We start from the raw sequence: 71,888 nt of genomic DNA, 5'->3' as shown, positions 1-71,888 counted from the left end.
CCATAGTAGTGAACCATGCACTAGGATCCTACAATGGATTCTGCTGTCCTTTCTTAGAATGCTTCCAATCATATAGCATTTTTATTCCTCTTGATTTGCAAAGAAAACTCTTGGATAATTTCTTAGAAAATCATGAAGACTTATCTATCTCTTTAACCGCCAATTTAGAAGATCTGAAGAAAATCTAAAAAATGCTTTGTTTTTGTCTTTTTCTGTGCAAGTCCAATTCTTACTGCATGCTTCCTCCCTTTTTATTAAAAAAAGATATATTGGAGAGTGAGTACTGGGGATGAAACCTAGGGCCTTGAGGATGCCAGGCAAGTGCTTAACAACAGATGTACATATACCAACCCAAAATGTACTCCCTCACTTAAAAAAAAAAAAAAAAAAAAAAAAAGCCTCCATTTCAAATGGCCAGAAAAGGAGAGAAAGGAATTGACTGGATTTATCACCATACAATGAATCCAAAATCAATCTAGCTCTTAGGATTCTAGACAACTATTGACTGTGGAATTTCCCCCCCAGGCTCATGGGTTGAACCCTTGGCCCCAGGTGGTAGGGATGTTTTGGAGGGCTGTGGAACCTTGAGGAGGTGGAGCCTCACAGAAGGAAGTGAGTTGCTGGAGAGATGGTGTAGCCGTTAAGTGCTTGCCTCTGAAGCCTAAGGACCCCGGTTCGAGTCTTGATTCCCCAGGACTCACGTTAGCCAGATGCACAAGGGGGTGCACGCTTTTGGAGTTCATTTGCAGTGGCTGGAGGCCCTGGAGCGCACATTCTCTCTCTCTCTCTCTCTCTCTCTCTCTCTCTGCCTCTTTCTCTCTCTGTCTGTTGCTCTTAAATAAATAAATAAACAAAAATAAACAAAAAAATTTTTAAAAAAAGAAGGAAGTGAGCCAAGGCAGGGGTGTAGTTCGGCTCTGCTTCCTGACTGTGGAGTACTATGACCAGCCATCCCACACTTGTGTGACCATGCTTTCCCCTGCCATGATGGAATATACCCCCTTTCATTCCCTCAGCCTCCTTCTCCTCATCCTCCTGCTTCTTCTTTTTCACTATTTTAGACCCTGTTTAAAAATAATTGCAAATGCTGGGCTTGGTGGCGCACGCCTTTAATCCCAGCTCTCGGGAGGCAGAGGTAGGAGGATTGCCACGGGTTCAAGGCCACCCTGAGATTACATAGTGGATTCCAGGTCAGCCTGAGCTAGAGTGAGACCCTACTTTGGAAAACAACAAAAACAAAACAAAACAAAAATTGCAAACATTTAGTGTGTGAACATATTGCATGTTGGTCATATTCCCACTGGGTTATACAATTATGTTTTCTCTCCTACCCCATTCCACTGAGGACCCTTCTCAGTGCTATAAGGAAAAATAAGCCCTTCCTCCCTAAGTTACTTCCTATTAGGTGTTTGGTCACAGCAGCAACTACGTGGCTAGCACAGCTATCGCTGGATTCCCTTGAGCCAAGCGCTCTCTCTCCCCCATGTAAACATGTGTTAGCTGAGTGTGTGCTTGTCCCATACGGTGGAAAGACCGTCTAATGCTCTAGAATTTTAAGCGAGGTAAACAGCATTCAACAGATGAGGATTTCTCTGAAGTCACCCAATGGAGGGAGAAAAGGCACAAGAAGAATTGTCCCACTTTCTGCAAAAAAAAGTTTCTGAAAATGTCTAAACATGCTTAACTCTTTCACCCAGTAATGTAGGGCTTTTCCTGGGAAAAAAATGAAAACCCCATAGCCACCAAGACCAGAACAAGAATGTTGGAACAGGTTTATTTTTGATAAAACCTGAAATACTCCTGTATCTGTTAAACTTAGAGTAGATAGGCAACATGGATATAATTATGCAATAAAACAAAACTGACAGCAAAACAAAGCGTGTACTGATACACACTGTGCTCATGAAAAACCTGAGGGCAGGAACAAACGTCTGAAGGGGGTTTATATGAAGCCCTAGCAAACAAATAAATAAATGGATTGTCTCTGGAGGTAGAGATGGGTCCTAGGCAAAAAGAAACATTAGTATTTTCCAAAGTGATAGTGATTTCTACATTTTGAAAGGAATATCTATTTCTGGGTTAGATAGATGTGTACAATTGTCAAAATTCAGTAAAATGTACATTTAAAATTCATTGTTGGGGCTGGAGAGATGGCTTAGCAGTTAAGGCTCTTGCTTGCAAAGCCAAAGAACCCAGGTTTGATTGCCTAGGACCCACATAAGCCAGATACACAAGATGGCACATGTGTCTGGTGTTCGTTTGCAGGAGCTGGAGGACCTAGCATGTTCATTCTCTCTCTCTCCAATCAACCAGTCAATCACTTCATTGTATGTAATTTCATCTCAGAAGAAAAAGACATGCAAACAAATTTTGAGCTCCAATGCTATGCACACTGATGTATTTTGTGGGAAATGTACTTAAGAGTCATACTAAAACTTAATTTGAAATCTATCAAGAAAAACAATATGAATCGATGGATGGCAAAGGCTTGGATAGATAGATAACTATGTGATAAAACATGAATAATGAAATGTTTAGGTGGGCACGGTACCCTAGGCCTATACCTGTGAGGCAGGATGGTCACTTGGGCACAGGAGGACAGCCTTGGGCAAATTAATGGAACTTTCAAAAAAAAAAGAAAGAAAGAAAAGAAAAAGCAAAGCAAAGGTAAGATGTTATTTATAGAATCCTACGTAGAAATATGAATATTTTGGAATGATTTCAAAAAGGAGGTCATGAGGTCTATTTCTGCAAGGCATAGCATTCAGTTACTTTCTATACCACTGCATTTAGTTTGGGGGCATTTCCACAACACAAAAAGTCATAGTGGAAGATTCAAGAGTCTTGGCTCAAACCAGGTGTGGTGGCGCACACCTTTTATCCCAGCACTCGGGAGGCAGAGGTACGAGGATAGCCGAGAGTTCGAGGCTACCCTGAGACTACATAGTGAATTCCAGGTCAGCCTGAACTAGAGTGAGACTCTACCTGGAAAAACCAAAAAAAAAAAAAAAAAAAGAGTCTTGGCTCAGAGAGATCATAATTACTGAAAGGAGATCAATGTGGCACTGATTTTCATGGGCACAAACACATGTCAACAGTTTTATGCAATAGTCTGCTTAATTTATAAAGGCTGGGGATTCACCAAGTACAGGACCTTAAGTTATTACTTTGTAAGACTTACAATAAACAAGTTCATAAATCTGGACAGCAGCCTTTCGTCATAGGCTACCCCCCACTTTTTGTTAAAGCGATCGTTTTTTTGCAAGAACCCCATCTTGCTTCTGTTGCCATAATGTTGACATAACGTTTAATATTTACTTTAGGACAAGGAAAAAAGGCACCGAGAATATGTGGAAAAATCAATAAAAGAAGAGAAAATGATGTTAATGTTTAACATTGACAAGGTTAGAGTTGTCAACTATCTCCACCTGCCTTCAGAACCTCCCTCCTGCAGCTCACACTCCCCTACAGCCCCACGGTTCTTTCTCCTACTGGGTCCTGCGGCTGCTCTCTTGAGGACGTAAAGTCTGGTCCCACAGCTGTCATCTGAGTGCGCTGGGCCTGTCTCTTTATCCACCTCTTCTTCCATCGCTGCTCTGGGTTTCCACCTCCCCAACTAGTCATTGACCTGTGTGAAGTGGGCTTTGACCTAGCCAATCCCTCTACCTGTTTATGTAGTCTCCAGTTTTCATTAGGATTCCAACTTTCCGAGAAGAACGCCTTTTTTCCCTCTATCTTTACCTCTGGCACTGGAGGTGCAAGGGAGGAACAAATTTCCAATAAGCCTTGACCGGCCTTCCTCCCTTCCTTCCTTCCCTTCTTCCTTTTTCCTTCTTCCCTTCTTCCTTCCTTCCTTCTCTTCTTCTTTCCTTCCTTTCTTCCCTCCTTCCTTCCATCTCTTCTTCCTTCCCTTCCTCCCTCCTTTCTTCCTTACTTCTTTCCCTTCTTCCCTCCTTCTCTCCCTCCCTCCTTCCTTCCTTCCCTTCTTCCTTCTCTCCTTCTTTCCTTCCCTCACTCCTTCCGTCCCTTCTTCCTTCCATCCCTCCTTTATTCCTTCTTTCCCTTCTTCCTTGCCTCCTTCCTTCCCTCCCTCCCTCCTTCCTTCCTTCCCTTTCTTCTTCCTCCCCTTCTTCCTTCATTTCTTCCCCCTTTCCTTCCTTCCTCCCTCCCTTCCTTCCCTTCTTCCTTCTTCCCTTCCTCCTTCCTTCCTTCTCTTCTTCCTTCCTTCCCTCCCTTCTTCCTTCCTTTCCTCCCCTCTTCCTTCCTTTCTTTCTTCTTTCCCTCCCTCCCTCCTTCCTTCTTTCCCTTCCCTCCTTCCTTCCCTTCTTCTCTCTTTCCTTCCGTCATCCTTCATTTCTTTTTCCCTTTCCCCCTCCTTTTTTCTTTTCTTTTTTAAAAAATATTTGCCACAGGCTGGAGAGATGGCTTAGCGGTTAAGCGCTTGCCTGTGCAGCCTAAGGACCCCGGTTCGAGGCTTGATTCTCCAGGACCCACGTTAGCCAGATGCACAAGGGGGCGCACGCGTCTGGAGTTCGTTTGCAGAGGCTGGAAGCCCTGGCGCGCCCATTCTCTCTCTCTGCCTCTATCTGTCTTTCTCTCTGTGTCTGTTGCTTTCAAATTAAAAAAAAATAAAATAAAAAAATTTGCCAGGGCCTCTAGCCATTGCAGACAAACTCCAGATGCGTGCACCCCCTTGTGCATCTGGCTAACGTGGGTCCTGGGAATCGAGCCTGCGTTCTTTGGCTTTGCAGGCAAACTCCCTAAGTGCTAAGCCATGCCTCCAGCCACCCTCCTTTTTTTTTTGTGTGTGGGTGTGTGTGTGCATGCATGTGCGTGTGCATGTGCATGTGCGTGTGCCTCGCAGGTGGAGACCAGAGGTTGATGCCGGGTGTCTTCCTCAGTCAGTTTCCATCTCATATTTTGAGACAGAGTTTATTGCTCACCCATTCAGCAGGACTAGCTAGCCATCAGGCCCTAGGGATCTCCTGCTGTCTCTGGTCCTCATGTTTTCCTTGGCAAGCACTTTTATCCCTCCACCCTGGTCTCTCTCTCTCTCTGTATGTGTGTAGTGAACCCAGAGCCTGTACCCAGTAAGCAAGTTCTCCGGCACCAAGTTTCACATCAGTCCTTCTCCTTGCCTTTGATGATTTCTTTATTTCAAGTTGTCTCTGTTTTTAGAATTATTATTTTGTATCTATTATTTCCATAATATTGCGAGCCCCAGGGGCTGTTTCTTCTTCCTAAGGAGAGCCACTAACCAGTACTCAGTAGATATGGTAGAATTTGACAAATATTTGCTTACTTAAATTTAATTTTTCAGAAAAAGTCAATATCTAGTATTTTTTTCTTTCATTTTTAAAATTCTTGTTTATTTGAGGGGTTGCTGGAGAGAATGGATGATCCAGGGCTTCCAGCTGCTGCAAACAAACTCCAGATGCATGCACCCCCTTGTGCAGCTGGCTTATGTGGGTCCTGGGGAATCAAACCTGGGTTCTTTGGCTCTGCAGGCAAGCACTTTAACCGCTAAGCCATTTCTCCAGCCCCACATCTATTCTTGATATTAGCCCACACCTGGCTAAGTGTGTTGTCTATCCATTGACTGATGCCATTTCCTTCAAAGGCAGCATCTCAATGAGAACCACATATGCTCACCAATGGCTGTCAGAAAGGCACTGAGCGTCTCACTGCCAAGAGTTCTATATAGTGTAGGTTTTTCTTGATGTGCGCAACAGCAGCTCCATTTCCTACACCATCTTAACGCACCTTTGTGAGTGTGTGTTGTTCGTGAACGTAGTTAATTGCTTACTTTTTTTTTAATTTTTATTAACATTTTCCATGATTATAAAATATATCCCATGGTAAAATTGCTTACTTTTTTAATTGCCGGCTTGGATACTGATTAACTTTGCGTTTTCCTGCGTGCATAGTGCCATCTTGTGACCATGAAGTTTATAGCATGCACATCTCTCCAACATTTCTGAGGTCAGGGTTTCCCACACTTCATTCAGTTCAGAGGCTTAGATACTTGTGTTTCTGTTAATACATTTATATTCCCATGGTGAGGATTGAACCTACTGCCTCATGTATGCGAAGCCAGTGTGTTACCACTGACTTAAACCCCTCTGATATTTCTTTCTTTCTTTTTCTTTTTTTTCCTCTCAATTTTATTAAACATTTTCCATGATTATAAAAATATCCCATGGTAATATCCCCTTCCCCTTTTCCCCTTTGAAATTCCCTTCTCCATCACATCCACTCCCCATCTCAATAAGTCTGTCCTCTATTTGGATGCCATGATCCTTCCCTCCTCTTATGATGGTCTTTTTTTTTTTAAATTTTATTTATTTATTTATTTATTTATTTATTTATTTATTTATTTGAGAGCGACAGACACAGAGAGAAAGACAGATAGAGGGAGAGAGAAAATGGGCACTCCAGGGCTTCCAGCCTCTGCAAACGAACTCCAGATGCGTGCACCCCCTTGTGCATCTGGGTAACATGGGACCTGGGGAACTGAGCCTCGAACCGGGGTCCTTAGGCTTCACAGGCAAGCGCTTAACCACTAAGCCATCTCTCCAGCCCGATGGTCTTATGTAGGTAGTGTCAGGCATTATGAGGTCATGGATATGGAGGCCAATTTTTTGTCTGAGGGGAGCACGTTGTAAGGAGTCCAACCCTTCCTTTGGCTCTTACATTCATTCCACTACCTCTTTTGCATTAGACCCTGAGCCTTGGAAGGTGTGATCGAGATGTTACTCAGTACTCTAGTCACTTCTTTCCAGCACCATGATACCTTCTGAGTTGTCCCAAGGTCACTGCCATCTGAAAAGAGAAGATTCTCTGTCCAAAGTGAGAGTAGCATTAACATAAGGGTATGAATATTAAGAGAAGTGCTTACTGGGCAGTTTGATAAACATGAACACTAATCCAGACATCAGCAGATATTACAACCCTAGGGCTCATGACTATCCCTGTTTTAAGTTTTCAGTATCAGGGATGTATTCCATCCCTTGGAGTGGGCCTCCAGTCCAATTGGAGGGCAGTTGTTTTCCACCATGACAGATGTGCCACTATTGCACCCGTTGGCTCATTTGGCCTGGCTGGCCAATTATGAGGCTTACAGTGTCCACTGTTGAGTATCTTCACTGGTGGCGTATTTTTCTCCCATTGAACTGCATGTAGAATGGCTTCTTCCAGCTTTCTGTCAGCTGGTCTACGTGGAAGATGTTATCAGTTCAGTTCCAGCAGGATTTCTCAGTGGCCTTGCAGCCCAAGTATGTGGAGTCTTCAGCAATAGGGTCTTACCATCCATTCCTGGTGGGAATCCAATGGCATCGGCAATGGCCTATAATGTTTTGGGGGCATCAGGGATCTTCCTGGCCAACAACTCACTGGAAGGTATCCCATCCCTGGCACTGAAAATTTTCTAGCAATGATCTACGGCTCCTGAGTGTTCCATTGTCCAAAACTGAGGGATTCCATTTGATTCATTTATTTCCTCTTAGATTTTTGATTAGCCCTCCGCCACATTTACTTTACTCAATCTCCTCCCCTGACCTCACTTTGGGCCTTTTCACCCCCATTAATCTATTCTTCTACTTACATATATACAATACCAACCTATTAAGTACCCTCCTCCCTTCCCTTCTCTTCCCTTTGTATCTCTTTTTTAGCTCACTGGCATCTGCTACTGAGCTTTTTTCTTCTCACAAAGAAGCCCGATCATCTGTAGCTAGGATCCACAATGAGACAGAACATGCGGCACTTGGTTTTCTGGGCCTGGGTACCTCATTTCGTATAATCCTTTCCAGATCCATCCATTTTTCTGCAAATTTCATAACTTCATTTTTCTTTACCTCTGAGTAGAACTCCATTGTATAAATGTGCCATATCTTCATTATCCACTCATCAGTTGAGGGACATCTAGGCTGGCTCCATTTCCCAGCTATTATAAATTGAGCAGCAATAAACATGGTTGAGCATGTACTTCTAAGAAATCAGATGAGTCCTTAGGATATACGCCTAGGAGTGTTATAGGTGGGTCATATGGTAGATCAATCTTTAGCTGTTTTAGGAACCTCCACACTGATTTCCATAATGGCTGGACCAGATTGCATTCCCACCAACAGTGTAGAAGGGTTCCTCTTTTTCCACATCCCTGCCAACATTTATGATCATTTGTTTTCATGATGGTAGCCAATCTGACAGGAGTGAGATGGAATCTCAATGTAGTTTTAATCTGTATTTCCCTAATGACTAGGGACATAGAACATTTTTTTAGATGCTTATAACCCATCCTTATTTCTTCCTTTGGAAACTCTCTATTTAGCTCCATAGCCCATTTTTTAATTGGCTTGGTTGATTTCTTATTATTTAACTTTTTGAGTTCTTTGTATATCCTAGATATTAATCCTCTATCAGATATATAGCTGGCGAAGATTTTTTGCTATTCTGTAGGTTGCCTCTTTGCTTTATTCACAGTTTCCTTTGCATTGCAAAATCTTTGTAATTTCATGAGGTCCCAGTGGTTAATTTGTGGTTTTATTGCCTGACCAATTGGGGTTGTATTCAGAAAGTCTTTGCCCAGACCAATATGTTGAAGGGTTTCCCCTACTTTATCCTCTAGCAGCTTCAGAGTTTCTGGTCTGAGGTTAAGGTCTTTAATCCATTTGGACTTAATTCTTGTGCATGGAGAGAGAGAAGAATCTATTTTCATACTTCTACAGATATACATCCAATTTTCCTAACACCATTTGCTGAAGAGGCTGTCTTTTCTCCAATGAGTATTTTTGGCATTTTTATCAAATATCAGGTGGGATCTCTATTCTATTCCATTGATCTACATGTCTGCCTTTGTGCCAGTACCACACTGTTTTTGTTACTATGGCTCCATAGTATAGGTTAAAATCAGGTATGGTGATACTACCAGCCTTATTTTTGTTGCTCAGTATTATTTTAGATATTCGAGGTTTTTTTGTGATTCCAATGAATTTTTGGATTGTTTTTTCTATTTCCATGAAGAATGCTTTTGGAATTTTGATAGGGATTGCATTAAATGTGTAGATTGCTTGGGATTATGGGTTGAGTCTGTCGTTCCAGGTTTATTGTGTGCGCTGCTCTAAAGGTAGCATTAGCAACACAAAATTAGCATATGAGAAAAAAAAGTTGGTAAAGAAGAAGGCTGGATTCCCCTCCCCCGCCCCGCCCAGGCCTACTAAAACTGCGTGTTCCACTGGCACAGGCCGGGAGGGACTCCAGTGCCCAAGAGTAAGTTATGGCTTATTATTTACGCCCCACACCCCTCCCACCCCTCCGCTGGAGGTGGTTTGAACGAAATGTCCCCCATAGCTTCATGTATCTTGAATACTTGTTCCCAAACGGGTGGCAGTTTAGGAACTTGGGAGGCGCAGCCTTGCTGGAGGAGCCATGTCCCTGAGGGTGGACGGTCAGGTCGGCTTGTCCAGCACGCTGGGCGTGGGGAGCTTGCTCGCTCTCCATGCTGCTGTGCCAAGACTCGCCGCTCTCGCTACCTGCTCTACCACGCTTTCCCTGCTAGGAGGCAGCGTGCCCCGGAAAGTGCAAGCCAAAGGAGGCTCTTTCCTCCAGTTAGCTGCTTCCGGGAGGGTGTTTGGTCCAAGCAATAAGAAGGTAACTGCCACGCAGAACACTTACAGGAAAGCCCACACTGTGCAAACAAACCCACGTCCTCCCAGCAGCGGGCTGTCCTCCCTGTGGCCCACGTCCTCCCTTGGAAGTGTATCTTTTCCTAATGAACTGCCTCTGCTTCTGATTTTGCCTTGTCTCTGTTCAAACCCTTTTTTCAGAGACTTGAGAAGCTGGAACCCCTCCAGAGGTATCCAGTGAACCCTGATATCAGCCGGCATTACTTAGGTCCATGGACTTCCCTGTATCTTAAGAGAAATGAAGAAACAGAAGTTGGTACAGGAAAATCGATGGGCTTATAGTTTGGCCAAATGGGAAGGGTGTGTGTGTGGGGGGGGGGAGGGGGGTGTCTAATATCTTTCCTGTCATGCCTGTAGCCACCTTACAGTTCATAGAAAGCCAGGGGAAAAGGCAAGAGCAAGTATTAATTTAACTGCGAGACAAGCTAACCAGTTCTTTCCTAGGGAGAAAGGGACATGGGCCCCATATTATCTCATTTGTCTGTTAGATACTGTTTTGGAGTGGCGGGTGGGAGGAGCAGGAGTCCATGTAGCTCAGGCTGGTCTTGAACTCACGACACAGAAGATGACCTTGAATTCCTGATTCTGCCTCCACCTCCCAAGTGCAGGGGTGTATGTACCATCAGACTTATCAGAGGGAGGAGGAAAATGGGATATTAGAGGTTCTCCATTTTGAACAAGAAAAGAATTAACTTTGTGGGATTTACCATTCCCACCCAGGCCAGACCTGGCAGAATTATTATTATTTTTTTCCAAGTCCATTCCTCTGATAGGTGTACAATGGAAGCCTCTTGTTTTGTTTTGGTTTTGGTTAAACTGATGAATCAGTGTTTCCTTACAGAGTCCCAGCATAGAACCTAGAAAGTTTCCCTGTAGTAGTAGCTCTGATCTTGTCTCTTTAATATGGTGAGCAACTAAAACAGCCTCTTAGATACTATAGAAAGAGGACTTCAGATGTGGGCGCTTCCTCCTTCTCTGGCCAAACACAACAGATTCCTGTAGAGTTACTTTACGGGCAGAGTGAACTGCGATACCTTGTCAAACAGAAATACAATTATGGTACTTGGTTAAATTTTAATTTCAAATAAATAATATAGATAGTTGCTGACTTATGATATATAATGGTGCCAAAGTAATATGGATTTTGAAGAAACTGAACCATGATATTTGGCAGGCTAGCAATAGTAAATACATTTTGGACACATTTTCAATTAATGATGGGTTGACTGGTATATAACTCCATTGTAAGTAAGACCATCTTGCATGTTAAAAAATTTTTTTTTGCTTATTTTTATTTATTTGAGAGTGACAGATAAAGAGGCAGAGAGATAGACAGAATGGGCACACCAGGGCCTCCAGACACTGCAAACAAACTCCAGATGCATGTACCACCTTGTGCATCTGGCTTATGTGGGTCCTGGGGAATCGAGCCTTGAACCAGGATTCTTAGGCTTCATAAGAAAGCACTTAACCGCTAAGCCATCTCTCCATCCCCATCTTGTATGTTTTTTAAACAACTGGACATACTTATAGTGAAACATTACTGTTGACATGAAATTCAAATTTAACTGAGACTTCTTTAATTCCACCCTTCTTAGGAAGATTAGCAATGCTCTTCCAAAGAGGAGAGATGGGACAGCTAAGCCGATCTAATAAAATAAAGACTAAAGACCATGTGGGGCTGGGGAGACAGTTCTGTTGTTATAGGCACTTGCTTACAAAGACTGCTGGCCCTGGTTCAATTCTCCAGTACCCATATAAAGCCAGATGCACAACCTGGTGCATGCATCTGGAGTTCATTTGCAGTAGCAAAAGCCCCAACATGCCCATATTTTCTCAAATGAATAAATAAAAAAATTTAAAATAAAAAAAGAAGGATGTATCTGCCTTTAGGGTGCTCTCTCTATAACTCAGCAAGATTCCTTATATGACACACCAATAAGGCAAGATGGAGAAAGGGTCACTCTAAAGACAGTCTTTTTTATTTAAATATTTTATGTTGGAACACAAATATAATTTCTCAAGGAACAAATGTAAAAACTAATGTAAATCACCTTTTCAGAAACCAAGCAGACCATTGGCAGCATGTGACTACACTGTATAAAAGAGATAGTTTGGGTTTTCAGACCTGTCCAAGAAGGAGGTTTGAAGACCAAGTTTTGTTTTTCTGAGCACATGGGTTATATTTACACTTTCACACAATGGTGTCATTCCTGTTGCAATATTTGGCAAAAAAGTAATGCCAACTACAATGAAAAAGAAAAAAGAAACACACAATCTACTAAGTAGATGGTAAATAATTCTACACCATGGAAGAAGGGCGCCCTCCTCCTCAGACACAACTATATGTGCAAAAATTCTTGCCTGTACTTACACACAGCTAGTGGACAGCATTTTATAAATCTCCTGTAACAATTCATACAAACAATATTTAAGAAAGTCTACATTATAATTTTAAAATTTCATTTTTCTAGCACAATATCTTATGTTGAAAAATTCAGGAACTTGTTAAAAAAATCATCAGGAAAAATATGTACATAAATTATTACTGATAGGCACATACATTTGAAATAGCATTGTTTTTAGGAGCAACAAAATCAAATCTATTGAGGAGCCATACCATTCAAATAACTTTGAAAAAAAATAAGGCAAGGGTGTTGTGCAAAATCAGGTCAATTATTTTGAGGTCTTTTAACATGGACTTTTTTTATAGCAAGTCATAACCAGTCATTCAGTGACTTTCAGATATCAGATTAAAAATCACAATTCAGAATTATAGAAACATAGGTCTTTTGACACTTTGGATTGGTATAATAAGAGAATGCCTTATCAAATTTAGCTTGATTACACAGATATTTATTTGGTGCCCACATTAGCACTGAGGATGCAAGACAGTGAAATGGACATCATTCTTACCACAGCAGAGAATATGGCTGGTTACTTTAACAGCACTGAATTGTACCCAAGGGAAATAAGAGTTTCTCTTCAGAGAATATATCTTAGTAAGTAAAAGTATTTCTAAATGTTATTCTAGATTATTTAACTGAATTTGAAATGTCCATTATTTTCAAGACTGTTAAAATACATATGTATAAAAATACAGGCTGGAGAGATGGCTTAGCAGTTAAGGTGCTTGCCTGCGAAGCCTAAGGACTCATGTTCAACTCTTCAGATCCCATGTAAGCCAGGTGCACAAGGTTTTGCAAAGCGCGCAAGGTCTCACATGTGTACAAGATGGTGTACATGTGTGGAGTGCAATTGCGGTGGCTGGAGGCCCTGGCACACCAATTCTCTCTTGCTCTCTTTCTCTCTCTCTCTCATAAAAAATTTTTAAAAATACAATGCCACTTTTAAGATCATATGACATGTATGTGTACATGTCACACGTACAGAAATAAATTGGTATTCTTTCCATGTCAGTGTTCTACAATCTAATCAATCTTATACAAATTTTAAAAGGGTTACACTGTAAAGGAAAACCAACAACAAAACTGGTAGCCCAAATCATAGACATATCTTTTGATAACTGAGTTATGGATATAATGTACAGAATATGAATATCAATACTAAGCATCCACATGACTTAAAAACAGGCCCAGTTTCCTGCCTTGTTCTACTGGAGGGCTGAACTGGATGCTGGGTATTAATGGTAGTGGCAGGCTCTCAGAAGCCAGTGTTACCCTCTGCTAAGTGAATATTGCTTGCATAACTAAAAGGCACTTAAAAACACAGCACCATTAGTATGAGTTATGGAGCATTTCTGAAACATCTCTCTGGGTTCTGAGACAGAACCTCGTGTATGAGTGACTCTTTCTCTTAGTGTGTAAGCTTCCTTGCTTGGAGAGCTCATGGGAAACACACATCCAGTCACTGCCAGTCAAACTCCAGGTCAGCTGGCGGCTGGTGGCTGTTTAGGAGTAAGAATGCTGCACAGTGCTGTGCTGGACCCTGGTGGAAGTTGTGGTCATGGTAGAACTGAGATGACCAGATTCCTCTAGAGCAAGCTCTGGCAGGAGGCCTGAGACTCCAGCATGAGCAGCCATGGTCTTCCTAGCCTTTACAGAGGCTTCGCTGGGAATCTGGTGGCTGGACTGCAGAGTGGAGGAAGGCGACAGGACTCTTTCTGTCACCGTCACATTCTGTCCTACTGTCATGCTGGGCGGGGCCGGACTGGGCTGTACTCCTGAGTTGGGAGCAAGGATGCTCTCTCTCTCCCTCACCATGACGTAATGTGCACCTTCCACGCGCTGGGTGCTTTCAAGAGGCTCAGGGAAACTCCCGTTGGGTTGGACCACTCTTTCAGTAACCGTGACATTACCTTTGTTAGCATAATGCTGCTCAACCAGGGTGGCACCAGCTGGTGCATATACCCTCTCGGTTACGATAAGGCTGTGTGGCTGTTTGGACCCCAGGATCACCGTGCTTGGTGGTACAGCGGAGCTGGTGGCATAGGAAGTTTCCGTCATGATGATATTCCCAGAAGCCAGCGGGTCAGCATGCGGCGCTACTTTCTGACTCTGCCTGGAGGAGAGAGACCTTTCAGTGACCGTCTCCTGAGTCACGTGCTGTGCGCTTGCTTCGTGCACAGGTTTCGGGACTTGAGAGCTGCTTTTGGAAGAGTGGGTGTTCTCTAAGTGAACCATGGCTTGCTCATGATGGGACTGTGGAACTGCGCTCATGCTGGCTTTTCTCACAGGCTTTTCTCTCTGCTCAATTTCCATATCCACATCTATTGTGCGCCCTAAGCAAACTTCAGCTAGTGTCTTAAATTTAAGTCCCAAGTCATCTAAAAAGCGATCATCAAGCCCCTCTTCGATGAAACTGCAGCAGCCGATGGACCCTTGTGGAGACTGCGTTTCTTCCTGAGAGTACACCAGAAGGAAGTCTCTGGCCGTGTGAAGGTCATCTTCCTCAGCATAGGAGGCTGCTTTCTGGAATGAAGACAAAAAGGAAGACAGATAACGAAATAAGCTCATTTTATAACAAGACCCAATAGTCCTGTTTAAGACGCAAAACTGGCGTCTCAATTGCAACGAAACGTAAGAGAAACACGCGCAGAGAGACATCCTACATCATGGCAGGCCTATAGTCTCAAAAATATTAATATCATGAAAAATGAAGGGGGGGGCGCTATTTCAGATTAAAGGGCAACGAAGTGTTGTGACAACTAAACAGCAATGCAAGATGTGGAGCTAGATATTGGGTAGGAAGAATATTTACTAGATAAGACGTTGCTGTGGCCAGGGCTGTTGTACATTTGGTGAGTACTTGCCTGAGTTGCGATACTCAGTATGCATGTAAAATGCTGCTCATGGTGATGTGCACCTGTGATCCCTGTGCTGGGGAGGCCAAAAAAAAAAAGGAGTATCCTTAGAGCCTGCTGACTGGCTAGTTTAGCTGAAGCAGTGAACTCCAGGTTCAGCGAGAGCCTATCTCAAGATAAGGTGGAAAGAAATTGAAGAAGACACTTGATGTCAGCCCCTGGCCTTCCATGCACACACACACACACACACACACACACACACACACACACACATACATTTAAAAAGATATGATATTTAATTAAGAAAATTGGCTAAACTGAAATGTAGACTGTATCATCTTTTCAGTTTCTTGTTAGCTGTACCACGGTGATACAGAATAGTAATGCTGCTGGCATGTAAGGCAGAATAGGAAACAATTAGCAAAAGTGGCAAAATATTAACAATTGGGGAAAAAATCTGTATAAAGAACTATAGGAATGTGTGAGCAAGACCCTTTAACAGTAGGTATGTAAAGGAGGTTAAAATTTCTACAGACTCAGGCTGGAGGGATGGCTTAGTGGTTAAGTGCTTGCCTGTGAAGCCTAAGGACCCCGGTTCGAGGCTCGGTTCCCTAGGTCCTACGTTAGCCAGATGCACAAGGGGGTGCACGTGTCTGGAGTTCGTTTGCAGAGGCTGGAAGCCCTGGCGCGCCCATTCTCTCTCTCTCCCTCTATCTGTCTTTCTCTCTGTGTCTGTCATTCTCAAATAAATAAATTAAAAAAAAAAACCTAACATATAAAAAAAAAAAATTTCTACAGACCAGGTTGGCCTCAAATTCACCTGAGCCCCTGGATCCTCCTGCCTCCTTGTGCCATGTGCTGGGGTTATGGGCATGGACTACCATACCCAGCTTTCTCCTCCCCTAAACACCACTGCATGTCCCTGATAGGCACCCGTAGATCCAGCGATGTGAGGTAGTGAGTTTCTGGTCAAACGCTCCCTGCCCACAAGCCCATTACATGTCCCCCGCCAGCATCTAGTGGAGCAACCTCCACTGGCAAGTGAGTTTCCAGTTAGACCCTCCCTTCTAACCCCGCCATGTGTACCCTGCAGGCACCAAATGGAGCCCCAGTGTGAGTGAGTTCTCCCCACAGGTGCTTGCCCTCCCACCCCCATTCTCACCTACCTGGACATGCCACGTGGAAGCCCAACATTCGTCTCACCTTGCACCCCACCCATGGCCTTGCTACTACCTTCTTTGAACCCCAGTATTCTTGACAAGACAAACAGAGTATCTTCAGACAGACAAATCTCAATGCAAAGAACAATAACAAAAAACATACAAGGCAACATATTCCCACCAAGAATGGCAAGTCAGGCTCCTAGTATAGGTCTCCCATGAGAACTACTTAGATGAAATTCCAGACAAAGGATAAAACACAATTATGATATACATATACATAAAAGAAACTTTAAAGGACATGAATAAATAAATGCCTGAATAAAATGCAAAAGAGCCCAATCAACCAAGGGAACTCAATAGCTATGAATAGAACTCAACAGAATGAATTAAAAAGGGACATGAACAATCAGCTAAATGAAATAAGAAAATCAAACCATGATAGGAAAATGGAACTCAATAAAATAAATGCAGAAGAAAAAAACAAATAAAAATGAAAATATAATAATAAATGTAATACATTGCTTAAATAGACTTAAGAACAGAGAGCACATGACCATCACAATAGATGCAGGTAAGACCTTTCCACCCTCACAGCGCTGGAATGTGCTACATGAGTTGCTGGGGGAAACGACCACCAACGCTGTGAACAAGCAGGTGACCCTGCGTGGTGGCGCACGCCTTTAATCCCAGCACTCAGGAGGCAGAGGTAGGAGGATCGCTGTGAGTTTGAGGCCACCCTGAGACTCCATAGTGAATGCTAGGCCAGCCTGGGCTAGAATGAAACCCTACCTTGAAAAACAAAACAAAACAAAACAAAATAAAACAAAACAAAACAAGAAGCTGTTAAGAGCTTGGTGCTAAATGAGACATCTCTATCACATCCTCCAAGGTTTGGGGAATGCTGTGGAAGAGGCAGAAAGAATGTAAGAGCACACGTTGGGAAGGAGTAATTTAGCGCAGCATCCTCCAGACACGAACTGACCTCACAGTAGATATTATTACCACCACAAAACCTGCACAGTATTGAGCCCATCAACCTTAGGACATAGAGGATGGAGGAGCTAAAAAAAAACAAAAAACAAAACAACAACAACAAGAGAGAGAGAGACTTCAACATAGAAGGATGACTATCTGGAGAGAGGAGGGGGTTCAGTGGCATAGGAACATGGGAGGGGGGACCAAAGAGGGAAATGGGAAGGGATTATGATCAAATTAGAGTACATTCACGCATTAAAAGTGTCAATAAAAGTAAGCAGTACATACACACTTAGCTTCTAGTGATTCAGGCAGGAATACAGCACAGGAGGAGGACCTCAAAGCGCTTCTCCCAGAGCAGTGCCGGCAGTGAGGGAACAGGGAGAAGCAGTAGCCTCTTCACTGTGTCCCTGCCAAGCCAGGCCACGGCTGAAGGATGGTAAGAGAGGGCCGAGAGGAAGGAGCGCAGCACTGCGGGTGATGTGGCGATTGAAGAGAGCGGGACGGAAATGTGACTTCCTTCCCAGAAGTCCCATCCTTACCTCCACATTCCTCAGATACCCAGCCCCCAAGTCGGCCTGTCTCACGGTGACACAGGGGACTTTCCTCAAAAGAGGTGCTTATGCTGGGCGTGGCGGCGCACACCTTTAATCCCAGCACTTGGGAGGCAGAGGTAGGGGGATCGCTGTGAGTTCAAGGCCACCCTGAGACTACAAAGTGAATTGCAGGTCAGCGTGGGCTAGAGTGAAACCCTATCTCGAAAAACAAAAACAAAACAAAACAAAAAAAACAAGAAAAAGGTGCCTATTCCTGCTTTTCTTCTTTTAAAAAACTTACCTCTTTTCTATCATTTTTTGGTTTTTATTTTAGTTGTATTTATTTATTTGAGAGAGAAAGATATAGAAATAGGCAGGTACAGAGAGAGAATGGGCGCGCCAGGGCCTCCAGCCACTGCAAACAAATTCCAGACGCGTGTGCCCCCTTGTGCATCTGGCTTACATGGGTCCTGGGGAGTTGAACCTAGGTCCTTTGGCTTTGCAAGAAAGCACCTTACCCACTAAGCCATCTTTCCAGCCTGTGTTTATTTATTTTTATTAAGTAGAAAATATGAACATATCATGTGTTGGTATTTTTCTGTCTTTCCACTTCCCAGGTAGGGTACAGACTACTCTCTCAGCATGCACTTCAGAATTAAGATAACATGAAGTAGAGCAGGGCTCAGTTAACTGGAAAAATCGTGAACAAAAAAGCCTTGGTCAGAACTACAAAGACTGTGGGGTGGTTACTGCAGTGTAATTTAGCTAGCTCTGACTGACTCAATGGGTTTTACCTCTCCTTTCTCTGTCTGTAAACATTACTTAAAACCTCCCTACAAAATTCTTGCCAGCAACCACACCCCTCAATGTCTCAGATCCAAGGAAATGACCACATTTCTATATATACTCCCCCCATCTATACAAACCACTCCTTACCTCAGTGAAGTAATTTCCTAAGAATTCCTCGTTCATGGCAACAGCAGCTGCCTGGGCCCTGGTCATGTCTCTGGAAACTCCTGCGACTCTTGTGGTCTTTAGGGTTTCATTGCCTGCGACGGCTCCTGTTGTCTCTATAACATGAGTAACCCCACTAGTAATGAGGCTTCTGTGTTCTTCCCATCGTCCATCCACATCGGACAAGTCACGCTGCCCTTTGGTAAAGGAAGCAGAGCTACTTCCTTTCATGGTGAGTTCCTTGGACATCATTGCACCTCCTACTCCATTTCTTAAAGCTGTATTCTCCCCATGATCCATGGCCAGAAGTGAGGGCACCACCTGTGAACAAACAGTTCAGAACTGAGTCAGAAAGATGGAGGGTCAGTACACTTAGTAGATGATCTGAGCTGAACACACATAAGAAGGATATGCCGTTTCACCAGTGGTAAATTAAGGAAAACATTTCAGGGCTGGAGAGATGGCTCAGCAGTTAAGGCGCTTGCTTGTGAAGCCTAAGGACCCAAGTTCGATTCCCCAGTACCCACATAAGCCAGATGCACAAGGGAGTGCATGAGTCTGGGGTTCATTTGCAGTGGCTAGGAGCCCTGGTGTGCCCAGTCTCTCTATCTGCTTCTTTCTTTCTCTCTGTCTCAAATAAAATAAAATAAAATAAAATAAAATAAAATAAAATAAAATAAAATAGAAAAACATTTCAGGTATCATAACTTCTATTTAAGTTTTCTGATGGTTATCTCTATTGTCAACTTGGTTGGATTAAGAATCAAGTAACAGGGCTGGAGAGATGGCTCAGCAGGTAAGGTGCTTGCTTGCAAAACCCAATGACCCAGGCTTGATTCCCCAGTACCCACATAAAGCCAGATGCGCAAAGTGGTGCATGCATGTGGAGTTTATTTACAGTGGCTAGAGGCCCTGGAATGCCTATTCTCTCTCTCTCCTCTCTGTCTCTCTCTGCATGCAAATAAATAAATTAGTTAAATATTAAAAAAAAAAAAGAATCAAGTAAGAGATACACCTGTGGGGCATGTCCACAAAGGCATTTATAGAATTAGGATTAATTGATGGGCAACCCTTCTGGTGGTACCATCCATCCATCCATCCATCCATCCATATCCTGTTGCTGTCATCCTTTGCTAACATCAGAACCCTTCAGCTTCCAATGTGAACTGAAGATCAGTGGCTCTCTAACAATCCTCCAGGCCATCAGGACCAGATGGGGACTGCTGAGTCATCTAGCCGTGTGGTCTGATTCTCAGCTTCTCCAGTGGAACAGACAAGGCAGCCATTCTTCGGCTGCCCAGCCTGTACTGTGTCAACCAAACTAGTAAGTCCCCTGTGTAATATGGTTCTGTTCCTCTAGGGATCCCTGACTAATACCTTTATTCTTCTTGTTTAACAGGTGACTATGACCCAAGAAAAAAAGGGATAAACGAACTTTCCTCTACAGTTTTCACTCAGCTTAATGGCGCCAATGGCATTGCAACTTTTCTTTAGGACTTGATGTCTTCGGCTGTGGTTACAAAGCTCTGAATTTTGTTCTCAGCTTGATACCTGACCACTCAAAATAAGAGATCTATAAAGCTTCAGTTGCTACCAGATAAAGCAGCCTCAGTTCTGATCAGAGCAAACCAGGCAGAAGTGATATATAGAATTAAAAAAAAAAAATGTGTTGGGCATGGTGGCATACACCCTTAATCCCAGCACTGGGGAGGCAGAGGAAGGAGGATCAGAGTTTGAGGCCACCCTGAGACTACAGTTAATTCCAGGTCAGCCTGGACCAGAGTGAGACCCTACCTTGACAGCTCCTGAGTACATATATCTCGCAGTACTAAAAAGTCCTATGGCCAAAAATGTTAGAAACACCTCTGAAACCCTGTTTAAAATTAGGAAACAAACAAACAAAAAAAAGCACCAGATGATGATGGCTCATACCTATAACCCTAGAACTTGAGAGGCTTATGCAGGAGGATTAGGTGAGTTCAAGGCCACTTAAGTCCAGGTTACAGAGTGAGATCTAGTCCCAACCCTTCCATACCCTCCCTACGTAAAATCAGATCAAAAAAGAAGGCAGGTTTTCCGCTGCATCATGAACTGACCTTGTCTTCAGGTGGTGCTCCTTCATTATTCCAAGGGTGCAGCATCTCTATGGTGCCAGGAATGGGGGTGAAGCCTTTGGCACTCTCTCCACAATGGCACACCAACAGCAAGAGTGGCACAACTATACAAAAGCAAAATTGAGTTCAAATAAATAATTTTAAACTTGAATCGCATGAATTTGGAATATCACTTCTTTAGGCTCAGTGGTCACTTACACGAAGCCCTGTTTTCCTGGTTTGCTTTTTTTCCCACTCTCCAAGCTTGTTTGGGTTGTTACAACAAAGGCTGGAGGCAAGAGAGAGTCCTGTAGACTCAATGGACTTGTTCCTGGAGAAACTAACTGTGGCTATTGTGCTGGATAATGAGACCAGATGAAATAGTGCCCAAATCAGCAAAACCAATGTACAAAAGTTAAATTTTTTTGAGTCATTGTCCAAACATATTAAAAAAATAAATTTAGCCGGGCATGGTGGCGCACGCCTTTAATCCCAGCACTCGGGAGGCAGAGGTAGGAGGATCGCCATGAGTTCAAGGCCACCCTGAGACTACAGAGTTAATTCCAGATCAGCCTGGACCAGAGTGAGACCCTATCTCAAAACACCAAAAAAAAAAAAAAAAAATCCAAAAAAAAAATTATTGTCCAAGAGCTATGTATTAGAAAGATCAAAAGCAGCCAAGCGGGTTGGCTCACACTTGCAAGACCAGCCCTATGGAGACAGAGACACATGGTTGTTGAGAATGTGAGAACAACTATATACCGTGAGACCCTGGCTCAGACGTCCCCCTCTCTGAAAAAAAAGATGAAAAGCTCTTAAGAATAGAAAGAATGTAATGTATTCAGATATTCTAGAAGACTGAAACTGATATGACACTTTATCTTAGAACAAAATTTTGTACAAAGCATGGCACTAAGTCTCAACCTTTGAATTACCCAAGCATTATGTTTTAAAATGGTATTACCTTTAAACCTATTAAAGTTATGTATATATAATTTTATAATTTGAAGAATTCAATTCAGCTCCATTATGTGCCATTAAATTTTATTCTACTTCTAGCAGGAAGCAAAGACCAGTCCTGGGATCAGGGGATTATTGCAGTCAAGATTTAGCCACATCTGCAAGCATCCACCCCAAATTAGGTTTTACTGATATTCCCACTTGGCAGCTTAAGCATCTGAACACTTCCCAGGTTACTTTTCTTGTAAAATAATTGATAGTCCCGTGACTAACACAGGGAATGAAATCAGCCAGTGGCAATTGAACAATTCCAACACATTCAATAAATGTTAATCAAATGTCCCTCACGTGCCAAGTGCCAGGTTAGGCTCCAGGGACTCTGAGCTACAAAGGCTGGGCAAAGAATCCCTTCATGAAAGATGCAGTCCCAGCTCAATGCTAAACCAAGACAAGTCAGTCCCCATTATGTGCCCAAACTTAAAATTCCCCATCAAACAGAGGTCAATGGAATAAAGGTCCACCATAAGGGGTTCTGTGCCTTGGACGTGGTGCTCTGCCCAAGTTCAAGGTCAAGTGCAGTGAGATTGCACGTGCCCCTGGGAAAGGTTTTCAGCCCTTTCTTCTTTTAAAAATCTTTCAGAGGACAGGCAGGATTGGTTGTGGGGAGGCCTGCTATTAAGGGGATGCAAAAATTTGCTCAGAAAAGGTTAGGTTGATGAAGCTGCTGGCAAGAAGCAGGTGGAGCAGCAAGAAACAGGAGAGATGGAGGAAGCCTAGAGAGATTATATAGAGGGATGACTATGGAACAAATTGGGTTGGAAAACTAACCTTCTATCCATATGCCGAATGTATGGGGTAAGTCTATTCTGAGGACCTACTATGTGCAAGGGACCACTCACAGCACTGGAAATGCAGCTATAAATAATGGGATCCTACCCTCCCAGAGCTTATTCACATGGGAATAACAGCAAGATCTATGCTAAAGGGAGCTGGGCAAGCACGCTTAGATTCCAGTTGTTTAAATTGAGAATACAGGGCTGGAGAGAGGGCCTAGTGGTTAAGGTGCTTGCCTGCGAAGTCTAAGGACTCATGTTTGGCTCTCCAGGTCCCATGTAAGCCAGTCACACAGTGACACAGGCATGCAAGGTTGCACATGCACACAAGGGGGCGCATGTCTGGAGTTCGATTGCAGTTGCTGGAGGCCCTGGCGCACCAGTTCTCTCTCTCCCTCTTACTTTCTCGCTCTCACACATAAAAGAAAAGGCAGTCTGTTGTGCTTGCCCCCTGACCCCCCCCCAAAAAATATTGAGAATATATTCTTTAAGACAAAATTCTGAAAAGAGCCCTGCAGCAAGTGTTCCTGAATTTATCCATCATCAATGATTGTTTTCCTCCTCACTCTCAAAAATATTCTCAGGTAGCCGGGCGTGGTGGCGCATGCCTTTATTCCCAGCACTTGGGAGGCAGAGGTAGGAGGATTGCGGTGAGTTTGAGGCTGCCCTGAGACTACAGAGTGAATTCCAGGTCAGCCTGAGCTACAGCAAGACCCTGCTTCAACCCCCCCCCCGCAATTTTTTTTTTCCCTCAGGTGGTGAAAGAATAACTGTCAATGGGGCTGGGGAAATGGCTTAGTGGTTAAGGCACTTGCTTGCGAAGCCTAAGGATCCTGGTTTGATTCCCCAGGACCCACGTAAGCCAGATGCACAAGGGGGAGCACCGTCTGGAGTTTGTTTGCAGTGGCTACAGGCCCTGGTGTACCCATTCTATTTTTCTCTCTGCCTCTTCCTTTTTCTCTCTCTCAAATAAATAAATAAATAAATAAATAAACAAACAAACAAACAAACAAACAAACAAACAATATTTTAAAAAAGAAAGAATAACTGTCAAGAAAGCACTGATGACCAGCAGTAGTGCCCCCAAAGTACTGAAGAAATGAGAGTCATTTCGAAGACTTACGTAACAACAGCAGAAGGGCCAAAATCATGAGGGCAATTGCTGCAGGTCCCAGGCCGAAGTGGGCATCTTGCTGGGCTTCAACACAGCCGCTGCCACGCAGACACTCACAGACCGTGAGCTTAAGGACCTGCTTTTCCGGGCAGCTGAAGCCTTGATTGTCTGCAATCAGGAGTGGAATCTCACTTCTCCCAAGCTTCCTTTCGCTCTGCTGGAGCAGCACGCTGGTACCTAAAGGTTAGGAGAAGAAGGAAATAAGGGTGATTGATAGCCGGGCATGGTGGCGCACGCCTTTAATCCCAGCACTCGGGAGGCCGAGGTAGGATCTAGGATGGCTGTGACTTCAAGGCCACCCTGAGACTACATAGTGAATTCCAGGTCAGCCTGGGCTGGAGTGAGGCCCTACCTTGAAAAACCAAAACAAAACAAGCAGAAATAAATAAAGAAAAATAAAGAAAAAGAAAAACACGGAGGATCAGCTCCTGCCAGTGGCTCCTGGGCAGTGCTTTTACTGCCTGGGCCCTTTCTGCCTCTCAACTATCAGGATCATAGGTATGCAGTGCCATGCATAGCTTCACACGTGGATTGCCAAATTTTTAAAAATATAATTTTATTTTATTTATTTGAGAGAGAGATAGAGGCAGAGCGATATAGACAGATAGAGAGAAAAGGCATGCCAGGAACTTCAGCCACTGAAACAAACTCCAGATGCATGTGCCACCTTGTGCATCCGGCTTTACAAGGACACTGGGGAATCAAACCTGGGTCCTTTGGCTTTGCAGGTGAATACCTTAACTGCTAAGCTATCTCTCCAGCCCATTTAAAAATTTTTGTTTATTTATTTGAGAGAGAGAATTTTTTTTTTTTCTACTATCTTCTTTTCGTTGTTGTTGTTTCAAGGTAGGGTCTCATTTTAGCCCAGGCTGACCAGGAACTCACTCTGGTCTCAGGCTGGCCTTGAACTCAAAGCGATCCTCTTACCTCTACCTCCCAAGTACTGGGATTAAAGGTGTGCACCACCACACCAAGCTTTCTGAGCTATTTTAAGGTAAGTTATAGATACGTTACTTTATAGTTATGATATTCTAAAGCCTGACCTTCTTAAGACCAAGTGACCTTAGTATTCTTAGGAAATTTATTATTAGCTGGGCTTGTAGTGGCTCATGTCTATAACCACAGTTCTTGGGAGGTTGAGGCAAGATAAGTGCCATGGGCTATAGAGTGAGTTCCAGTCCAGCCTGAGCTACAAAGTGAGATCCTTTCTAAAGCTGTCTCTCTCTCTCTCTCACACACACACACACCATTTATTATTGATATGTTAGTAAATTTCTAAATGCAAGTTGAAATGTTGAAGGTGTTTTACTTACACATCACCCCAACAATACACAAAGCTTTATAAGATGATGGTAAATATTTGCTAGACATAAAGCTCAATATTAAATATGCAAATTAAGAAAAAAAACCTGGTGACTACATTTGAAACATTTCTGAAATGAGCATTGCTTGTTAAAAGTGCCCTGCATTTGGGACCACTCAAAAGCTTATCGACAAGAAGCCAAGGTAAAGACACTTGACTGCATACACTGGCGTGGGGCGATGGGTGTGTCACATAGACCCTTTCCCAGGTTGTCTCTATCACATATCAGTCTTGTAACTTTGAACAAGTTTCTTAACCTCATTAAGTCAGGGGTTCTCACCAGTCATGAGGAGATAGTGCAATTAGGCAAGGATTACTATGACAGTGCGTGAAGGGCCTGGTGTGTGGTATGCGGGCATGTGTGCATGAGTGTTTGCGTGTGTGTGAATAGATGCAGGTATGTGAGCATGCATGTGGAGGCCAGAGGTTGATGCTGAGTGTCTGCCTCAGTCATTCTCCTCTGTATCTACCGAGGCAGGGTTTCTCACTACTTGGAAGTTCAGCTAGTCTAATTAGCCAGCTGGCTCCCTTTCCACCTCCTAAGCACTGAGACTGCAGGCAGGCCCCTTGGCCTATCAGTCATTAATGTGGGGGCTGAGGGTCTGAACCCAGGTCCTCATGCTTAAGAAACAAGCATTTAGCTGGGCATGGTGGCACACGCCTTTAATCCCAGCACTTGGGAGGGAGAGGTAGGAGGATTACCATAACTTTGAGGCCACCCTGAGGCTGCATAGTGAATTCCAGGTCAGCCTGAACCAGAGTGAGACCCTACCTCGAAAACAAAACAAAACAAAACAAAACAAAACAAAACAAAACAAAACAAAACAAAACAAAACAAAACAAAACAAAACCAAACAAAACAAAACAAAACAAAACAAAACAAGAAACTAGAATTTTATTCATTGAACCAATAGCACAACCAAGAATTTAGATGGCACCTACTGTCACCATTGCATTATGAGGCTCCAGCCGCCATGGTATACAAGACAGAGCTAATTCAAGAGCTACTTGGAAAATACATGCATAAAGCCAGGCGTGGTGGTGCAAATCTGCTATCTGGGACTATAAGACATTTGAGGCCGCTGTTTCCTTTTCATAGGTATATAAAAAATAAGATATCAGCCTGTATATTCAGAACCTCATTTTAGCAACTGCTCTAAAACTTATACCAGAAATCTAATTTGAGAGAAGAAACAAGACTTATATTGTAAACATACTGGCCAGGCTTAATAGTCAGGCGTCCTTACAGTCAAACAGTTTTGCTTACTTTCTTGGTGGACGATTTTCCACTGCTCTGCTGTTCCAGGTGGCTGGTCGATGACAGAGAAGCTGAACGGCTCGCCATAAGGGAACCCGTCCAGATCCTCTGCAGTGACATTAACCGACGGCGTGTCTTCGCAGACACTCTGCACCGGGTCCACCAGTGTGGGACAGTTGTCATTGATGTCTTCAACCGTGATAAGGACAGTGCCAGTGATAGTTTTTCTAGGATGATCTTAAAAACAAGCAGGAATGTAAATACCTTTTGATCGCATTGCTGACAACAGATATAGTTTGGATCCTTGGGCTAATTTGGTAGCAGACTGCACTAGTCAGTTAAGGTCACTTCCCAGCTTAGCTAGGTCTCAGCTTCAGCCCCATGGTCAAAGCCACTAAATAGGCGAGAAAATGAAGGCTTACCCAGTGGAGAGATTATTTTTTTTTTTGATACAGGATCTCTAATGGTGGTCTTCTTACCTCCCTGGTACACTTAAGACACCACCAACCTTAAGGAGATTAGGGGGTTATTTTTGTTTTGTTTTTCTTCACTTTCTTTCTTTTCTGTTGTTGTCTTTTTTTTTTCACGGTAGGGTCTCTCACTCTAACCCAGGCTCTCCTCCAATTCAAGGTGATCCTCCTACCTAAACTAGTACTGGGATTAAAGGTGTGTGCCACCACACCCAGCTGAGATCTGGTTTTTATCCACAGTCACAACAGAAGCTTCTGATGCTGGAAGATAACATCTAAATGCATTTAACTAAGAAAAAATATCTATTTAGCAACTCACCCTCTGATATAGCCACAACCTTCACCGTGTAGGTACCGTTTTGAACATATCTAGATTCAAAATCAGGAGGTTTTACAAGTTTAATTTCTGATGTCACGGAATCCACAGAGACCCAATTGTCTGCATCTTCCAACTTTGCATATCTGTTATAAAATAAACATAAAATTCATTCTTAATGTTGGATAAATTAGGAATATCTAACATCTGTAACTCTTTCAATTAAAATTTTTTTTTTGTGGGCTGGAGAGATGGCTTAGTGGTTAAGCGCTTGCCTGTGAAGCCTAAGGACCCCGGTTCGAGGCTCGGTTCCCCAGGTCCCACGTTAGCCAGATGCACAAGGGGGCGCACGTGTCTGGAGTTCGTTTGCAGAGGCTGGAAGCCCTGGCGCACTCATTCTCTCTCTCTCCCTCTATCTGTCTTTCTCTCTGTGTCTGTCGCTCTCAAATAAATAAATAAAAAATTAAAAAACATTTTTTTGTTTATTTATTTATTTGAGAGTGACATACAGACAGAGAGACAGGGGGAAAGAGAGAGGGAAAGAGAGAGAATGGGCGCGCCAGGGCCTCCAGCCATTGCAAACAAACTCCAGATGCGTGCACCACCTTGTACATCTGGCTTATGTGGGTCCTGGGGAATTGAGTCTCGAACTGGGGTCCTTAGGCTTCACAGGCAAGTGTTTAACCATTAAGCCATCTCGCCAGCCCTCTATCAATTTTTTCAAATCTCACTGTACATGTTCTTGTTACATGCATTTGTTTTGGATGTCACAAGAGAAAAGTAGTCTTACATTAGACTGTTTACTAGGATGTTGTCAATATTTAAGTATATAAACTTTAAAACAAAATCAAAAGTTGCCTCAAATAGAAACATCTGAACATTTTGAGATACTGTGTGGGTTGTGAGTGAAGGAGACAGGAGAAAGCTCGCTTCTTTTGGGCAGTTAGTTATCAACAGAAGCCCAAAGAGGGAATACGGAGATGCTATATTGTCTCTTATGGCAAAACTGCAACGGGAACCTGATCATCCTATCTCTCCAGTGGCATGCCCAGCAGAAATTTTCTGCTTGGGTCAGCCCCTTGAGTCTCTACTTACATACCTGAGTCTGGTGACAAGACTCACTCTGATGGGTGTCTGCTCCTTGTAAAGGAGGTTACCCACAGGGCTTAGCTGGCTCTCTCTTCCTCTCTGCCCTGTGATCTCTGTCTGGATGTACGTAGGTCTAGCTCCCCCACCGCCCACATCCAGCCTGGCCAGGGCTGGGGAGAACACTGTTTCTTGGCATGGATGGTTGCCTATTTGCCTAGACCTGTTTTATGCTCTGGGGTAACTTCTCACTTTAATTAAATGCATGATTTTTTCTCTAATCAGAGTTCATCTTTGACTACATGGCAAGTTTGAGGCCAGCCTTGGCTACATGAGACATGGTTTCAAAAAAGTTCCAAAAGATAAAAATATTTTAAAAAGGCTGGGCATGGTGGTGCATGCCTTTAATCACAGTATGCGGGAGGCAGAGCTAGGAGGATTACTGAGAGTCTGAGGCCAGCCTGAGACTACATAGTGAACTCCAGGTCAGCCTGGGCTAGAGTGAGACCCAACCTCAAAAAACAACATAAATAAATAAATTTAGGGGCTGAAGAGATGGCTTAGTGGTTAAACTCTTGCCTGTGAAGCCTAAGGACCCTGGTTTGCTTCGAAGCTCTGTTCCCCAGGACCCACATTAGCCAGATGCACAAGGGGGTGCATGCATTTGGAGTTCATCTGCAGTGCCTGGAAGCCCTGGCGTGCCCATTCTCTCTCTCTTTCTCTCTGCCTCTTTCTCTCTCTGTCGCTCTCAAATAAATAAATAAAAATAAACAAATAAATTTAGGGCTGGAGAGATGGCTTAGTGGTTAAGGCATTTGCCTGTGAAGCCTAATCCTAAGGACCCAGATTCGATTCCCCCAAGCCCATGTAAGTGAGATGCACACGGTAGCTCATGTGTCTGGAGTTTGTTTGTAGTGGCTAGAGGCCCCGGTGTGCCCATTACCCCCTACACATCTCTCTCAGCTCTGTCTCTCTGATAAATTAAAAATAAATTTTAAAAATTAATATACTTAAAGAAATACATAAAACTATACTAAAAAACCCTCAATATGCTTAGATTTTTTCCAAGTACTTCTGAATTCCATGTCAGGAATTGTAAAGCTAGAAATGACTTGCCATCCATTTTCCCCCCACATTTATAGCTATAATAAAGGCAGTTTTGTAGCAAATACCATACTTTACAATGGAATGTTTTATATGATATAGTTTAAGGAGGGTGTAACTGTTCTCTGTTGTGAACATCAGACAGCATCCAGGTAAGGCAGTAGCTCACATGCTATATCAGATGTCCATATGACACAGATATGTGTGAATAATCAGCAGAACAGTAAACTGTGACTAACAGTATTATTCTATGTCTGCCATTAATATTTCAAAGTATCAACTGCTGATGGGTTAAGTGAACCCTGGAACATATTTAAGTAGCCATGCCTCCCATTTCTTAACAATAGGTTTGAATTGGTCTGTTTTTAAATTTTTTTTTTTTTTTTTAATTTTTAAGTAGGGTTTCACCCTAGCCTAGGCTAACCTAGAATTCACTATGTAGTCTCAGGGTGACCTCGAACTCACAGAGATCCTCCTGCCTCTGCCTCCCGAGTGCTGGGATTAAAGGTGTGAGCCAGCACGTCCAGCTGAATTGGTCTCTTGAGACCCTCATCCCCTGCTGGTGGGAGTGCAAACTTGTACAACCACTATGGGCAGCAGTGTGGAGACTCCTGAAAAGATGAAAATAGGTCTACCACGTGATCCAGCGATGCCACTCCTGGGTAACAGGGAGAGATTCTTTAAATTCAGCCCAAATATATATCTTGGTAAAGAACAATCTTTCCACAGAATGACTCTGACAGCTAGGAAGTACATTTGCCTCGAAGACTTAAAAGTAAGCAAATATGAGATGTCACTATAGACTAGACGTTTTAGAACAGTGGCAACACCTAGTAGCTCTTACAAATGTATTTTAAGTAAAGATCTCCATGTTCAACAAACAAAACATTTTATTCCCAGGAGTTATTTGTAAATAAAAAGACTTTTCCCATATTGCAACATGTAAAATAACTTGTTTTTATAGAAAACAAATTTGTGTAAAGTGGAATTTGTAATAAAGTTTTTTGTTTATTACTTTGAAAATTACAATTTAGAGTTTTAAAATTTTCGCACGGTTATATGGTGTATGCTGATCAAATGTCCCTCACACATCCCCTCAAACCTGCCTTTCTCCCCTCCCATCAATCCCCTTTGTTACCATAGATAATTTCATTTCTACTTTCATTTAATATATATGTGCATGATTTTATGTGACTATGTAAAGTCTAGGAGCCTCAAATGATTGAAAGCATACTGTATTTATTTTTCTGAGACTGGCTTAATTCACTTAATATGAATGTCTCCAATTGCATCAATTCTGTGGGTTTTTCTTTTTTTTTTTCAAGGTAGGGTCTCACTCTAGCACTGGCTGACCAGAAATTCACTTTGTAGCCTCAGGGTAGCCTCAAACTCACAGTGATCCTCCTACCTTGGCCTCCCCAGTGCTGGGATTAAAGGCGTGCACCATGCCTGGCCTGCTTGCTTGCCTTCCTTCCTTCCTTCCTTCCTTCCTTCCTTCCTTCCTTCCTTCCTTCCTTCCTTCCTTCCTTCCTTCCATCTTTCCTTCTTTCTTTCTTTCTTTCTTTCTCTCTCTCTCTCTCTCTCTCTCTCTCTCTCTCTCTCTCTCTTTCTTTCTTTCTTTCTTTCTTTCTTTCTTTCTTTCTTTCTTTTCCAGACAGGGTTTCACTGTAGTGCCCAGGCTGGCTGGGAACTTGATACTTCTGTCTCAGCCTCCTGAGTTTTGGGGTGACAGGCATGTCAGCTCCCTCAGCATGGGGTCAATTTTATGGGTTACATTCTTTTATAGTAGTGCTCTTCTGGGAAATATGTCAACTTTGACAAGGTTATTTTCTGATCTCTTCTTTGATTACTTTTCAGTCTCTCTAGCAGAACTGTTTTGTGGTAAAACTGAACCCCATCCTCATACCCAACTGGCTGAGGAAAAGGCATTCGTTTCAGTTAGAGGCACATGAACCCTTGGAGAGCTACAGTGCTGGGGTGTAAGGGAATGAACTGCTTAAACAGCAGTTTATTTATTTATTTATTAGAGAGAGAGAGAGCAAGAACCAGGGCCTCTAGCCACTGCAAACAAACACCAGGCACATGTGCCACCTTGTATATCTGGCTTATGGCTTCACAGGCAAGCGCTTTAACTGCTAAGCCATCTTTCTAGCCCCCAGTATGATTTTTAAAATTAGACATTTAATGTATTTGCAAACTTGGGCATGTAAAGTAATTTAAAACGTGGAAATATATTCATAATCACATCTTACCTTACATTATTAGCTGGTTTCCCAGTGTCTTCATCGAAAACTTGAAATTTTCCAAGTGATCGGCTCTGGCTGGATATGTCCATCCCTTCACTAGTACGGACTGAGATTGTGCTGCTTTTGAAATGAATGCCTTCCACCACGTTTTTCACCTTTACTCTGATGGGGATGGAGGTGGGCTTGTACCTGTTCCGAATGGACTTGTGAAAAGCTGCTTTATTGGTCACAATAATACTGAAGTCAAGATTCTTCAGTTGTTCATAGTCAACTTCCTAGAAAGGTAAAACCAAAAGGAATTCTTTAAACAGAGAGAAACAAACAAACAAACAAAACCCACCTATGAGGTGGGTAACCAGTAGTGTTTTGATTGGCTAAGAGATCTGCTCAGCGTAAATTGGGAATTAGCTCAGAATCCTATGGAGACAAAGATTATGTTCTCCACTGTCTTGCTCTCACTAGCCTTTGGTTAAAAGAGGGGTTACATATGTAAAATTCTCCCTAAATTAATAATGCTTATACCATTTAAACGATACTGACTTCACTTCCCGTTGGAGAATCTGTTCTTCTTTTTCAGAGGTTAATGAGCCTGGGGAAGATAAACGACCCCTCGCACTTCAGCCAAGCCACAGCTGAATCCACAGAGGATTTGGGAAGGTGAGCACCGCTCCCATGGTGAGTCTGACAATCAGTGCTAGGGTGACGGAGACAGAACCTGGGGATACTCAACACCTACCAAAGTAGAGATCCAGAGACTCCTAAGAGCTCATCACTGAAGTAGACTTAAAACTCAGCCACCATGGCTCAGGGAATTTTGCGGAAGAGGGTGCAAAAAGATTGGAAGAGCCACAGGTTGAGACATCATGCCTAGAGGCATTCCCTGTCCCCCCAAAAAACCTGACTGAGGGGGGCAAAAAGATTGGAAGAGCCACAGATTGAGACATCATGCCCAGAGGCATTCCCTGCCCACCCCACAAAAAACCTGACTGCTGCTCCCACAATTCATAACCCACAACCCCGTGGGAAATACCTGCAACCCCACTGAAGAGGGGCCCCAGTGGAATGGGGCAGGGACAAGGGCAAAGAGGGTACCAATCATTTGTGTTTTTGCAAGAAAGCTTTTATTGGAAGTTATCAAGTGTTCTGTGATGAAAAGAGGTTCTGGAAAATTGGGTGGCTCACATTTTCATGTTTTTTATATTTGACAAGTTAAAGCGTTTTTTTGTTTATTTTTATTTATTTATTCGAGAGTGACAGGGAGAGAAAGAGGTAGAGAGAGAGAATGGGCATGTCAGAGCCTCCAGCCACTGCAAACAAACTCCAGACTCATGCGCACCCTTGTGCATCTGGCTTACACGGGTCCTGGGGAATAGAGCCTCGAACCGGGGTTCTTAGGCTTCACAGGCAAGCACTTAACTGCTAAGCCATCTCTCCAGCCCCCCCGCCTTTTTTTAATGATGGAAAAGCTAATGGTCATTTAGTGAAAATGATATTCCATACCATGTATCTACAGGTTTGCTTTGGTGCAAGTGACTACAGAACTCTGTCCCTAAGACAACATGGAGAATTCCTGGAATACAGGAAAAGCCTAAGAACTTTCAATTTGGTTAAAAACAAAAACCACCCACGCCCTTCCTTTGCAGTGGAGGTGTAGGAACACCTGCTTTGCTGTCGAGTCCATAAGCACTGGCTTTCCATCAGATAGTTCTCACTAAAACTGTGGTGCTTATAATGTCCGTTGGCTATAATCCATTTACCACTGTATACACATCGGATATCCCTTCTCCCCCATTTTTATATGCATTTCCATAGTATTGTATTTGGGTATCCTTTTCTTAATTTTCCTATTGCCAGGTTTTTAGGCTATTTATTGATTTTTCTATTACTGCTCTGAAAATATTTTGGAAGCTACTTTTCCTGTGTTGACTTACATCCTATTACGAAAAGAATCAAGGCACTGTAGGTAGGCCCTGCACCTGGACCCTCTCCCTCGCCTTATTGGAGCGCGTGCTCAGACAAAAGATGCACACACCTAAGGCTGGCAAACCCGCGTCACTGGCCATGCAGGCAGCAGCCACGTGGACAGATTCACCAGGCTTCTCTCTAGTCTGTCTGCTAACTCAACCCAGACTGCCCCCCGCCCCCCAGCATGACACAGGGACATCCTCATCCTCCTTGATCTCAGATCAAGACCCGAGATAGGAATGCTTCCTGGATCCTTCACCCCATGAGGTCCCTCCCCCATTCCTATGATGCTATATCTCTATATTTATTTTATGTAAACAAAAAGGCTACACTGTTACAATAACAACAACAACAAACATCTAACCAACTTAGGGCCTGTGCATTTATAGCTGCTCATGTCTAGTAGCATTTATGTTGTAGCAGCCCAAGGAGGCTGACACTGATTTTTGCCACTTTCAGAGGTATGAAGTGGTCTCCCTGACGGCTTTAATTTGTATCTTCCCTGATGACTCCATGACCATGGGCTTCTTGCCATGTGTGTATTTTCTGTTTATTTCTCTTCCTCATTCAACATCTTTGCAGTGGGATCCTATCACTGTCCTTGTAAATTGGAAGCAGTTGTCTATGTGACAGAGCCAGCAGCTTTGTAATTTTCTTGATCTGTTCTGTTCTAATTCTGATGTTCTTCTCTTTCTTCTTCCGACCGGGTTGCCTGCAGCCCAGGTTTCTTTCAAAGGGGCTAAGTCGTTGAGGCTGATCTTGGCTTTCTGGCTTCCGCCTCCCAAATGCTGGGAGTAAAGGTGTGCACCTCCACGCCTGCTTTTCTGTGGTGCTGAAGAGCCAACCCGGCGCTTTGTGTGTGCTAGGCAGGTGTTCTGACGACTGAGCTACCTCCTCAGATAATTTTGCTGTTCTTCATGGATACTCCCCTTAGGAGAAGTGACTACACCCTCGCCCATTGTGTACTATCACAGTGCATGGAGAATGCCTTTAACACCTCTGTCATCCACCCTGACGTGACTGCTGCTTCCTCGTGTGCTGCTGTGAATCTTGTTTCTTGCTCTGGGGTTGCGGCTGGAAAATTTCTGATCCCTTTGAAGTGTGAAGCTTAATGGAGCTGTGAGGAAAGTGAGTGGCTTTGGAGCCTCAAACATCTGGCACGGTTGAATTTGCAATGAGTCAAAAATATGTTTATTTCTAAATATAAGGAGGTACGTTTATTTGGTCTCTGATAACATTACTCATTTCCTCAAGTCATAAAATGTTTTCCCTTTAAACAAGAGTTAATGCTTTTCAATTTTCCTCTGCTTTTAAAAAGGTAGTTTAAATGCATATAGTAACCTATGGGTAAGTTGTGCTCTGAAACTTCATCAACCCTTTTTTCTATTTAGTTACACTTATATTTTACCTCACAGTGTTGGATTTTAAACCTCTGGAATAATTTTTTTTTTGTCTGCAGGCAATTGAGTGAGATGGTATTTCAAAAGTTGCAGCTTTTCAGCTTTTATTTCACATTACAGGTTTTATTTTAAGACCTGATAAGGTAATTTTAATAAACCATTTAAAAATAGGTTAAGATTATTTTTTCCTCATTTTGTTACATACAAAACCAGTTCTGTAAGGTGTTGGAGAGATGGCTTAGTGGTTAAGGCACTTGCCTGCAAAGCTTAAGGACCCAGGTTCAATTCCCTGGTACCCATGTATGGCAGATGCCCAAGGTGGCATATGCATCTGGAGTTCATTTGCAGAGGGGCTAGAGGCTACGGTGTGCCAATTCACTCTCTTTATCTGCCTCTTTCTCCTGTCATAAATAAGTGTTTTGAGACATGGTCTCACTCTATAATTCAGGCTGGCCTGGAACTCATTATGTGGCTCAGGCTGGTCTCAAACTCATGACAATCCTCCTGTCTAGGCTTAAAGGCATGAGTCACTATGACTGGCAAAGTTATAATTCTTTCTCTCTTTGTTTTCCTCTTCTCTTCCCTTCCCACATCTTTCAGTTTTTCCTTCCCTCTACTTCCCCTACCCTCTCCTGTCTTTCTTTTCTCTTTTCTGTGCTAAGGATGGACCCCAGGAGGGTGCATGCTAGGTAAATATTCTATCACTGACCTAAATCCTCAGGTTCATATGTTTAATAAGGCTGCTTAATTCAGTAGTTCCTTCACTGATTCCACGAAGCACAAGAGAATGGATTACTTTGTTCCAAGTGAATTCCTATCCAAAAGACAAATTCCTAGGGCTGGGGAGATGACAAAGCCCTTGCTTGCAAAGCCCGCTACCCCCAGTTCATTTACCCCAGCACTCATGTAAAGCTGGAGGTGAAGTGGTATATGCATCTGTGGTCCCAGTGTGCCCGGGACAGTGAGAGGCAAAGCTGAGAGAATGGGAAGGCTGAGGGCCAGCTAATCTGATGTTGTGCTGTTGTCTGGAAGTTCATTTGCAGTGGGAAGAGACGTCATCTCAGAGAAGGTGAAGCATATTCACCTTGCAGCTGTCCTTCCTGTGACCCCACATGTGTACTGTGACACATGCCCCCACCCCCAAGTAAATAAACAAACAAATAAGTAGATGGAAGGCAAATTTCTTTTCTTTTCTTTTTTTTTTTTTGAGGTAGGGTCTCACTGTAGCCCAGGCTGACCTGGAATTCACTATGGAGTCTCAGGGTGGCCTCGAACTCACAATCCTCCCACCTCTGCCTCCCGAGTGCTGGGATTAAAGGCGTGCGCCACCACGCCTGGTGGAAGGCAAATTTCTGAGGCCCCCCCCACCCACCCAAGGTCGTAGCTGGAAATGTTCTCAGCAATGATGCTGCTGCCTGGCTTAGATCTGAATTTGAGCCGTGCTATGACCACTCATTAACAATATGAGCAAGCAAAGGATGCTCCTAATCCCAAACAAGGGTGGTGCTTGCTGCATATGTACAGCACTGTATTTATGTGGGGCCCAAAATATGTTAAAGCCCCCCACAGCCACTTCTCCCACCCGAGTTGTGAACACCCACGACTTACCTTAACGAGAGTCACAATCCCTTCATTAGTCTGAGCATCGGTTTCTATGTGGAAATAACCCCCTTCATTGCCCGAGGCAAAGGTAAAATTTGCTAGCCAATTATCAGAGCCTATTTCATCTGCGTCAAACACTTTTATACGCATCACTTCTACGTTGACTTGGTTCTCTTCAATCACCCCTTCGTACTGCAAAACACAAACACGAGATTTTTTAATTCAATGCAATACAAACTCACATGATATTCAGCTGGGGCTAAGAAAAGGAACGGGCACATATGTTATGAAAGTTAGTTACCATTTCATGTTCCACCACTGGCACGTTGTCATTGACATCCAAAATACGAATCTGAACTTGGGCTTGGTGTACTGGTTTGTCCGTTATTTGTCCATTGCCATCTCTGGCTTCTACTGTCAGAGAATAGCTGCTATGTTCCTGCAATGAAAAGCATCCACCTGGGATGAAAATGAACCCCTCAACAATCGGCCTTTCTGGTTTTGGTTCTCTTTATCATCAGGATTGGACCATGTGTTTTATTCATCAATAAGTTTTGTGATCTTCCAGTACTGGTATGAAGATTCTGCTCATTTGCAGTCAGAGCTTTTACAAAAGTTCTAAATACATTCTTTTTTCCTTTTTTTTTCTTTTTCATTTTTCAAGGTAGGGTTTCCCTCTAGCCCAGGCTGACCTGGAATTCACTATGTAGTCTCAGAGTGGCCTCCAACTCATAGTGATCCTCCTACCTTTGCCTCCCAAGTGCTGGGACTGAAGGCGTGCGCCACCACATCTGACCTTATAAATACATTCTTACGTGTCATTGTTTCTACCTTTAGGAAATGACTCTCCTTAAAGCAAAGGCTTACAGTTCCAAAAGAAGATCATTCTACACTGGGTATGATGGATAGACTGTGGGTTTGGGATTTTCTGCCCCATATTTCATTCATGGGCCTATAACAATTTGGCCAGAGAAGGCAAAAACCTGAAGAACTTTGTGTGGACTCCCCAGAGATAAGGTTCTTAGAATAAATGTCTGAGAGAATGATTTTTTTCAGTGCTGTAAACAGAGTCTGATGGACTATTTTGGTCAGGGTTCAAATACCTACATGCAGAAAGAACTGTGGGCTATGGACTGTGGGGTTGGCTTATTAGGGGAAGAGTCCTTTGTTGGGCCATGTTAGAGACAGTTTGTGTTAGGGGCCATGACCTGAGCACTTAAGAGGGTTGAGAATTTAGAAGAAATGGGCTGGTGTGAGCAGATGGATATGGCAAAGAAAGAAATAAGTTTTGGGCAAGAGACAAGCCCACTTCAGCTACAATTTTTTTTGAGAGATTATCACCTGTAATGTTGGGCAGTTGTCCTATACTGTGACAGTAGGAAGAATGTTGATTCTTTTCAAAGTAGGGGGCCTGAATGTTAAACTATGGCATTTACAAGCAAATGGATGTACCTAGAAAAAAAATTATACCAAGTGAGGTTACTTAGGGTCAGAAAGACAAATGCCCCATGTTCTCTCTTACCCAGCTTCTGACATGGAATAGTCTGATTTGCTTATAAGTTGTATTAAGCACCAGTATTGCTGGTTAGAATGAGGTATGCTGGGTAGAGAAGTGGGGGGGGGGGGGGTAAGAGAAAGGAACATTTGATAGGCAAGTGGAGGGTCAGAATATAGGGTGTGGGAGGGCTTAGGGGGGCAGGAATAGGGAGGGAGGAGAGAGGGACTTCACAAAACTACAGGTGGAATGAGTTAGTGCTATAGAAACCTGTTATTCTCTAGCTAATGGAAAGATACAACTCTCTTAAAGGGAAAGAAAGAATGGGAGCTGGGCGTGGTGGTGCATACTTTTAATCCCAGCACTCAGGAGGCAGAGGTAGGAGGATCACCATAAGTTCAAGGCCACACTGAGACTACATAGTGAATTCCAGGTCAGTCTGAGCTACAGTGAGACCATACCTCAAAACAAACAAACAAACAACAGAAAGAAGGAAAGAAAGAGTGGGTGAGTGGTAGTTTGGGCGCAAGTAACCTGCTAGTGAAGAGAAAGATTTACCCTGAAATCATAGGTTGTTGCTGGTAAATCCCAGTGTCAGAATTTAGTCAGTCTTCCCCTGCCCACCCCCAACAGTGAGCTGCTGGTCAGGGCAGCCCATGAGGCCTGCAAAACACTGCAGGCTTTGCAGAAGCACCTGGTTTCACACAAGAACTAGATGGTAAGATCCTGTTGCCAAAGACACCACAGGATGCGGTCCCAGGAACTGAGATGGAAGCCACACCACTGCTGGCTATGCTACGTAAACTCCCGGGACTAAGAGTCACCAGCAGACTGAACAAGCAGTGGATCCCATAAGCGCTATGGTCAACAAACCAGGCAAAATGTAGCCACTGATGCAGCAGAGGCACATAGGTTATGGAGTAGTCAACTGTTCTCTGATTGGCTACGAGGTCTGCTCAGTGGGAGAGAATTCATGCCTGGTACTGAGAACCAAGTCAGAAGCCCGTGGCTTGGAATGTCGGACTCTGGAGGGAAGCTTCCGCCCGTTCTTTGACTAAATGGAGAGGTACTGCCCATCAAAAAGCCTTGTAAATAAATGCACACATTATCCCCTTTGATCAATGCTGCTCTCACTGTTGGATAGAAAACCTACAATTAACAGATGGTGGCAAATACTGGGGAGGCCCAAGCCCATCAGAATGACAAGAACTGAAAGCCGACTGCCCAGCATGACGTGAGTCATCTCTATCACATCTGCCAGGGCCCAGGAGACACTGCAGAGGAGGCAGATTAAATACGAGTGCCGCCTCCACTGCTAGCCAGAGAACCTTCTCCAGGGAGATGGTGGAAGACACTGAGGAGACTCTTAACTCATCAGAGCGGAAAGTAAGCTGCCGAGAGCTCAACGCTAAGGTAGACTTACAGCGCACCCTCCCAGGCTCAGGGAACCTTGCTGAAGAGGGGGTGGAAAGAATGTAAGAATCACAGGGTAGAAATATGTGCTGGGAGGCATATTCCGCCTCATAGGAGCTGCCTGGTGCTTTCATGACCCTCAGTGACTACTGATAAACCAGTGTGGAGTGCCCTCAGTGCAATGAGAGTTGGGAGAGGGGACATAAGAGATAATCAGAAGAGAATGTGACCAATTTGCAATGGATTCTTAAATTTCCCAATAAAAATTAAAACTATATTATCTTAAAAAGGTCAAAAATCAGCCGGGCATGCTGGTGCAAGCCTTTAATCCCAGCACTCGGGAGGCAGAGGTAGGAGGATCACCGTGAGTTCGAGGCCACTCTGAGACTACTTAGTGAATTCCAGGACAGCCTGAGCTAGAGTGAAACCCTACCTTGATAAACCAAAAAAAAAAAAAAAAAAAAAAAGGTCAAAAATCATACTCCCCCATTTTTTAAATTTTTCTTTCTTTCTTTCTTTCTTTCTTTCTTTCTTTCTCTTCTTTCTTTCTCTCTCTCTCTCTCTCTCTCTCTCTCTCTCTCTCTCTCTCTTTCTTTCTTTCTTTCGCCAGGTATGGTGGTGCACACATTTAATTCTAGCCCTTGATAGGCAGAGGTAGGAGGATCGCCATGAGTTCGAGGCCACCCTGAGACTACGTAGTGAATTCCAGGTCAGCCTGGGCTAGATGAGACCCTACCTTGAAAAACAAAACAAAGCAAAATAAAAAAGAAAAGAAAAGAAATGTAAAAAGAAAGAAAAGTGAAGCCCTCTCTTCCTTGTGTTGCCCTAACTATGGCTTCATTCAGTGCGCCTGGACTCAGGTGTCTTTGAGCCGGCATTGGGTTGGGAGGATCTTTGAGCCGGCATTGGGTTGGGAGGATCTTTGAGCCGGCATTGGGTTGGGAGGATCTTTGAGCCGGCATTGGGTTGGGAGGATCCCCTGGAGCAAGAATCACTGTGAACAGAGCCCGCGGCAGAGGAGCTAGCTGCCTTGTTCCAGGTCTGGCTTTGTCCTCTCTAAGCTGTGTCAGACACACACTTAGTTCTTTGTGTATTATATGACATATGTGTGAGAGTATGTAATGTGTGTGTATGCATATGTGAATGAAGGCATGAACATGCCCTAACACGTGTGTAGAAGTCAGAGAGGGCAAACTGAGTGTTGGTCCTTGCCTTCCATTTGAGACAAAGTCTCTTTGTCGTTCACTACTACAAATGCCGGGGGGGGGGGGGGGGGGGGCTGGTGCCCGGGATTCTCTAGTCTCTGCCTCCCATCTCAACATGGGGAGGGCTGGGGTTATAGAGGCTTGAGCCCAGCTTTACGTGTGTTCTGAGGATCCACACTCAGGTCTGCACACATGTTCAGCAAGCACGTTAGCCACTGAGCCATCTCTCTAACCCTGCTTCAATCTTTTGACACACTCAGTTTCATTATGTGGGAAGAAGGAGGATAACGGTTGGAATTGCTTCATGGGTGTGTGGATTACATGAGTTAATCCATGGGCATGCCCTCACTAAGTGACAGCCGTCATGTTGGCTAAACACCTCATACTTGTCAAAAATAACACTGCTAATGCAGAGTGACAATTTTATGGATGCAGCAGGACTTAGGAGCCATCTATTGGAACCCTCTGGTTTAAGCCGAGTTGGCAGGTGCACCGAAATACTCGTTTGTCTTTCACAGCAGCGCACTGTGCTTTAGATTATGAGCATATTGTTCACATGCCGCTAAACTTTGTGTTCATAGCATTCAAAAATCTATCTCCTTAAGTCGGGCGTGGTGGCGCACACCTTTAATCCCAACACTCGGGAGGCAGAAGTAGGAGGATCGCCATGAGTTCGAGGCCATCCTGAGATTACATAGTGAATTCCAGGTCAGCCTGGACCAGAGTGGGACCCTACCTTGAAAAACAAACAAACAAACAAACAAATCTATCTCCTCTTTGGGTATAAGACTGAATTAGAAACAGATGACATTCTTAAGAGAACAGTCGATAGAAAACCCTTTCAACTTTCCCTTTAATTTGGAACTCCAAATAATTTTCTCCCTTATGAGTTCCTTGTTTTGTTTTTGATTTTGGAAGCCAGGTCTTACTATATAGCTCAGGCTGGCCTGAAACTCCCTATGTAGACCAAGTTAGCCTTCAACTGGTAGTGATCCTTCTGCCTCAGGCTCCCAAGTACTGGGATTCCAGGCATATATTTTCATGCTGTCTTCCAAATATGGTGTCTGTTTTTCACATTTCAGCACACGCAATTTGGATTAGTCACATTGCAAATGCTCAGTAGACATGTACAGCCAATGACTATCACAGATCACAGCACATGCCTCCCATATGATGACTGGTGCAGTTATCCTATGAATGAGGCACAGAGAACCAAATAAAACCAGAAAACAAAAAAATAACCTGAGCAGAGAAACTGGGAGAACGTAGGGAGTGCAAAAAAAATGACTAGCAAGTATGTCACAGCATTAATTTACCTCTCGGTCCAAGGAAACACTGGTTGTATAAATCTCTCCGGTGTCTTTATTTAGGTAGAACACTGAAGGATTTGTGGGCTCCTGAGATACGATTCTGTAGGAAATCTTAGAATTCATAGTATTGGGCTCATCTGCATCTGTTGCTGTGATTTTCATCACAAGTGTATCTGGCGTGAGAAATAAAGGTGTGTGAAGCAAGTACACTTACAAATGGGTTATTTTATTGATACTCTCAGCTTGTTCCGAGAAGGGTTTCAGGTGTTGACCAGGATCAAAAATTTAACTGCAAGCCGGGCGTGGTGGTGCATGCCTTTAATCCCAGCACTCGGGAGGCAGAGGTAGGAGGATTGCCATGAGTTTGAGGCCACCCTGAGACTCCATAGTGAATTCCAGGTCAGCCTGGGCTAGAGTGAGACCCTACCTCGAAAAACAAAAACAAACAAATAAAAAAATTTTTTTAAACTGCAAATGCAGAACAGGTGGAGGAAAAGCATGCTGCAGGCAAGGCAAGCTTTGGGATACATCCCGCATAAGTGACCTAATGGGGCAAGACCGAGAAGAAAGATGACGCTTGTTAAGGTATGAGCAGATCAGGGGCTGGGGAGGTGCTCAGTGGCGAATCCGCTCGCCATGCAAGCGTGAAGAGCAGAGTCCGTTTCCTAGCACTCACATACATGTCAGGTGGGCATGGTGGCCCACCTGAAATCCCAACCCCAGGAGGCAGAGACAGGCAAGCTGGCTAGCCAGACTAGCTGAACTGGTGAGCTCTGGGATCATGTTGACAGTCCTGCCTCAGGAAATAAAGTAGAGAGCGACTGAGAAAGACACCTGATGTCAAACTCTAGCCTCCACACGCATGCACACCACACAAACAAAACAAAATTTTGAACAAATTAGTAGAAATACAAGTATTATTTTTTTGTGTGTAGGCTCATGCATGAGCGTGGGGGTGTGTACCACAGGGCATATGAGGTACCTGCTACACAATCATGGGTTCTGGGGACCCAAACCCAGGTCTCATGCGTATGTAACAAGTGCCTTGTCCACTGAGCCATGTCCCCAGCCCACAACTATTTCTTTTTATTATGACCACAGAGAAATCTCGTCTTTAAGTCCCATATATAGCGTTGTGAAAAAACTTCATGGTAAAACCATTGTAAACCATAGATCAGCAAGTGTATGTATGCAGTGACCAAAGCCACATGTGTGTTCACATGTACGCACCAAAGCCAGTCATAACTTTTTTTTTTTTTTTTTTTTTGGTTTTTTGAGGTAGGGTCTTACTCTAGTCCATGCTGACCTGGAATTCACTATGGAGTCTCAGGGTGGCCTCGAACTCATGGCAATCCTCCTACCTCTGCCTCCCGAGTGCTGGGATTAAAGGCGTGCGCCACCACGCCCAGCTCACAACTTGCTTTTGAACATAAAGTTTTATTTGGAATATTTACGCCCATTTGTTGCATAGTTTCTAGGCTACTTTCCTGTTATAGGGTGGGCTTGAGAGGTTGCTATAGAGACCTTACATGTTACATCAGCCTACCATTTTTCTAAATAAACATGATGCTTATTTACACTAAGAAAGGAGGTCCAAACCCAGAGCAATAGGTTCATTATTATCTGTCCCTCATTAAGATGTAGAATTTGATGTTTATTTACAAATGGGGGACCAAGTGACCTTGGCTGTCCATTCATAAAAATAATAGACTCAGCCGCATGCCTTTAATCCCAGCCCTCAGGAGGCAGAGGTAGGAGGATCGAGGCCACCCTGAGACTATATAGTGAACTCCAGGTCAGCATGGGCTACAGTGAGACTCTACCACGAAGAACTAAAAACTTAAAAAAAAAAAAAAAGACTCTTACGTGCCGCACTCAGCTCTTCAACAGACCCAACAAAGACGTCCTGGGTAAACACTGGCTCGTTGTCATTGATGTCAAGAACTTTGATGCGGAGTTCCAAGGGTTTCTCTAGGTTGTTTCCTCTGACGTCTAAGGCATAGCCCGTTAGCTGAAATTACGGCATAAACAATAATGAGTTGTAAGCTGAAGTGATTTTGTTGCTATATGGAACAAAGCATAAATATCATGACAGAGAAACCACAAATAAAGGTAAAATTGTTTTATCTTACCAGAAAAAATGGTGTTTCTTCCCGATCAAGAATGCTGGTAATGTTCAATTCTCCTGTGTCTTTATTAAAGACAAATATACCAAAAGGTGGCTCTGTAATCCCTTTTCCAGTGTATCTGTAGGTAATTTTTAGTCCTCTTTCTTCTGCGATATCAGAATGTATCTAATATCAAAATAACAGAGCAACGCCTCAAGTTAAATTCGTTGTACTTTGTATGAAAATGTTTCTTAGCAGAAAATGGCCCTCTGATTCTGTGGCAATGTGGGCAAGAGGCAGGTGGCATATGTGCATGTGTCAGGGAACTGGTTTCTAATTCTGTGTCAGCATATGCCAGTTACATGACACGAGCAATTCTCCCGGGCTTAGCTGTCTTATGAGTAAAATGAAGATTTGCTAGCACTCACCATTTAGGGTGATTGTGAAACTAAGATAGAGTTGGAGTAAATCTTAGAGGGGAGTAGAACTTTGAATCTTTTCTTTTTTTTAGTAGTAGTGAGGGTTTAACCTAGGGCCTCGGGCATGCTAGCTGAGAGCTGTCACTCCTAGTCTTTGGGGAATACATGTTGAGACAGTATCCCATGTAGCCCAGGCTAGCCTTGAACTACTGATCCTCCTTCTTCTACCTCCCAAGTGCTGGGATTATAGGCATGACCCACTAAGTCCGGTTTGCAGAGAGTGGACTTTAGGTTTGACACAAACTGCAAGTCAAAACTCACTTTCAGGAAACAGTTGGCTCACGCCTTTAATCCCAGCACTCGGGAGGCAGAGGTAGGAGGATCACCATGAGTTCAAGGCCACCCTGAGACTACATAGTGAATTCCAGGTCAGCCTGAGCTAGAGCAAGACCCTACCTGGAAAAAAACAAAACAAAAATACTCACTTTCACCAGGCGTGGTTGCGCATGCCTTTAATCCCAGCACTGGGGAGGCAGAGGTAGGAGAATTGCTGTGAGTTCGAGGCCACCTTGAGACTACATAATGAATTCCAGCTCAACCTGGGCTAGAGTGAGACCCCAGCTCGAAAAACCAAAAAAACAAAACAAAACAAAAAACTCACTTTCAGGGCTGGAGAGATGGCTTAGTGGTTACGGCATTTGCCTGCAAAGCCCATGGACCTCAGCTCAATTCCACAGGACCCACATGAGTCAGATGCACAAGGTGGCACATGCATCTGGAGTTCATTTGTAGTGGCTGAAGTCCCTGGTACGCCCATTCTTTCTTTCTTTCTCTCTCTTTCTCTCTGTCTGCCTCTTTCCCTCTCTCAAATTATAAATAAATAAATAAATAAAAGATAATTCTTGCTGGATATAGTGCATGCCTTTTAGTTCCAGCATTTGGGAGGCAGAGGTAGGAGGATCACTGTGAGCCTGAGGCCACCCTGAGACTACATAGTGAATTCCAGGTCAGCCTGGGCTAGAGTGAGACCTTACCTCAAAAACAAACATACAAACAAAAACACAATAACAAAAAAACCCCCCAAAAACTCACTTTCATAAATCCATTGCAATACAAGGCACCTTTCCAGACAGCGATTAGCACAATCAATTTGCTTTTAATGGTTCAGCAAAGCAATGATGTTCCTAAGCGGCTGAGTCTCTCTTGCTGTCTTTTTCATTCACTAACAGCAACATATACATATATATATATATATGAGAGAGGGAAAGAGGGAGATAGATAGATAGATAGAGAGAGAGAGAGAGAGAGAGAGAGAGAGAGGAGAGAATGGGTGTGCCAGGGCCTCCAGCCACTGCAAACAAACTCCAGATGCATGTAACACCTTGTGCATCTGGCTCATGTGGGTCCTAGGGAATCGAACCTGGGTCCTTTAGCTTTGCAGGCAAATGCCTTAACTGCTAAGCCACCCCTCCAACCCCACTAACAGCAATTTTGTTCATGTCACTCATCATCTTGCAGAACGTGACACCCTACTGGGTGCTCCGTTTCTTTCTTCACGCATCACAGAAGGCACCAGTCCCTGCTGGTCTGGCTGGTTCTCCAACCTGAAAAGTCAGGGTTACTTAGGGACATGTTCTTCTCACAGGTTTCCCAACATACCCTGGAACTGGGGTTCCTGCTGAGTCTGGCAAGGTTGGGAAACTGATCAAGGTATTTTGCTTTTATTTTATTTATTCATCTGAGAGAGTGAGAGAGAGAGAGTAAAAGAGTCAGATAGAGAGAATGGGCACACCAGGGCCTTCAGCCACCACAAATGAACTCCAGATGCACGAGCCACCTTGTGCATCTGGCTTACATAGGTCCTGGGGAACTGAACCTGAGTCGTTTGGCTTTGCAAAGTGACTGCTTTAACTAACTGCTAAACCATCTCTGCAGCCCTATTCTGGTTTTTTTTTGGTTTATTGAGGTAGGTCTCACTCAAGCCCAGGCTGATCTGGAATTCACTATGTAGTCTCAGGGTGGCCTGGAACTCACAGCAATTCTACCTCTGCCTCACAAGTGCTGGGATTCAAGGTGTGCACCACCAAACGGCTTTTTATTCTGCTTTTTACATAAACCTTAGTCTGCACAAGTCAGCTAACACTTAATAAGCCCTTAAGACTCAATGTGTTTTATGGAATGCTATAGAAAGACTGTGTGAGTGACTCATGTCAGAAACCACAAGCTAAGCCAAAACGACTCCGGTGCTCGTCTGCACACATGAAGCCAGATGGAAGGAGTGTGGGGTTCAAAAAGCTTCTGTGGGAAGCACTGCGCTGCTGGAGAAATGCAACCCTCGTCCAATTCTGTAGCTGTTACTCACTCCTCTTTTAAAGGCGCTTTTTCACTTGTAAGCTTGGAACGAGGGAGGCCAAACTTGAATGTGAGCAAATATATGTCCACACAAGCATTTATTAAGTATTTACTTCACATACATTGTTCAGGGCAAGAGAGGGGCCTGCACACTCTCAGGACTAAAGCCCCTTCCTTGTGGAGCTTGCGCCCTTACGATGGGTCCAGAAGTCAGGCACGTGATCGGCCAGAATACCACAGGGGGAGAGGAGACAAATGGGTGTGGCTTGAGCAGAGGCCGATGCCATGATACGCTATGCAGACAGCAGGCACCAAGGGTGGGAGGCTGAAGTGAGCCATGGTCACTTTAATGGGTTCAGGGAAGTAAGGCAGGGGAACCCACAACGGACAGCAGCTGGGGCCAGTGAATCACATGGGCCCTTGCAGAACAGGTAGGGTTAATTCTTCTACCGAAGCCAGAGCCACTCTGGCGGGGGAAGGTGCTTAGCACGCCTTTTCAAAAGCCCATTCTCACTAATTTCTGGAAGATGGGTTCTGTGCGTGGGAGGGTTTGGCAAGAGTGGAAGCAGAGGGACTGCGTGGGGGGGGGGCTCTTTTGAAGATGGGGACCCAAGGTAACAGGGACTTCAGCCATGGGGATGAAGAGAAGTGGGCAGTTTTGGAATATACTTTTGGGATAGAACTGATAGCCGCTGGTATAGTTTTTGGCTTGAAAAGCTAGATACAATTTTGGGGTGATCTAGAGAAATGGGCAGAATATGGGGAGAACAGCTGCAGGGCAGGGGTGGAAGGGTACGGGAAGAGGAGTCCAGGTTTCGAACACAAAGAGAAACGTTTTGGGGTTCAATGCAAAGCCCAGGTTTACACATGGTAACTTTGAGATACGCACTACTGGGACTACCACGAAACTCACTTTTTTATAACTGAATCATTTCAGAATAAAAGTGGCGCTATTTGTTAATTAAGGACCTCAGGCACAAACTAGGACCGCCACAGGCAAACAAGGGCATTTGGTCACTCTTATTTGGAGACATCAGTTTTTATGCATCTTATTACTATTATGTTTATTTTTTATATTTTGGTTTTTCGAGATAGGGTGCCACTCTGGCTCAGGCCGACCTGGAATTCACTATGTAGTCTCAGGGTGGCCTCGAACTCACAGCAATCCTCCTACCTCTGACTTTTGAGTGCTGGGATTAAAGGCATGCACCACCATGCCCGGCAGTCTTATTATTTTTACACTAATCTCTTCTGCAACACTAGGGTAAAACCAGTGCCAGAGTCCTTAATTTTCAGTGGAATTAAAACCTGAAGCTTTTATTTATTAGTCAGTGATCTGCATCTTCTTAATTTTCCACTAATGTAAGCTCTGCTAATTTTCAAATATATCCTGTGTATTAAAAATTCAGTCACATGGGCTGGAGAGATGGCTTAGCGGTTAAGCGCTTGCCTGTGAAGCCTAAGGACCCCGGTTCGAGGCTCGGTTCCCCAGGTCCCACGTTAGGCAGATGCACAAGGGGGCGCACGCGTCTGGAGTTCGTTTGCAGAGGCTGGAAGCCCTGGCGCGCCCATTCTCTCTCTCTTCCTCTGTCTTTCTCTCTGTGTCTGTCGCTCTCAAATAATAAATAAATAAAAAATGGACAAAAAAATATTAAAAAAAAAATTCAGTCACAGTCGAGTGTGGTGGTGCACACCTTTAATTCCAGCTCTTGGGAGGCAGAGGTAGGAGGATCGCCGTGAGTCCAAGGCCAGCCTGAGAGTATAGAGTGAATTCCAGGTCTGCCTGGGCTAGAATGAGACCCTACTTAAAAAAAAAAATCAGGATATTATCTAATTTTCCTTATATTTCAAATGCACATAAATCTTACAATGCAGCTTTAATCACACCCCCGTGTCATCTTACTCTGTAGACGTACCTTGGCGATTGGGTTCTTCTTGGACAGATCTTCTCCCTCCCGAAGAGCCACGGGGGCGGTGATCCAGGCTCGCTTCTGCCTCACTAAGTGAGTATGCTTAGGAAGTTTATCTTCACCTCTTGCGTTCAAGACCTGTGATAATGAAATATTAAGCGAGGACATATCTTAAATATTTAGCATATTTCATAATTTGCTAAATTTTAAAAAATGTGCAAACTTTAACCAGTTAAAAAATTCATCGATTGAAAGAGCAAAAATGGTACAGATTTTAAGATACATTTTGTAGTTCTTAGTAAGCTTCATTTTCAAAGAAGAAATATATATGTATGTGTGTGTATGTATATATGTATATGTATGTATGTATACACACACACACACACACACACACACACACACGCCCAAAACTGTGGCAGCTACTGTCCCACAAGTATGTATTTCAGCAAACCTACAGGCACCCAAGAGAAAGGAGGAGGATTCGGTTCCATGGTAAGAAAAGATTTCCCAGAGTGAGGAGTTTTGAAGGCAAAATAGCAATTTAGTGGCCTCATAAATGGGCAAATTAAAAACAACAGACCAGGACAACATTTTTCTTACTGGCTGAAAATTAAGTTTCACTTTTCTGTAATCGTTTGCAGTTTAAAAAATGAACTAGTAGATATTTTAGGACCAAATCTTAGTGAATTCTGGTATCAACTTGAGCTAGTACGTGTTTGTAATCCCGGCGTTAGGGAAGTGGAAGCAGGGGTATGACTTCAAGGCCAGCTGGGGAGACGGAGTGTGATCCTGCTCACCGGAACCCACCGCTCCCCCTGAAAAGCTAACAAATTCACCTCTTGTTTTTAAAACCACAGGTGAAAAATCATTTTATACATTTTAGATGGGTTTTATAGGTAAAGATTTTTTTTTAACCTAAGGGAAATTTTAATTTAAATGACCTTATATCTTAAGATCAGAAGTTATTAGACTAGACTTAGCTTGTCATTCCACTCATCTTGCTGTTATAGTTCACTACAAAACACTTACAATGGTTACCACAAAATTGCTGACTTTTGCTTTTATCTGAAAACTATTTTTCTTAATAAAAAAATTTGCTTTTACAAATGACAATATTAAACTTTATGATGTAGAAATGCAAAACTTGGAGTTTTTACTCATTCTTCAGAAAGTATTCACAGCTTGATGACTACCTTCTAAGGTCTCTTATGACCACACAGTTTATTGGCATACATGCAGGAATAAGGGTCTTTTTTCTCTAAGATTCTGCATTGAACACACTTATAGTCATGTGTTTCCCTGTACTAGTTTGAAAGGTTCCAAGGCCTGAGCAACATGGATTTCCAACCTAGGAAAGCCCAGGCAAACTGTCCCTCTCTGAGTTCCTGAGATGGGAGTCATCTCCTTAGTTGCTTACCTCTAAGTGAAGTCCATTTCCAAGGTCCAAGCAGATCTGTCAAATAAAATTATGGACGTTATAAACAAGTGTGAAAAGGAAGTAAGTTATAATTTCCCTCTTGCCCTCCAAATAAACCAGGGCCAGGGGCAGGAATCTACATTCTCCTTGGCCCACACTGCCTCCTCCAGATAACCAGCACATTACGAACAAACAAACTAAGTCTTAGCCCTCCTCCAGTGCTTCTCTCCTCACCCTATGGCTTCATTCCTATAACTACCAGTGTGCATGTGTGTATGTACGCGCACGTGCACACACACACACATACACACACACACACACACACACACACACACACACACACCCTGCCTTCTTCTGACTTCTTCGTTTTCCAACATCCTGAGTTCCACCAACTCTTTCCTTGGGTTCTTCCCAGGTACTGTTACAATCTGGATGTCACCACAACAGGCACACAGGTGGCTGCATCCAGACAGATAAAGGCACGGGGCTTGGTTTTCATATTAAGAAAAGATTTCCCAGAATAAAGTGTTATGAAGGCCAAGGAGTAATTTAGTGGCCTTGTAAACAGATGCAAGAAATACAGAGTTCTGAACAGAGCTTCACTTATTCTCAACCTGCCCATAAACTCCCAACCTATGTTCTGAGTTTTGGTGCAATTTCTTCTCAGTCCACCAGGCTGCTGATACCTGCACTACCCTCTGGGCTTCAAGCAAACCAGCACTTTCTCACGTGGCAGCCCCGGGTGCTATTCAGATTCAGTTGGAACTTTTCGGAGTTAGTGGGTTCATTTGCTCAAGCTCCACATGTAGCTAGTGGCTTACCATTTACATCATACAGGCAGAAAATATTCCCACCACCGCAGACCCGTGGAAAGTGCCAGTGAGAGCCAGGGTGTTTCCCCCACCTGCCGCTATCCCTGCCTTGCATGGCCCCCAACTCTGGACACCTGTGATTCTCACTGATTTTCATCACACCCAGGCCATATTGCTAGAACACATCACGGTGAGGGCAAGGATTCTTCACATACGGCTCTCTGTTCCCACCCATGTGACCACGCGTCCACATCTGCCAAGGGTAGCACAGGCGTGTCGTTTGGCATCTCATCTGCAAAAGTGTGCTCCATTTCGTTCAGACGCCTTGACTGTGTTTCTCTCTCACAGATTCCCCAGCGTAGGCTCCCCGAACTTCCGAGCCCGTGTCCCCTGCAGTCACACTGACCTCACCTCTTATGCAGTGACCTCAGCACGTTACAGACTGTACCTTTAGTCACCCTCTCCCTCTTCCTCCAGGGGAGAGACATGCTGAGGACTTTCCATGGCTAACTAGCAACTGTGGGCTTTGGTTTGAACTCTTGATTCCCACATTTCTCTCTCAAGACCCTTGGTCATTTGACTAACCTTCTATTTCCATCTCCTTTGACTAATCAAGCATATTTAGGTCTTTCCTACCCTAAAAAGACCCATCATTTGTTCTTGCTAACACTGAAACTTACTGCTCCATATCCCTCTTTGACTGTCATCCCAAACTGGACAAGACTGTCAATATTCTACCTTCACTTCCTCACTTAACACTTCAGTGTGAATTCATCACCTCAGGAATTCTTCCACCTCATTTGCCTTCTCCATATGGGAACCTGGATTCAGGAGGTCCACCTATCATGACCATTCCTTTGAAAGCTCCCTGTGGGGCCTGCTCTTAGCAAAGACACTTCACCCCTTTGCTTTCCTTCCTCTTGTGAGTACACATCATTGCCTCTCCATTCAAAACAGAAACTAAAGGTCAGTCTATGTATGGTGTCGAAGGCATCCCTCTGGGCAGATGAACGGCAATATCATGCACAAATACATTATTTCTTCCTCATTTTTCTAAAAAACATTTTAATTTATTTGACAGAGAAAGAGGGAGAGAGAGAGAGAGAGAGAGAGAGAGAATGAGAATGGGTGTGCCAAGGTTTCCAACCACTGCAAGCGAACTCCAGATGCTTGTGCCTCAGTATCCACTCTAGGACCTGGTTGAGTTAGTTACCACACCTCCTTCCTCGCCTCCATTAGGTGACAGTCGCTCAGCATGCCCTTGTCTTTTACGACCCTGACTGTTTGGAGGAATGCTGGCCAAGTTCCTCACAGGAGGTGGTGCTCCTATTCAGCTTTATCTGTTGTCCTCTTCATTATCAGGACCTAGTCATTTGTCTTGGGTAAGAACATCACAGAAAGCCAGGTGTGGTGGTGCATACCTTTAATCCTAGCACTCACTCGAGAGGCGAGAGGCGGAGACAGGGGGATCACCGTGAGTTTGAGGCCAGCCTGGGGCTACAGAGTGAGTTCCAGGTCAGCCTGGGCTATAGAGTGAGACAAGGCAAGAAAAATTGCTTCCCTAAGTTATTTATTATTCAATAATTTGTATAAGTATGGACCCATATATATTTACTTTATTCTGTGGGCTCTAACCCAGTATTATTTTATCTTAAATTCTTAAAATAGTTTTAGTTCTGGCTGCTGAAGTCCTCACAGGTGGGTTCCGTACCCTGGCCAGGGCTCACCTTTTTGCTCTGGAGTGCCTCCTTACTCTGCGCTACTCAGTGTTTCAGACTTATCTCCTGTTTTCCCTGTCCCAGTTTAAGAATGAACCACTTCTCCAAACACGATGTTTGCTGAGATTAAGAAATGACATTAAAGCCAAAACACTTGGACACACATTACAGAATTGTTTTTAGTGAGGTCTGCTAGTTTTTCAGGGAACATTAAAATGAGGGGCGGGGGGCGGTGATCTGGTCTTAGCATTTTAAAAACATATTGTCATGTAAGTTATTTTTTTTTTGATGCGAGGCGCCATCTAGTGGAATGTGGGGGGCAATGATTCAAGCTCTGCTTATGCCAGACAAGTTTCTGCACTGGTAACCTAAGAATTAATAATACATATGGTAAGGCTGGAGTGATGGCTTAGCAGTTACGGCGTTTGCCTTCAAAGTCAGATGACCTAGGTTCGATTCCCCAGGACCCACGTAAGCCAGGTGCACAAGGTGGTGCATGCGTCTGGAGTTCGTTTGCAGTGGCTGGAGGCTCTGGCATGCCCATTCTCTCTATCTGCCTCTTTCTTTTTCCCTCCCCCTCCTCAAATAAATAAAATAAAACATAAAATAAAATTTACAAATAATATATATGATAGCGGATATCTTCTGTCGTTCAACTGTTTGTCTAGTCGTCTCACCTTCATTGTTCGCATACCCGACTTTTCAAATTTCAGGTAGACCCTGCCTGGCTCATGCAGATGAATGCCGTCAGACGCATGTCAGAGCGCGGTGGTCTCACTACGATGGTGGCTGGTCAGAGAGTGAGTCTGCTCACTTCTAAGAAGGGAAGTACACACACAGCGTCCCTTTTCAGCGCCTCTACAGGGCTGGGGCGATGGCTCGGTGGGTAAAGTGCTTGATTGGCAAGTGAGAGGGCCACAGACGGCTCGCCCAGTGTGCATGTAGACGTGGGCAAGGCAGCGTGCTCATCTATGGTGAGATGGGCGGCAGACGCAGGAGGGCGCCCGGAAGCTCAGGGCTGGCTAGCCGGGCACAGGCAATGCGCGAACAAATGAGGAAGGTGAGGAGCAGCATGCGCGGCACACATGCATTTGTGTTTGCACTCACACACATGGCCACACACACACACACACACACACACGCATAAGGTTGTTGAAAGAAAAAGAATCGGTGAAGATCTTTAAGTAAGGATGCGACAGAATGCTCACTCTCATCTGGTGACCATGAGGGTGGGAGGGGAAAACCAACAGAACGGCAGAGTACGCGAACTGAAAACACACCATCAACCAAGGCAGAGAATTGGTCAAATCTGGAACTGTCCAAACACTAGGCATTTTATTATGTGGTACTGATTGCTGTTTTCAGTTAACTGACTTCTTAAAAATATTTTATCTGCTGGGCGTGGTGGCGCATGCCTTTAATCCCAGCACTCGGGAGGCAGAGGTAGGAGGATCGCTGTGAGTTCAAGGTCACTCTGAGACTCCATTGTGAATTCCGGGTCAGCCTGGACCAGAATGAGACCCTACTTCAAATTTCCTTATATTGATGCTACTGTCACTTTTGGTTAGAGAAGGCAAGTGCCTTAACCACTAAGGCATCTCTAGCTCTTAACTGACTTTTAAATTACATTTTAAGTTAGTACACACACTAACTTATTTCATCATGACATTCTTATGCATAATTCTAACCTGCTTTGAATTGGGTTTTGTTACTTGCATCTGAAGGCAAACTGAACAATATAGCCACTTTGCAGAATTGCTGTACAAATTAGTGAATGAATGAATGCAGTGTAACTGTAACAGTGTTTGGCACTCAGTAATCAGAACTGATGACAGTATTTGTTTAGTTGTAAGTCTTGTATGTTAATACTTCTGAATCTGATCTTATTTATATATCTTTTTAAACATACTGCATATTGGTTATATTCCCATCGGGCTATACTCTTAAGAAGGAACCTCTGCCTGCCCCTGTTCCTCTGAGGGTCCTCCTCAGTGGGGTTATTGGTATTTTTAATGTTCTTTTTTTGTGTGTGTGTTTTTTGAAAGAGGGTCCCATGTAGGTCTCATGGTTGAGGATGACCTTCACCTCCAGAGTGCTGGAGTTACAGGTGTGTGTGCTGTGCCTTACTTTATGCCCTCTGTTTTCTAAGCCCCTGCAATTGCTGAGCAATTCAATGTCCTTATCATGTTGGATTCTTTTATAAAAAAATTATTTATTTATTTGTGAGAGAGAAAAAGAAGGGGAGAGAGAGCCCCAGGCCTCCTGCCACTGCAGAGGAACTCCAGACACATGCGCCACTTTGTGCATCTGGTTTTATGTAGGTACCAGGGAATTGAACCCAGGGCATTAGTCTTTGTAAGCGAGTGCCTTTAACTGCTGAGCCATCTTTCCACTTCTTCTGTTGGATTCTTTCTTTCTCCCCCCACCCCCCAGGTAGGGTTTCACTGTAGCTCAGGCTGACCTGGAATTCACTACGTAGTCTCAGGCTGGCCACAAACTCATGGCAATCCTTCTACCTCTGCCTCCCGAATGCTGGGATTAAAGACGTGCACCACCATGCCTGGCTCCTACTGGACTCTTAAGTAGTGAAAAGTCAGTTGTGATTAAGAGCAAGGAAATTAAAGTAGGGGCAGTGTAGTAGAATGATCTAGAAGTATGGGAAGAGTTGCAAGATAAGGTTGCTTTTGCCTAGAGGCCCCCAGCGGCATGAGGAGACAAGTCAGGCATGGAGCTGTTGGAAACAAGCAGTGTGGTCATCAGTGTGGTGAAGGTAATCAGAGGTGAGGCCAGAAAAACAGGCTAATTTCAAACCCTCCACATTCCTCCCACAAACCAGTTTCAAAAGACCGAAAACCACACAGTCGGGTTTCCAGCAACAGCCCCCGCTTCTCCGGCACCACTTTTTTTTTTTTTTTTTCCTCTCTTTAATTGCCTTCATGTTGCTTACCAAAAGCATGTGATGGCAGGAAAGGGCTTACTTTGGCTTTAGGTCTCGAGGGGGAAGCTTCGGCCTGCCAGGGAAAGGATGGTCGAGCAGAGGCTGGTCGTCATGTTTTGTCACAGCAGATAGAACACGGGCAGCTAGCTGAGCTACAACACTCCAAAGCCTGTCCTCAGAAATACACTTCCAAGATTGCCACCGGCTATGCACCAAGCATCGACAACACATCCGCTCATGGGGACATCTGATTCAAAGTGCCACGCCCAGGTTTGGAAAGACCAGGGCCACAGGTTCTCTCTTACATGCCCAGCCGAGCTTCTAATGGTCAAGTGGGTATATCTGTGTGGGAGTGGGTATGGGTAGAGGCTTAGAAACTAGAATGAGGCTCATGAGAGGTAAAAAAGACCTTACGGAAGGGGTGTGGGATGGGTACTAGAATGTATGTGATGTGGAAGTGGAAAGGGGCATGCCCAAAGAGGAAGGGGTACAAATGGGGAAGAGAACAGGGAGGTAAAACTGTTCGAAGCTAAGACCTTGGTCATCTAGGGACCTCATCAAGGGTGAAGCCCAGGCTGACCTAGCGTTCACTGTGGAGTCTCAGAGGCTGGCCTCGAACTCACGGTGATCCTCCTACCTCTGCCTCCCAAGTGCTGGGATTAAAGGTTGTTGCCACCACGCCCGGTACATGTGCAACTTTCTATGCGTGCATCATATATGCACCTGAAAGTTAAGGCTGTCTTAGAATGGAGATAATATGGTTCACCTATTTGCATTTATTTATCGCACACATTTTTTTACAAAAAGCCTTGAGAATGACATCATTTTGTCAGCTGTAGAAGTGATGCTTAATGGACTGAGAAAATGTTAGCTACATCTCAATCTTTTCCAAAGCAAGTAACCAAGGACTGTTTCACTGGGGCTCTGACTTCACAGGACACATTACTGACATTTACATGAGGCTCTCAGCTGGGGGAACTGCTTTGCTGCCTCTTCTAGCTGAGCTACCATGGGTTATATTTTGCCTGGAGATCTTGGGGGTTGGTAAATCAGTGGATGTGGGGGAGTCAAGGGTTGAGACCAAAGATACTGGTCAACACCTTGCAGTACACTGGACTACCCCCTTAATAGGCATTATCTGATGTTTCCAGTTCATAAGGTGCTGAGGCTAAAGCCAGACCCAGTTTATGTGATGGGAAACTACTACAACTGGGGTCTGATGATTAAGTAAGTTCCAAAGGATCATGGAGATCATGCACAGATAGAACCAAGGAGAGGGAGAGCAGACTGGTTCAAGGAGAGGCACTGAGTCAAAACGCTTTCGTAGAGCAGGAGAGTTGTAGCCCCGTGCCATAGGTGGTATGGTGGCATCTAAAGCCGGGAGAGGAGGAAGGGAGAAGAGGAAGGAAGAGGCAGAGATATTTAAAAATCTGAGGAATAAAGCATGGTGTCCCTTTTTATGAGTTGCTGGGGGTGGGATGTGGGGATGTTTCTGGACATAAGCTAAGAGAAGCCATGGAAGCAATGGAGAGTGGGAGATAAAGAAGGCCTCTGTTGCTCCCAGGTCTCTAAGGAGGAGGAGATGTTCCACAGGCTTCCAAGGAAGGCACTAGATAAGAGTAAGTGATCATTCAAGGCTTCTTAAGCTTGAGCAGCGGGGGCTGCACTTGACCACCAGCCCTTGGGTCTTCTGCGCTCAAACCATCACAGTGGGGCTCTTGCCAGCTCTCTGGAGAAGGAAAGGCTGTGGCAGAGCGTGGGGCGACTTCTAAGGTAACAAGCACAGTTCTCACCTGGTGCTGTGCTGCAGGCAGCGTGATAAGATGACCTCCCTGCCTTTAATCCTACAGTTAGTCCTTGGCACCTCTTTGTGCACATCTCCTCTGAGTGCATTGTTTCTCTTCTCTTCTCTTCTCTTCTCCTTCCTCTTCTCCTTCCTCTTCCTCTTCCTCTTCCCTCTTCCTCTTCTCCTTCCTCTTCCTCTTCCCCTTCCTCTTCTTCTCCCCCCTTCCTCTTCCCCTTCCCTCCCTCCCCTCCCTCCCTCCCTCCCTCCCTCCCTCCCTCCCTCCCTCCCTCCCTCCCTCCCTTCCTTTCTTCCTTCCTTTTTTGAGGCAAGCCCAATAGACTGGTCTTTTTAAAAAGAAATGAGAGAGAGCAAGAGAGAGAGAATTGGCACACCAGGGCCTCCAGCCACTGTAACTCCAGACAATACGCCACCTTGTGCGTGCATCACTCTGTGCGTCTGGCTTACATGGGATATGGGGAGTCGAACATGGGTCCTTAGGCTTCGCAAGCAAGCACCTTAACTGCTAAGCCGTCTCTCCAGCCCACTTGTTTCTTTTTTGCAGTGCTGGTGACGGAAATCAAGTCCTTGTGCATGCTGGGTAAGTGCTCCACCACCGAGTTGTGACTTTATCCACTGCTCTATAAGCTTGCGTGACTTCCTGCTGGAATGTTGCAAAAGGGTTACTAGTGCGGGAAGGGTCCTAGATAGTAAGGACTATTGTGAAATCTCCCAACCACCAAATTTCACGCTCTTTTTTTCTCACAAGGAACTTGGTGGCAGAAGAAAAGTGTCATAAGTAATATGTCTAAAGAAGAAAAACAAACCTCTACTCTTTGTAGCCAAAGTTATGTTTTTAGATACCAGAAATATCCTTCAAAAGCTTTTTCAATTTATAAAAATTTTATAATTTCTACTGTTGGGTCTTGGGCATCCTATAAAAATGGGCCTTCCTGGTAATGAGAAAAAAAAAAATCTTTTTTGGCAGAAGTGAGAGGAAAGGTCAAACATCACTGTGAAACACTCTCGATGAATGTACTCTCTGTTTTCTAGGTCAGCAACTGTAGAAAAGACTTTCTGTTCTGAAGCCACTTTGATAAGTTTTAGCAGGGAAACCAGGAGGATCCAGGTGTCCCCATGTGAGAGTTCTTCTGGCTGAGGGGTTCTGTCTGAGGTCATTCTCCAAATCAAGTGACCTTGAACTTCCTTTTGTGGCCCTATGATTTCACAGTGAGGTGACCAGTGAGCTTTAACATCTCAGAAGGACAGGTATCTTTCTACATATGTACAGGGGCACAACATAAATTAAAATCTTGTTTCAACCTCAAGACAATATGGCACAATATTTCCATTCAAGTAGAATTGAACTTTCTAGAGAAAGTAGTCGGTATGGTCAGCTAGCACATGCTTGGCTGTTTTTTTAATTTTTTTGTTCATTTTTATTTATTTGAGACTGTCAGAGAGAGAGAGAGAGAGAGAGAGAGAGAGAGAGAGAGAGAGAGAGAGGAGAGAGGGGCGGGGGAGAATGGGTGCACCAGGGCTTCCAGCCACTGCAAATGAACTCCAGACATGTGCGCCCCCTTGTGCATCTGGCTAATGTGGGTCCTGGGGAATTGAGCCTTGAGCCAGGGTCCTTAGGCTTCACAGGCAAGCGTTTAACTGCTAAGCCATCTCTCCAGCCCTTGGTTGTTTTTTACATTCAGATCCCCTCAGGGATGGTTAATATTATCAACTTTACAGACTTTTTTAGAAGATAAATCACTGGGCATGCCTGTGAAGGTATTTCTAGAGTGGGTTAATTGAAATGGGAAGCTCCACCTTCAATGTGGGTGGCACCATGTCAGGGGCATGGGGTGAATAGAGAGGAGACTATGAGCTAAGCACCAGCATTAATTTCTCAGCTTCCTGACCATGGAAACAATGTGATGAACTGCTTCATGCTCTGGCCACCACGCCAAGATGGACTGTACCCTCAAATTATGAGCCAAAATAAGCCCTCCCTTTTTTTTCCTTTGGGTGCTTTTGTCAGGTAGTGTGTCAGAGTAACAAGCAAGTAACTAATACAATCTCTAGGACCATTCTAGAACACTTGGGCTCTCACGCACCCTTCTGATCAGGGAGAACATGCTCAAACATTTAGCCCCTCCCCTGCCCACTTGTACCATATAGAAGGTCAAATCAGATTGAGTTACTGGATCATCCCAAATCCATTCATAAAGTGATTTCAACTTTGCCTGAAGCCACCTCAGGAAATAAGATAAAGGTAGTAGATGCTACTTGTTTATTTCCTCTGGTCACAGTACTGAATTTTGTATTTGCATTGGCGGAACTAGAGATGTGGCCCCCGACCAGCTCTCCAGCCATGGAGGCCTTGGCAGGCTTCTGTCATCACTGGGTCTTCTAGGACAAGCCTGTGACCAGGACATTCAGAAGCACCCAGAATTTTGGAAAGTTTTTCTGATAAGTTTGATATAGACCAGATTAGGTTAGAATTTTATCTACCATACTTAAAAAAAAATTGTAGGGCGGGGGGGGGGTGGGGGAAGAGATAGTACTTATATTTATTTTATAGCTAAATGTTAGAACTTAATAAAAATACAATTTTTCTGGGTGTGGTGGTGCACACCTTTAATCCCAGCACTTGGGAGGCAGAGGTAGGACTGCCGTGAGTTCAAGGCTACCCTGAGACTACATAGTGAATTCCAGGTCAGCCTGAACTAGAATGAGACCCTGCTTCGAAAAACCGAAAAAAAAAAAAAAATCCAATTTAGGGCTGGGAAATGACTGAGTGGGCAAATGGCCTGCTGGGCAAGCACGGGAGGACCTGAGTTTGTATCCCCAGGACAGTGTACAAAATGCGTAGTGTGGCAGCGAGCACCTGTAATCCCAGCACTTGCAAAGTGGAGACAGGAAATCTCTGGGGCTCTCCGGCTGGCTCAGCTAGCTGAGTTAGAGAATTCAGTGACGGACCCTGTCTCAGAGAGTAAAGGAGAGCAACTGAGAAAGATAGCTAATATCAGCCTCTGCCCTCCGCAGACATGTGTACCCATTCATACATGTGCCACTCATACACCCTTGCGTGCAACACACACACACACACACACACACACATCCCGACTTAAAGGTACAATTTGTAAGTAACCCAGATAATTATATATCTCTTCCAGTTGCTTTAATATATAACAGTAATTTTTATCATTTCTTATTTTTAAAAACCCTCAACAGATAAGAAAGGCAGAACTCTGAACCACTTTCTAATTTATGGGCTCTGAACAGAACTTATCACATACTTCACAGGTGACTGGCAAGGTACATGGTTACCATTATCTCTGGTCTGCTTTTCAGATAGCAGTGATCACAGTGTAATGATTATGACTTGAGGTGATTCATACATTGAAGTCAACTCCATCTCAGACGATGTCTGCTTTGGTGCCATTTTACCAACTCAGAGTTTTAAAACACAATTGAGCAATGCTGTGTCACACCAACTTGTCTGGTCATACTGTGAATTCTTATTTCCAGTAAAATGTTGTGTATTCATGGCCTGGTCCCAGACTTCTCATAGGTGTGGAGAGACTAAGGGGAACCCCAGAAAAGTAAGTCGACATTAATTTTATTAAGTGTCAACTTTGTGCCCCCAAAATCATTTTTTTTTTAAAAAAAGATCAGATTGGCTAACAGCTAGCAAAAAGTAGGCTTTAAAATGCTTAATTTTCTCTCTTTCTAGTTACTGTCTCATGGAGATTGAACAGTGGTTTCAACATATCTGTGGCATCACAATCACCTCTCTGCAACACAGATTTCTGGGCTCCACCTTAGGGTTTCTCACTTACTATGTCTGGAGTAGGGCCCAGGAACATGTGTTTCTAGGTTTCCGGGTAACACTGATGATGCCGGTCCTGGAAGGACAGTTTTGAAAGCCATAGTGTTAAAATCGCAGACTAGCAAGAGCAAGGGAAGAAGACCATGAGCTTGGGTCATTCATAAGCTGAAAAACAAACTCCAGAACAGAGAGCTGGGAGGAAAGATGATTTCCAGATTCAGCCACAGGAGTACTTAGATTTCACACGTACTAATTCGTTGCTATTAGATTGGATTGCTTGCGTGAATGGTATTTCCTCTTCGTTCATATATTTCCCCCCCTACTTTACAAGTTTCACTGACTCAGAACATTTCATTTCTGAAATATTTTACCATTTTATTGGTAGGTATTTTCTCTAGCAGCCATACATGCTCTGGGAGCCAGGCAAATAAAAGTAAACACATGCAGTGCATTTCACATGATTTGGCAGATGAACAGGTGGCGTGTTTCCGTCTTTCCTCCTCCCGCGGCGTACCTCTGGAAATTACGCTAAAAAGTAAATAAATAAATAAAAGCAGAAAACCAGATTTTTCTCCTCACTGAGTTTAAGAAAACCCAGAGCTTTAGATTATCTTCTGGTCACCATTAGATGGCACTGGTCTGCCAGGAAGGCCAGCTGGAATCACCAGCAAGGGACCAGCAATGGGCTCCAGCAAAGTGGACCAGCAAGGCTGAAGAGCGAAGGATCCAAGGTGCCAGGCAGGAAGCTGTCGGAACGCTTTTTCAGGATCCTACGCACGAAATCTGCTGAAGTGTTTCCTTAGCGTTCCCTCTGCTTTTCTTTCCTGGAATGATTCCAAGTTACAGCCAACCTGAAGTTCCAGTTCCAGAAGCTCAGCACTGACCGCAGACCTCTGGGCTGATGCGCAGGTAGGGGGCGCGGCCTCGCCAGCCACGTGCTCCGGAGGAAGCGCCCTGCCCCGCAGCATGCGCGATCGCGGGGGGCCGGGGCGCACAGACCCACAAGGCTCTTGGGCGTGCATATGAGTAGCAACACAATGAGAGACTGCTGAGTGTATGGAAGGCAGGCAAATATTTATTGTTCCACCTATGTGGAAACTAAATATCTTGTCCTATATTAACCTTTTTAGTTAGCAAAAATAGGTGTCATTGTGACACTGTGTGTGTGTGTGTGTGTGTGTGTGTGTGTGTGTGTGTGTCTGGAGTTTGTTTGCAGTGGCAGGAGGGCCTGGTGCAGCCATAGTCATTCTCTTTCTTAAATAAGCAAAAATATTTTAAAGAGTACAATAAAGGGGCTGGAGAGATGGATTAGTGGTTAAGCGCTTGCCTGTGAAGCCTAAGGGCCCCGGTTCAAGGCTCGATTCCCCAGGACCCACGTAAGCCAGATGCATAAGGGGGCGCATGTAATCTGGAGTTCGTTTGCAGTGGCTGGAGGCCCTGATGTGCCCATTCTCTCTCTCTCTCTGTCACTCTCAAATAAATAAAGATAAACAAAAAAAAATGAACACAATAAAATGTATGAATTGTTTATGCCTGTAAACAATTTTCATCTACTCGTTTTGTACCACGATTGATTGACCACGGGTAGCTGGGATGGCAGGAAGCAGAAGCCATGGCTGACCGGGTAACTTCTCTGCAGAGGCAGACAGTCTTAACCGTGTACACACAGCAGCTACAAAAATAGCTCTGGGGAGCTTATACAGGTAGAAGCTTCCATGGGCTTGGCCTTGGAGAATCAGCCTGTGTTGACAGACGGGAGGGAACTGCACAGATCAGTGAATGGCACGGAGGCGTGAAGACTCAGAGTCTGTAGTGCAGCCTGCTCAGGCTGAAAATGAGCACACGTTCCGTTGGGGACCTTCCTTCATCTGAAGGCGTGGAGGAGAGTCACTACCAGGTTCCAAATTTGGAGTTTACCACTTAGTGCCTCTGAAAAGATTTTATTTCACTACTGTGCAAAAGAAAAGGCAAGAGAGAGCCAGGCGTGGTGGCGCACGCCTTTAATCCCAGCACTTAAGAGGCAGAGGTAGGAGGATTGCCATAAATTCAAGGCCACCCTTTCATAGTGAATTCCAGGTTAGCCTGGGCTAGAGTGAGACCCTACATAAAAAAAAAAAAGGAAAGAAAGAAAGAAAAAGAAAAAGAAAAGGCAAGGGCTGTAGAGATGGCTTAGTGGTTAAGGAGCTGGCCTGCAAAGCCTAAGGATCCAGGTTTGATTCTCCAGGTCATGTGTAAGCCAGATTCACAAGTTTGCGCATGCATCTGGAGTTCATTTACAGTGGCTAGAGGCTCTGGTGTACCCATTTTCTCTCTCTCTTTCTCTGAGTCTCTAATAAATAAATAAAATAAATCTTTTTTTAAAAAAGGCAAGAGACAGTTTGGAGATTAAAGTAAAAAGCAAGGGGGAGCGGGGCGTGGTTGCGCACGCCTTTAATCCCAGCACTTAGGAGGCAGAAGTAGGAGGATTGCTGTGAGTTCGAGGCCACCCTGAGACTACATAGTGAGTTCCAGGTTAGCCTGGACTAGAGTGAGACCCTACCTAGAAAAACAAAACAAAAAGCAAGGGTGGGGGGGGCGGGGATGGAGCAAGGACCAGTGCTAGGGTAATGTTACTGTGGCAGAAGTCTGAATGGTGGCCCATCTCACCCTTGGCATTACCTTGTGAGGGATGCCAGGGCAGAGACAGGGGAAGACGAAGGTTAAGGAGTGAGTGGCTAGAAGGACGTGGCTCTTGAGGATGTGCTGAGTGTGGACCCTCAGAGATCTAACGAGGGAAGAAACACTGCACAAGAGAGGGCCGGGCTGTGCAGGTCAGCCGCACAAGGCCAGGCCGCCAGGGCAGCTTCTCCCACCACAGGGTCCTGCGGGGGCGTCATCTCCGTGGCACCGTTGCCACTCCCTCCCTCCCGGGCTTCTGTTACAGGCGCTGTCCTCTAGTGAAGTGTCCCTCCGCTATACTGACTCGGGCAATCAGGGTGAGAACCTCTGTGGGGTCCTAGCATTGAAAGAAACCACAGAATATTGAGGAGGCAAAGGAAGGAGATGCTGAAAAAGAGACACAATAAATCATGCAGAAGGATGACTGAGCTAGGACCGCTTGCCCCGTTTTGTCTGTTTTCTTCTCTATCTCTCTCCTTTCCTTTCCTTTCCTTTTTTTTTTTTTTTTTCTGTTTTGGCTTTTCGAGGTAGGGTCTCACTCTAGCCCAAACGGACCTGGAATTCACTCTGTCATCTCAGGGTGGCCTCGAACTCTCAGTGATCCTCTTACCTCTGCCTTGCAAGTGCTGGGATTAAAGGCGTGCACCACCACGCCTGGCTTATTTCTTGTTCTTCTTTTTTTTTTGGACCTTTCCTTTCTTGTTTGCTGAGACAGGGTCTCATGTAGCTCAGACTGGCCCTGAACTTGTCATATAGACAATAATGACCAGGAACTCTTTGTCCTTCTAACTCTATTTCCTGAATGCTGAGATTATATATAGGCCAACCCCACCACAACTGTCTCCATTTTAATGAGCACTTACAGAATCAAGGAAGAATAAGTCACTAAGATGAAGCAGGTGGTATGAAAAATTACTACTATTATGTTTTAGTTTGTAGTGCAAGAGTCATGGGGTGCAGGTATTTCAGAACTGAGAGAATCTTAACAGTCTGACCTCAGAGAGGAGTCTAACTCTGCCTTTTCATTCCCAAACTGGCCAGGAAGCACCTGCCTGCATGAATTTGTATTAACATGAATGAATGCATGAAGGACTACTCATTTCCAAAGGACCTAGTTTAAGAAGCAAGTCCAGAAAAAAAAGTGTGACGTGTCCCTTGCTAGCTGCCTATCAGTTTCTCCATGTGGGTGCCACTAGCTTTTGTGATAGAATTCATCATGGCTGGCCAGTTCTTACTGATGGTGATGTGACATAGCTTAACAGCCTTAGACTTTGGGAACAAAGTATCAATACACCCTGGGCGTACAGAGACCAAAACACCTCCCTAAAAGGAAGTGTCCACTCCTGCTGGCCTGTACGGTCCTCCACTTGTCCCGGATCATAGCAGAGCACGTCCACATACCTCCTTTTCTTTAAACCAGGCAAGATTTTACTCAACCAATCAGATCCCCTCTTCCACCCTGGCCCTCTCTTGAGATCTCAACCAAAAGCACCTTTTCATTTACTTAAGAGACTGGAACACTTCCTGCGATGATGATTAATCTTGTCAACTTGATTGGATTTACGATCACCTAGGAGATGGTGTGGCGCACCTATGGGTGTGTCTGAGGGTGTGTCTAGGGAATTACTTGATGAAGACCTACCCTGGAGGTGGAGAGCACCACCCTGTGGACTGGTCAAATGAACAGAATGAAAGGGAAAATGAAGAAGGCCAGTAAAGCAATGAGATTCTTCTCTCTCTCTCTCTCTCTCTCTGCTTCGTGGCCTCCATGACATGAACTGCTCAGTTCCACTCCCCTTGCCCCCAGTGATGTACCTAATCCTCTGAAACTGTGAGCCACAATAAATCTTTCCTCCCTTAAGTTGTTTCTGTCAGTATTTGGTCATAGCAATGCAAAAGAAATTAACATACCTCCCTAAAAGCTCTCATTTTGGGGCTGGAGAGATGGCTTAGCAGTTAAGCTCTTTGCCTGTAAAGCCAAAGGACTCAGGTTCAATTCCCCAGGACCCACGTAAGCCAGATGCACAAGGTGGCACAGGTGTCTGGAGTTTGTTTGCAATGCCTGGAGGCCCTGGCACGCTCATTCTCCCCACCTTCTCTCTCTGTCTCTTTCTCCCCCCTCAAATAAATAAATAAAAATAATATATATATATATTTTAAAAACCTCCCATTTTGCAAGGAGTTTTTTTTTTTTTTTTTTTTGGTTAGCCTGAAGCCAAATACTCATGGCCTACTCGTTCTTCTGACTCTCATTCTCTGTTAAAGTAACGGTCTGCTTTCCAGGTTTCTGCAAAGACCCTTGCATCTTGCTTTCTAGAACTTAGGTTCTTCCCACAAACTAGAATGTTCCTCTCCCTCTTTCTCGCACTGTCACCTAATTCAGTCACACTCACGTCTTGCGTGAGGCGCACAGTGCTGGGTGGCCCCTCTTTCTTCAGGTTGTGCGGTCTTCTGTGTTTGCCATCGGCTGTCTGTCACTTCCCACTGAGAAGCTGGCTATTTCCTGATTACACCATTTACGAGACTCTAAGCATTGCAAGGGCAGAACACCCTGGCTTTTCCTTAGACCTCTTGTGTCCAGCATACCGCCCGGCATCAAATTTTCAAAATGGTCACTCTTCCTTTCTTGTGTGAATGCCTCATCTTACTAACACTAGGATATAATTCATGGTGTTCTAACCTCCTGCATCCTAATTATCAAACTTTACACATAAGAAAGCCCTATAAATTTTGCTCGTAATTTGAGATAAAGAAGTTTGCTATATTATGACATTCTGATCCTTTAAGATGAACTAAACTGAGAAAGCAACCTGCTATCATATACAGACCACCTGGTTAAAATTAGCAGTTGGGGGCCTGGAGAGATGGCTTAGTGGTTAAACAGTTGCCTGTGAAGCCTAAGGACCCTGTTTTGAGGCTCGGTTCCCCAGGACCCATGTTAGCCAGATGCACAAGGGGGCGCACGCGTCTGGAGTTCATTTGCAGTGGCTGGAGGCCCTGGCGCGCCCATTCTCTCTCTCTCTATGCCTCTTCTTTACTCTCAAATAAATAAATAAAAAGCCACATTCAAAATGAGCAGTTGGTGGGGGAGGGAATATCATGGTTTATTGCCTACAACTATGGAAGTTGTCAATAATGAAAAAAAACACAATAAAATAAAATAAAACAATCAGTTAAAAATGCTTGCTTGCAAAGCCTGCCAGTCTAAGTTCAATTACCCAGAACCCATGTAAAACCAGACGCACAAAATGGCACATGTATCTGGAGTTTGTTTGCAGTGGCATGCGTCCCTGGTGTGCACATTTTATCTCTCTCAAATAAATTAAGATATTTAAAAGAATAAGAAAAACTGCTAGCAAAGCAGTTGAGATCTGTAGCACAGGTAGTTAGAGGTGAAATTGTGTGGTGGTGGGCTGGAGAAATGGCTCAGTGGTTGAAGTATTTACAGCACTTAAAGGTGCTTGCTTGCCAAACTGTGACCACCCTGGTTGGATTCCTCAGTGCCCACATAAAGCCAGATACACACAGCGGCACATGTGTCTGGAATTTGTCTGCAGTAACAGGAGTTCCTAGCATATCTATTCTCTCTCTCTCCTCTCTTCTCTTTTCTCTCTCCTTGCACATAAATAATCAACAAAATATTTTTTAAATGTGTGATTTATGACTTCAATCAAGATTTCTAATTTTATTGTTTTTGTTTTTCGAAGTATGGTCTCACTCTAGCTCAGGTTGACCTGGAATTCATTCTGTAATCTCAGGGTGGCCTCAAACTCATGGCAATCCTCCTACTTCTGCCTCGCAAGTGCTGGGATTAAAGGTGTGCACCACCACACCTGGCTTAAGATGTATAATTTTAAATACAATTTAATAGTGGTAAAATATTAATCTGTATCCAACTATGTCTTTTTTGTTTGTTATTGAGATGGAATCTAGTTAGGCAGTCCAGACCGGCAGGAAATTTACAATGTAACCAATGCAGGCTAACCTCAGACTCATGATCCTCCTGACTCAGTCACTGAAGTGTTAGGATTATAGATGTGTATCACCATGTTTGGCTCTAATACGTAGTTTTTCTCATACAGATATTGGTGTGTTTTAGTTAAGAATAAAGTGTTTAGAAAAAAATTAAGCAGTGCTGGAGAGATGGCTTAGTGATTAAGGCAATTGCCTGTGAAGCCAAAGGACCCAGGTTTGATTCCCCAGGACCCACGTGAGCCAGATGCACAAGGTGGTTCATGCATCTGCAGTTCATTTGTAGTGGTTGGAAGCTCTTTCTCTCAAATAAATAAATTAAAATTAAAAAATTAAACAGTAGTTCCTACTCTTATACCTGTGAAATGGAGTTTCTATTAATATATATTTCTGAACCTCAGCCTTAGAAAATTAAGCTTAGCTCATCAAGTATGCTTAATAATCAGGGAAATTTTAAATTTAATTTCATTAATTTATTTTTTTGAGAGAACAAGGCAGATGAAGAGAGAGGAGGAGAGAGGGGAAGAGAAGGGGGGGGAGAAAAAGAGAGAGAGAGAGAGAGAGAGAGAGAGAGAGAATGGGTGCACCAGGACCTCCAGACACTGCAAACAAATTCCAGATTCATGTGCCACCTTGTGCATCTGGTCCTGGGGAATTGAACCAAGGTCCTTTGGCTTTGCAAGAAAGTGTCTTAACCACTAAGCCATCTCTCCAGCCCCAAATCAGGGCAATTTTAGATCAATGAATCTTCGCGATTTTTTTTTTTTTTTTGTAGTTTGTCTTAAATTTGGAATTAAGAAAAATGGTTAAACTTGGCATTTAAATGAGATACCCTGTTTCTCAAATAACTGATTATTCAAGTTGCTGGTAACTTACAGATAATGGAACCTACTGGATAGAGGGTAAAATGTCTTCTCTACAAAAAGGTATACTGAAATCCTAACCATAAGGACTTCAGAAGGTGACCTTATTTGGAAAGGGATTCTAGGCTGATTTAACAAAGCAAAGCCCTTTAGGTCAGGTCCATACTCAAAATGACTAGTCTTATAAAAATGGGAAATTTGGACACTGAATTGGAAAGACAATAGAACGAGACAAAAACCGAGACTGCTATGTTAAGGCAAAGAACTTGAACATAGAGCAACTTCGATATAAAATCACATACTGTTTATGAAATGGTTGAAATTAGAAAGATAAGTATCCAGTCTATTAAAAGATCTAACTTCCCGAAGAGGAGTTTCTCTGGATTCTGAAGTTGTGGTAGAGGAAGGAGAAAAAAAATAGGTAGATGGAAAGATAGATTTCTCCTTAGGCAAAAGCATGACTAAATTCAATGCAAAGGTTTCAATGAACGCCCATCTGAATAGACAGCAGGATAATTAGTAACTCCTCCAGACTTTTGGCACATGAGCTTATTTTCATACTCTATCTGTGTGGTTGAGGTCATTTTCAATACAAGCTCAGTGTGTTCATGAAAATTTTCCATTACGTAATTTAGGGCTTTGTTTTGGACCCCTAGGGCAACCTCATCCCCTCATCTCGTTGCTTCCTAATGAATAGCTGTGGCTCCCCTGGCTGTTAAGTGTTACACTCTCACTGTATAAGAAAAGAAGCTACCTCTAGTCTTCATATGGTGCAATATTCAAGCCAATTCATAGACTCACAGAGGAATAGATAAATAATTTAGGTGCATTAGCATTTTATTTTTCCTTATTAGACAATAATAGAATACTCCTTTGAAAAGGAACAAAAATCTTAGGCTGTTCTGTGTATTTCTATAATACTTTCCACTATGATACAAATGTGAGGATATTCTTCCTATTAAAAACAGTTGTGGTATTGGATGGATGGCTTAGCGGTGCAAAGCCAAAGAACCCGGGTTCGATTCCCCAGGACCCACGTAAACCAGATGCACAAGGTGGCACATGCTTCTGGAGTTTGTTTGCAGTGGTTGACCTGGCATGTTCATTCTCTCTCTGTCTGCCTCTTTCTTTCTCCCTCAAATATAAGTTAAAAAAAAAAGTATAAAATTAAAAAAAAAACACCAGTTGCATTTCAGCATTTTGCTCCAATGTGTATGGAGCTGGACGACAATGCTTTAATAACGACTGCTGAGTAATGGTTCCTTTATAGGAAGATACATAAATTTTCCTGTCCAGTCGGAGGACAGCTGCACATAACAGAATGCAGTCTAGTTAGTTCCAGAGAAAAAGGAATTATGGAGCTGGGAAGATGGGTCAGCGGTGACAGCACCCATCACAGAAGCGCGAGGAACTGAGCTCAAGTCCCCAGCGTCCACGAGGAAGGTGACCGCACTGAGGAGACACACAGGATGGTCCCCAGAACTTGCTGCCCAGCTTAGCGTAGCAGTCTGTGAGCTCTGGGTTCACGGAGAGACAGACACCACGCTCTCTGAACACATCTGTGAAGTCCAGCAAAAAAGCCCACACCTATATGACCATTGTCCCTGTCACTTGATCAAAACCAAGTTAGCAGATGGCTGTAAGGCAGGCACATTCCTGTTATCCACAACCTTTTCAACAGAGAACCAGTCCTTCAAAATGCAACCGGAGCACAGAGACCAAATGTAAGAAATTTAGACCTTGGAACTGAATACTGTCTCTAGCAGGCAAAAACAAAACAAAACAACAACAATTACTTAAAAGAGACATTTAAAAGCCACTTGACGGGTGGTGGCTCTGCACTTTGCTTTTCTGTAACTAAAAAATCGTTTTAAAACACACTTTGGGAAACATGCTTTCTCTTGGGTGATGAAACGTCCCGCACCTTTCGCAACTAGAAATTTAAGCGACGTAAACTCTCGTTCTAGCGATTTCTCAGCTGCTGTGTTTTGCTCTCTAAGAACCCGGCTCCCTTTCCTGGTTTCCTCCGCTCACTGACCTGGGCGGGAGGCGGGAGACCTGGGAAACTGCAGGAACTTTGGGAACCTGCAAGAGGGCGCGGACGGTGGCTCCCCGCTGCCTCCATGTTTCCCATTCCAGAAGATTCCAAGCGAAGTTCCCCCCACACCCCGCCCACCATCCCGCACCCTCCACGAAGGAGGTTTCCCACCCTAACGCTCATCGCACCCACAGACCAGAAAGGACAGTGGGACCCAGAGTGGCCAGCGGCCAGAACCACCCACCCGGCCGGGCCCCAGGTCGGGCGTCCGCGCAGCCGCCCAGCGCGCCCCCAAGGCGGGTCCCGCGAGCGGGGTGCGGAGGAGCCCGGCCCGGCCCCGGGGTGGCCCCGGCGTGCAGAGCGGCCCGGCCCCGCCGCACTTACCAGGAGCAGCGGCAGCAGCGCGCACGGGCTCCCCGGGCTCCCGGCCATCGCGCCCTCGCTCCGCCGCGCCCGCGCCCTCGCCTCCGGCCTTCGCCCGCTGCGCCCGGGACTCGCGGCTCCTCCCCGCCCGGAGGGCCGCCTCTCCCGGCCGCCTCGGCCCAGCCCGGGGCGCGGCTCCAGGTGTGGCCCGCGAGGAAAGGGCAGCCGGGGCCCGGAGGTGCGGAACGGTCCCCGGAGGGGAGGTGCAGGACAGGCTCCCGCCTCCCCGGTCGCACTTGCACCTGGGACCGTGACGTCCCCAAGCTGGGGACTTTGAGTGGCAAGCCCCGCCTAGACCTTCTCTTCTTCCCGATCCCCTCCTCCTCCCTCTCACCCGCGGGGCCCAGGCTCCAAGAACGCACAAAGCTAGCTTTAACAGATGAGAACAGGTCTGGCTCAGCGAGAATGTGCGCTGGCCCCGAGCGCAGGTGGCGCGGAGAAGCGCCGGGTGACACCGGACGTGGGGACAGCCAGAGGCCGCTCTGCGGGAGGCCTTGCGAAGGCCTCTCACCTCTTCCCGTGACGCTTTCAAATTCTTCCAGAAGGTTTGCGGCTTACCTGACTCAGGGAGAAATAGCAGGTGCCTGGTTAGACCCCGTTAGGAGAAAACTCTTAGGGGAAGTGTATACTTTTCCTTTGTTTTATCAACGCAGCTAGATGGCACTTAGCGACCTGGAAGTCTTCAGTGGCTGTGGCTTTTACAAACCTCTGGTGCCTCAGTATCCAGAACTCTCCACCGGGGTTAATACAGGGGCTGTTGTGCAAATTAAATCAGAAAACCCGCGAG

At 44.3% G+C, this 71,888-nt stretch overlaps 1 protein-coding gene across 1 annotated transcript; it reads right to left on the bottom strand.

Moving 5' to 3' along the window:
• Positions 1 to 12,918: 12,918 nt before the first annotated feature.
• Positions 12,919 to 71,135, bottom strand: Dsg2 (desmoglein 2). Its single transcript, XM_045135295.1, has 15 exons — positions 71,063 to 71,135; positions 50,074 to 50,109; positions 48,663 to 48,794; positions 44,000 to 44,161; positions 43,734 to 43,878; positions 41,874 to 42,040; positions 36,746 to 36,883; positions 36,451 to 36,636; positions 31,484 to 31,752; positions 27,045 to 27,187; positions 26,265 to 26,492; positions 23,584 to 23,811; positions 20,671 to 20,792; positions 18,557 to 18,895; positions 12,919 to 14,614 (listed from the first exon to the last, which is right to left on the bottom strand). The coding sequence occupies exons 1-15, from the start codon at positions 71,108 to 71,110 to the stop codon at positions 13,595 to 13,597; spliced, it is 3,363 nt and encodes a 1,120-aa protein (XP_044991230.1). The 5' UTR covers positions 71,111 to 71,135; the 3' UTR covers positions 12,919 to 13,594.
• Between the last annotated feature and the right edge of the window lie 753 nt (positions 71,136 to 71,888).

Source organism: Jaculus jaculus, chromosome 15 (genome assembly GCF_020740685.1).
Source record: "Jaculus jaculus isolate mJacJac1 chromosome 15, mJacJac1.mat.Y.cur, whole genome shotgun sequence".
Taxonomy (NCBI): Eukaryota; Metazoa; Chordata; class Mammalia; order Rodentia; family Dipodidae; genus Jaculus; species Jaculus jaculus.
The sequence above is the reverse complement of the archived record's forward strand: the minus strand, read 5'-3'. Positions and strand labels throughout refer to the sequence as shown.

What these genes read in the sequence shown, in the direction of transcription:
- Dsg2 (XM_045135295.1), bottom strand. Translation starts at nt 71,110, where the DNA reads ATGGCCGGGAGCCCGGGGAGCCCGTGCGCGCTGCTGCCGCTGCTCCTG. An exon ending in GAAATGGACTTCACTTAGAG is followed by an intron (nt 48,795 to 50,073) that starts GTAAGCAACTAA and finishes TCATTATCACAG; the next exon opens with GTCTTGAACGCAAGAGGTGA. An exon ending in GGCCCTTCTGCTGTTGTTAC is followed by an intron (nt 20,793 to 23,583) that starts GTAAGTCTTCGA and finishes GCTTTTGTATAG; the next exon opens with TTGTGCCACTCTTGCTGTTG.